Genomic DNA, 58,903 nt, shown 5'->3' on the forward strand with positions numbered 1-58,903 from the left:
TAGACGCTCTATATGACATTGGCTCCTACACACCACAACTGTGAGCAGGAATGTCCAGGTCTGAGAGGAATGATGAAATGGCTCCAGCTAACAAGCCTCAAACAGAATTGGCTTTGAGTACATAGAAATTGTGCCAGGAGGGCCTGGTGCTACCAAAATGGAAACCAGCACCTTGGCTCACTTCTACCCTACCAGGCATTTTGCAATCAGCTCATCTTGATTTTCGCTTCCACCCTTCATGTATCTAATTCCCTTAATCAAAGTGGGGGGTGAGGGAAGCAAGGGAAGCATATAGGGGCCTGTGGCACTGTGTTACTTGGCACCCAAAACCTGCTGTACTGTTGTGCTCAATCTCTCTTCTGTTGGGGAGTTGTGGTTCAGCCTGAATAGGAAGGCACTTATTAAAGCAAGTCACTGCAAGAACATTTAAAAACGAAAACTTCAACACAACTTATGGTCCAGCTTTGCCTCCTTCATTTCCCAGTTTCCACCCCCTGCTTCATCTTGCATGCATCCCACACAGACATTTAGTATAACAGTGATATAGTGCAGTAGGGTGTCACATCACCAGCAATGATGAACACCCGCTCACTTGAAACACTGGTTGGTGGACAGGACAGATGTTCCCGGGTAACCGTGTCCCTATCCTGCCACACCTGGCTGTGGGTTGCCCAATAGGCCAAGGGGTTGCAGTGCAGCAACTCCACATCCTTGGCGACATAGGTAGCCTGCGAGGCCTCCGCGCTACCTACCGGATGGTGGGGTCTGGTGCCTATGGACCCCGACATGGAATCCATGCCCTTATCCCACATTGGCAATGGCTGTGGTGAAGGAGATAGGCTCGTGGTTGGAGTGCTGGCATGGGAAAGTGGATCTTCCAAGTTCCCACACCTCTGCCCTTCTGTCTCTGTGACTATTCAGCAGCACCTCCATCCAGTGATCAAGGGTCTTGCTGTTGCAGATGCTCCCCTTCACCCTTGGCACATGTCCGCCAGCATGTGGACCACAATGGATCTAACCTTTTCTTGATGCCCTCCTTTAGCTGCTTCACCAGTGCCTGTACCTCTGGAGAAAGCAGCTTGCCCCAGCCAGGAACATCGATCCCCTGGAACTTCTCCATTTCATTCTCAAGCTCCTTCACTGTGGCAATCACCTGGCTGAGAAGGGCATCACCAGTGCTGAGGCTCTTTGTGGCCTTGAGGAAAGGCTTGAGGACCACCGAGATCTGGGACCTGGTACCCCACTGTGTTCTGTTAAGCAGGGTACTGATCCCAAACTCCCCAAGCAAAGCTATCTCATGGATGGCCTTCTGTTGCTTCACCAGACTTTCCAGCATCAGGTATGGGGAGTTCCACTGAGTCTCCACATCCTGCATGATTTTGTTGCATGGGATGCTCAGTTCTGCCTGGTTGTCCTGTAGCATCTTGCCCCCTTGATGCTCTGGTGGAAGTAGCCTGCTACCTTTCTGCATTTTGAAATGAGGTGGCTGGTAGTGACAGTGGTGTCACTGAGAGCCCTATTTCCCTCTGAGACATCCCTGGCTACAAGGTAGAACTTGTGCACCACATCACATACCATCTTGACCATATTGGCCCCATTGTCAGTGACCATGAACCCGCGGGTGAGGTTGCCCTGTCCAACGAGTCACCCCTGCATCATGCGCTTCATGGCCAGCATGATCTGTCTTTCTGTGTGGGACTCATCTGTCACCTTCACTGGAAGGAGAGCCCACCAACACTGACTGATTGCACCAGTGCCCTGTGAGGGAGAGGTAGGCATGATCTCCACTTTGGCTGCTCCAGATGTCCAAGGTGAAGTGCAAGGCTTGCATAGCTCCTCCCTCAAGTACTCCCTGCATGCTTCAGAGAGGGCACCATCATCCTGATAAAGGTGGTATGTGCAGGTACTTGGTAGGATGGGGCCACAAGTGCCATAAGCCAGCTGAACCCTGGATGCTCAGCTAAGGAGAAGGGCTGACCATCCAAAGCAAGCATCTCCCCAATGCTTTGGGTGACCTCGTTCACCTTTGGAACATGTCACACTTTTTCTCCACCTTTCCCCCACTGGTGGCCTGCCTCTGCTTCTTGGGGATGGAGACTCTGGAGCAGAAGGGAGACTTCTTTTTGGGTACAATCTCACTGGTGCCAGGCTGAGGAGGAAGAAGGGCAAAGGGGTGCTGCCTCCTGAGATGCAGCAGCATCACCATGGTGGTGAAGTGTTTCACCTCCTTGCCTCAGCTAATCTGCCTTTGGCAGTGCTGGTAGGTACTGGGATCACTTGCCACCTCAAAATGATTCCACACTACACTACCCTCCTGCTTCTGGGTTGAGGGTCAGGATCCTCCCTTATCCCCCTCCTCACCAGGCAGAGGCACAACAGGAGGACCTGAGCCACCTGCCCCACAACCTCCTCTGAGGTGCCTTCTTGAGAAAGAGACCTGGCTCTAGGGGAATGCTGAGAGGTTTGGAGCATAAACTCAGATTCCCCCTCCTTCCCCAGAATGTCCTTCGCTATGGCCCTTGGCTCCTCTGCTTCCATATCTAGCTCCTCTTTTGGTACTGGAAGGCTCATGCTGGGAACTGAAATTGGGGTGGAGAATATCATGCTGCTGCTGGTTAGTGGTGTTAGTAGTAAAGGTGCAGATGCAGGTACTGCTAGCACCTCATTGCTCCCACTAGCAGCAGAAGCCTCATCGCTGCCAGAAAAGAGGGTGTGTCTATATTTGGGGCAGGGGGAACTCACAGCTCTCCTTCTGCCCCCTCTCCCTCTCCTTCCAGAAGACCTGGCACCTGTCTTTCCAGCACTCCTCATAATGTTTGGTGTGCTGCAAAATGTATGTTTGTGTATAATATATGTTGTGCTTTCCTGCATAGTTATGAGACACTGTCAGGGAAAAAAAAAAACGGATATCTTTTTGTAGGGGGGGGGGGGGACACGAATCACACAGACTAACAATAACAAATAAGAGGATTTGGGAGGATGAATAGGTTAAAGTAATGGATAGGGATAGCATTAGAGATTTTAGGCAAGGGTAAATAGGAAAGGACTGGATACAACTTACAAGAAAAGAGACTAGCTAGTAAGAAATTGGCTAGCAAGCCAGAGCCTTTTGGACACTGCTGCTCCAAGAGAGACAGGCCAGAAAGAGCACAGATCACTTAAGAAACAGATTTATATGTTGTTTCTGTGTCCCTCCCCTAGCGAACTGTGATTGGAAGGGAACTCAGAGAAAGATCAGTCACTGGCCAGCTATACATGTCAATATCAGAGCAGTGTTCCCTCCCCCCACCCCCGTGTTTCCATTTATAGAAGATCACCCCATCCCCCTGCCTCTTCTCAGTTTCTGTTTCCTGCAAGCCTTCTGAATCTCCGAATCTCCTCAAATCTCTCCAAATCGATTCAGAGGCTTCCAATTCAATTAGGACCTTTTAATACAGGCTTGTCAAACATACAGCCCCAAGTGGAGCACAGAGCTGTGGTGGCAGCGCTGGTGGAGCAACGGTGGTGGAACGCAGATCCGCAGCGGTGGCAGGGCAGCGGCGAGGTGGACAGGGCCTGCCTGTGGGCCCCAGCTGGCAGCAAGGGGAGGGGAGCTGCTTACCCCCGTGGGGCCCAGCTCATCAGTGAGCCAGGTTCTGCCACAGCTGCTCCGAGGTCTGTGAGGAGCGGGGCTGCCCCAGTCGTGCCTGATTCTAGGAGCTGGGGACAGGCTCTGCCCCTTGCCCCTGGCATCTGACCGGGGGAGCTGCAGCATGGCCTGCACCCTTCCCGTATGCGTGGTGGATGGAGGCACGAGGTAAGTTCCTGTGTGGAGCTGGAGGTGCCTCAGGGCCGGGCCCAGGTGGATGGAGGCACGGGGTAAGTTCCCATTTCATTGTCACTTCCTGTAACTTCACTGGTGTCAAAGGTCACATGACGTCACTTCCTGATGTGATGTCACTTCCTGTGAGGTCTTTGAATATGGCTCGCTGGCCCACTGGGTGATAAAAAGTTCGTGATCCGGCCCCACGTTCAAAAAGGTTGGACACCCCTGTTTTAATAGGTCTCCCAATTTGATTTAGTTTTGGAGATTCGGCTGCCAAATTGGACCAAATCTCCTTCGAATCAAATTGGCTACGTAAGTTTTGCACAGCCCTAGTAAGTATTTAAATCTGCAAAATTAATACACCATGTCATAAATAAAATCAGGAAGAAAAATGGGGAAATCCTTGTCTGGACATCCATAAATGTGTCTCCTAGAAATAGCTGTGATTGATGGGAAAAAATGGGTAACAGGGAAAGTGAATAAAGGGTGAAAGAAATGCCCCTTGGTGCTAATGGACTTACCAAAATGAAGCTCTCACTCTCTGTGATTGACATGAACAGAGATGTTTCATTAAAAAAAAGTGCAAAGCTACTCAGGCACGTGCAGTTATGGAGTCCAATGATGCAAAAGCAGCAGTAAATGAACTACTGGCTGATGCAGGATTCCAGGGCAGTGCTAGGTGTTAAAATAAAAGTATATTGGGAAATATACTTGTCTACAGCATACATGTAATAGAATCACAAAGCCAGAATTGCTCAGTGCTATCCAAACTCACTGTAATTGTTGGCAATGCCACAGATACAGGTGGAAAATGCGATGTGGGAATGTAAAGGATAATAAAATTTAGCTCACAGAGTCCAGATGCTGCTTTTGCTATAGCTTGTAACCTGTCCCCTTTCTAATGACACCAGCTACAACATCACCTCAGCCCTGATAGTCCTCCAGAGCTTTCCCAGAATTTCTCCACCCCAGAGTAACACAGCTCAATGCAGGAAACAGCATGGAACAGGACAGTTCAGCATAGCATGAAAAACCACTGGGTGGCTCTTAGAAGTCCCAGTGATGCTCCCAGGAAAAGGCACCTCCAATGAGAACAGAGTAACTCGAGTGTAGCTGTGCAGTGTGGTTGATCACCCTTGAGACAGGTTAATCCATGTGGTCTGGCCTGGGTTCCTATCACACAAGCTACGTGTGCAATGAAAATATACTCAGAGCAGTAACAGAGTGCCACATAGCTACCAAGGAACAGCTGATATGCAATGAAGCCCTGTGACATTTCACCCTGCGGTAAGTTCTTTGTACATCTGTACCCTAGTGTTGTTACATGTAGGTATAAGCCTCTTGGGACAGACACTGTTTCTGTGTTCTGTGTTTTTACATAGCTAATTACACTAATGAGGTTCTGGTCCATAACTAAAACTCCTAGCTATGAAAACAATACAAGAGATTAAGCTGAGGAAGTATTTTTCAATGAACACTTTATATGGTAAATATTGCCATGTAGTACAATTGGAGTTGCAGCTAGCAAGGGATGTGAAAGGTAACAAGAGTTTCTACAAGTATGTTGGTAGCAAGAGGAGGGTCAGGGAAAGTGTGGGTCCCTTACTGAATGGGGGAAGCAACCTTGTGAAAGAGGGTGCAGAAAAGGCTGAAGTGCTCAATGCTTTTTTCCTCTCAGTCTTCACAGGCAAGGTCAGCTCCCAGGCTACTGCTCTGGGCAGCACAGTTTGGGGAGGAGGTGAGCAGCTAACAGTGGTGAAAGATCAGGTTAGGGCTTATATAGAAAAGCTGAACACTTACAAGTCAATGGGGCTGGATGGAATACACCCAAGGGTGCTGATGGAGTTGGCTGATGTGATTGCAGAGCCACTAGCCATCATCTTTGTAAACTCATGGTGATCAGGAGAGGTCCAGATGATTGGAAAAGGGGTGCTCATAACCTTTTGTGGAGAGGTCTCCCACCAGTCGTCTTGGGAAAGGTATGACAACACCTGGGATTAGGTTTCCAACGGGCTGGACGTTGTGATGAACCCTTAACCATTGTTCAAATGTTGCCCATACCCTCTCTGACTCGGTCTCTTGCCTCAGCATTCCCTAACCCGGCAACCAAGTTTTAGTCAATCAAGTTTAAATAGGCCTCCCATAGGGGGACCAGGAAATATATGGCCTGAGATGCCTATTAAACTTAGAGGTGTGTGTGTGTCGGGGGGGGGGGGGGAGGGGGAAGTCCTTAGTAAATCCACATTAGAACTGGTCTGATAAATGCTGAGCTGGGTGTTTGTGAACATGGGTTGATTAACATTTGAGCACAGATTCCCCATCATGCAGTGCTCCCCAGCTTCTCTGGTCCCAGAATTCACTGCAGTTTCTGCTTCTCCCGCTGTCATGTAAATGAATGGTCATCTGGTTCCATTTCAGATGCAAATGAGACCTAGGGCAGTTGGTTCACTCTTGTCACCCTTATCTTGAGGGTCTTAGGTGTGTCTCTCACTGCATCTTAATCAGTTTCATTTATGTAGAGGAGGGGAGGGAGGGGGGGGGGTGAGTCCTTTGTGAGTCAGACAGACTCCATCCTGTGCCAGGGTTGCCCAAGAACACACAGCTGAGACGTAACAGAGCACTACCAGGAGTAACTAGGAATAACAGCCATAAGTTGATTGATAGTAGATTCAGGCTAGACATCAGGAAGCGCTACTTCACAGTCAGGGCAGCTAGGAACTGGAACCAACTTCCAAGGGAAGTGGTGCTCGCTCCTACCCTGGGGGGTCTTCAAAAGGAGGTTAAATAGACACCTACCTGGGATCATCTGACCCCAGCAGTCTTTCCTGCCATGGCAGGGGGTCAGACTTGATGATCTGCTTGGGTCCCTTCTGACCCTACCAACTATGAAAATATGAAACTATGAAAGTGGACAGGATATGAAATTGTAAAGTGAGAACTGAAATACCTAGCAATTTGTGGTAACACTGGGTATTATTCTGAGAATGAGGAATGTAAAAATGAAAAGACTAGGTGAGCCCACTGAATGGGACACTTACTCGTCACAGTAGGATGCAGGGTGAATCCCCAGCTGGCATCTCAATCAAAATTAAGTAATTTTCTATATAAGGCGAAAGCTTCTCCTCTGCATATTCAAAGTCAAGGGTTTATATAGGGAAGTGGAGCGTCAGCCCTGACCACATGAGAGGGCAGCTGTTGGACGACACCGTGTCCTGAGATATGCTAAAGGCCCCAGGTCCTTCAAAGGCACAGCCTGCCTGGAAGATGTGGCCACTGTACTCAGAGGTTGGTGACAGTGAGGGCCACCACCTCTGGCTTGCCCACCCCTCTGAGCGATGCCTGAGAGCAATGGCAGCAAAGGACCATGAGTGGTCTGCAGTTATACAGAGACTGTGAGCCTGGGTGGGCTGTGTGCTCATGTACAGGGGACTCAACACTGTCAGTGCCAGTCCTGGCTGGGAGATGCTGCCAGTGCTCTGGTCACCTAACAGAGGCTCACTTTTCTGCTCCTTTTTGCCTATTGGCTCCTTTAGGCCCACAGGCTTTCCTCCTTCCTGAGCCCAGCTCCCCGGGTATCCAAGGTCTACTGACATTTCCAAACTACAGGCTGCTCATGATCCTGGGTAAACCACCCTTGAATCAAAGACCTGGAAAGCCACATGTGTAGGGCACCCTCACACACCCACCTGCAAGGCTAAATAGGGACTGTTAGTCAAGACCTTTACTTGTAGGTCTCTCCTCACTGCTGGAGGAAGCTGCCTTTCCATATGATGCTTTCAGCTTCTGGTGACCAGACCAGCCTTATTGTAGAGAACCCTAAGTACTTATCAAACTCATCCTGGAGTACAAGGGACAGCAGTACCATATCTTCTTCCTCCTGGTCCTGTTTCCTGTTGCCTTTAGACATCAAAAGGTCTTCAAAGATTTTGCAGTCTTTTCTGGGGTTGGCCTCAACTTTCTCCAGCTGGGCCACATCCCTGAGCAGCTCACCTTCCTCCTTACCCCTGTGAACCAAAACATTCACTTCAAAGATACCTCAGTTCACATCCAGCCTGACCTGCTCACTTGAGAGGCAGGATCTATCATAGAGCCATGGGTGTTCAAGGTCCCTGGACTCCAAAAACATGACACAGATGTGAACATCTTCCTCCACCACTCTGCAGACACAGCAGGGAGAGCTCCAATCAGTGTGCAGGTGACACAAGATCCAATCAGGGACACCGTTCCAGTCATGAACACCTGCCAGGACATCAGCAGAGATCACGGAGTAGGTATGGAGTCTGGGTTTGGGATGTGAGAGGAGGTGAGTCTGGAGATGAGGGACAGGCAGAGGCATGAGAGGTGGGACTGGAAATGTATGAAGAAAATGGCTAAGTACAATAGTTTATGGTGGCCAAACAAGCGGTGGATGAGGACAAAGGTTGTAGAATCAAGCATTTGGAAAAGGGGATGGAGGGACAGACAGGTGGTTGTTTTAAAAGCTGGAATAGCACACATGCCCCCCTCGTGTGGAGACTGCAGAGGGGAAGGATGGGCAGGCTTGTTTTCTAGAGAAGATGAGACAAAGCACCAGTCACTCCTGCTTCCAGCTAGCCTCCTCCCCATCTGGTGAGACTGACTCCTGCCCTCCCTTGGTGCCCCCAGCCCATCCTTGCATTCACCACCTCTTCTGCGGCAGGTCCCCCAGTGGGAGCACCAGCACCTGCACGTCTCCATGAGACATCTAATTGTCTCCCACTCTGCAGCCCCTGTTGCTCCCAGAGCAGCTCTCATGGGACCAGTCTTGGGTGGGAGGATGACAGACTGGCAGTTGTGGGCATCGGTTGGTCCTGGTTACCCAGTGCCAGGTCATCACTGCACATTAAGATGTCAGAGATGCCCTGGCCAAGCCTACACCTCCCTTATGGGTCATTTGCATTGGATATATCATTGCCTGAGGTGCATCTGTGGGTAAACACCCCCTAAGGGCAAAGGCAGACACGTGGTTCAGTGGTCACAGGTGGTGAACACCCATCGCCTCATAGGAGCCAGCATCGGTGACTGAAACTCAAGCATGCCAATCTGGATGGAAAGGTCTGGTATATCAGAGGATGATGCAGTCTCGTCTCTCATGTCATTCTCCATCCAAATTTCCATGTGGGGAGAGTGACTACACCTCTTTCTCTGATCTCCAGGCACTTTTTCCTTATTCTTCTGAAGAACAAGGTCAGGCCTTAATGTAAAGTGCCTCCCGCCCTTGGGCTGGTGTCATGTAATCTTCTTGACCATCAAGAAGCAGCTGCAGCATGATCCAGCTTGGGACACAGCTCCTCTCCAGGCCACTTGTGACTCATGTGCCAGAGGTGGGCCACCCCAGCAGTACAAGATGATTTGGCGAGCAAGCTGCAATCTCTTGGCCCAGGGTGATCAGAATGTGGAGGAATCACCCCTCCAGTATGACTCACTGTTGTCAGCAGGCAGCCCTCCCCCATCTGATTCACTGTACAATGAGTTATGGCCTGGGCTGGAGACAGTCCTGCCCCCATTGTCTCCATTTCCCTGCCACTGCCGGTCATGTGACTAGTCCCCTCACCTGGCAAGGTGATGTCATTTGGAAGCACCAGGCAGGAGCCAGTGGGGCTGCTTCTGGTGGGAACCTAGTGTTGAGGTCATGAAAGGTATATAAGAGGGTCCCCACGAGGAAGTGGGAGGATACATATCTGGACCGTATGCTATATTTGAAGCCACAGGTCCAAACTAACTTTCCAGGACTTGAAGGAACCCCATAGACTGCCGTGCAACCTTTTTTATGGAAAGTTGAAATCATCACGTGGCTCAGAGAAGGACTTAGCACAATTTCCCACTATGAGCTGTTTGAGGTGTTCCACTTCCTTTTCCATCCACTTTGCTCACATCTGTTTGTAGGCCCCAAACTGCAATGTGGTATTGCCTATAATTGAGGCCTTACTATGTAATGCCAAACTGACTATGTAATTACTAACTTACTTCATTAAGTTTTCCAACTCCTTCAAAGCCTGCCTTGCTGCAAGAATTGTAGGGATTAGAGAATTAGAAAGACAGTGAAAAGTACAGCCTAAAGCAGTCGATGATGGAAAGAGAAACTTAAGTATCCTTCCATGTCCACACCCAGAGGAAAGTTATCCATTTGGACTGCAGCTGTGGGTTGCTACTTCAACAAAGGAAATTCAACCCCACTAGGGTTGAGGTTGGTTTCAGAAGTTGAGTCCCCCAGCTGGGCAATATATTTGACTTTATCCCTGGCCAGTGTCTTCTCAACTCAGGCTGTGTCACATGACACATGGAAGAAAGGATGCCTGTCTCTGAGCAGCCTCACACACACTTCTGCCTTTAACCTTCGCTTTGTCCTCCAGACACTGCGACTGACCCGTCTTGAGCAGTTTCTCCCATGCTTTGCAGCCTAGAGAGTCTGGAAATATGCTAACACTCCAGTTTGGCCATCCCTTCTCATCTCTTTGCAATTAATGTTTCTCCTTTTCTATGCTAGAAACCCCTCTGCCATCTTCCCAAGCTCCCAATTTCCTTGGTGCTTGGGATCACACCCCTTTGCCTGGTTTCAATGGGAACCACCAAGCTATAAGCTGCCTGGTAGAAATGTACATTGGTACCCCCAGCTCTCCGTAGCCTGCTATGCAAACATGTCCCGGATGGTAGTGGGTAGAGAATTTTGTCAAGAGAGACTTCGATGACATAAACCTGACTTTTACTTGACCTTGATAGGAAACACATCTGACTAATGACTGTGGGAAGCCTGTCCAGCAAAGGATGTTGCTGGGTGCTCTGATGTTTAAAGTCAGTAAGTTGGGCAGACAGCACAAGAACAAACCTCAAAAATTTAGGTGGGGACCCTGCCCCAGCTGCTCATTTCCTGCTGACACCCAAACCAGTAAGGTTGTGGGTGATACTTGGTGCAGATGAACAGGTAGAGAACAAATCTTGTTATCACTGCAGCCAGCTCTGAGTCAAACTGGACAGGAGCAGTGACACTGTGGCCTGAAAGCTCAGAGGTCACAGCTGCATTGTGGTTTCCAAACCTGGCTCCTTCAACCACTTTAGCAGGTGATGTGCAACCTGTGTGGTGACTTGTTTGCCTGCCTATTTCTGTTTCAGCTACGAGCGCTTCTGTAGCTTTACACATGGCTATTCTGGGCCAGATAGATGGTGAAAATAAGCCTAGCTCTATTGGACTCATTAGAGTTAGGTTGACTGACACTAGCTGAGAATCTGGCCTGCAACCCCTACAGCTGTGTTTAGAAACAGGAAAGTATTTTCATGCAGTCCCAGTGCCATAACACAGTACAATTGATTCTGTTTTGTGCATCAAAAATGCAATGTTGTGACATAGACTTCCTAAGCAGAACTGAGTTCTTCACATTCCTCTTTGTGGGTTGCTGCTTTAGAGATTTGCAGATCTCAGCCTGGGCTGAGGTGCAGATGTCCGATGTGAGCAGGCAGTTTTCATTTGAGAACTCCGTGGAGATGCTCTTAGTGCATATTGTCTGGAGTAGTCTTGTTGGCTGGCATTGATTGACTGTTAGCTGTCACAAGGGCTGTACCAAACTATGGCACAGTTTCTGGGCAGATGCTGAATGCCTGTATCCCTCCTAAATATAGGGCTGGTCCAGTCAAAGATATTTACACAAATCCTGACCTCTCACATTTTTACTCACACCATCAAGGCTGCAACATCCCTCCAACAGGCTTTGAGCAAGGCCAGATTTCCTGCTGTCATCTCTCCCCTCAGTTTGCCCTTCCACATTTCAGGAGGCCTGCTTTGGAAGGAGGCTCATTTTGCTACCATCTGTAGGACAGAGTAGTCCCCAGAATGAGTCTCTAGGCTGAGAGTGCCAGACCCCAGTGAAGGATTTGGCCCCTCAGTCCCTCTTGACCTGCTGGGTTCTGGGTGAGTCAGGACTCTGTGTTTTCAAATCTCAGCTCCCTTGTCCCCTGAGCAATGAAGGAGATAGTACCTGCCAATGAGGATGAGTGTAGGTAAAACCCTCCATATCTCCCACCATGTTCTGAGCCTGTCAGGTGTTGAGCTGAGGAATGAAGGGAATGAACGTCTGTGCTCACCGTTTTAGCAGTTTTCACTCATGACACTTCAACTTGTAAAACAGATTCTTCTGAATCAGCAACCATTGATTTCTGGGAAAGTGTTGAACTCTCACTGTGGTGGGCCAGTAGGGCGTGCTCCTGCGTTGAGCCGCCCACCTCCCTGTGCCCGCCCACCTTCCAGGCTCCGAGTGCTTCCATGGAGTGCCTCACGTCTGGCCCACCCCTTCCTTGGAGCACACCCACTAGCCTGGGGTTCCCACTGCCACCATCCAAAGCTCTGGACTCAATTCTGGTTCTGTGCACTTTGGAGAACAGAGGCCTAATTGTCCAATGGGTATTAGACCCAATACCTGCACTTGGGGCACTTCCCCAAGTCAGGTGCTTATTAGGGAAGCCTCCCTTAGTCTGCAGACCTAAGGGGCCTCCTTGGCATAATTTAGACCCACCCCTCAATAAGTCTCCCACACTGGTCACAAAGAGAACTTTATTGATTACAGGGGTTAGGGTGGAAACAGGGTAAAGGGTAGAGCAGTATCATGGAAGTATTAGAGGAATATCAGAGGAATCCCAAAGAGCAAACTAGAGTGGCTGAGGTAGCCATTTAAATATGCATCTGAGTTACTGTAAGCTGAATATCTAGTCTGATCTCAAGTAGCTCACTCACACGCATCATCCAGAGGTGGTTGGAGTTTCCTCTGGAGGCAGGTCACTCTTGGAGCATGCGGTTATGAGGAGAGAGCCAGTTTCAGATTCACCTGGATGACCTCATGGCTAATGGCTGCCCTTCTTCCTGGCCCGGGCCTTTTTATCACCTTTCTGACCTCAGCAGCCCGGTCCAATTGAAGCTACCAGTGCTGGCCACAAGCCAACCAATCTACCAAAGCATCACTGGTTACCTGGGCCCGTGCGCTGAGCCGGGCTTTTTCCCCCCTGCCCAGGTGACCAGAGTATCCGCCTCCCAGGCACCAGGCTTTTGTCATGTAGACAAGGGAGGGAGATCCCCACCCTGAGGGATTCAACACCAGCCTCTCACGCTGGCAGAGACAGATCTCTGGAGTGGGACACAGACAGTGGCATTTCTGCCACACTCATCACTCACACTCATACCTCGAAGGTTTTCACACCATGGTTTGACTTCAATCCCTTTAAAAGCCTAGGGTCAGAGCCCTCTCTCCAGGCATTGTGTTCCTGTATGCTTATGTTGTATGTTTGTACAGAGGAGTGTTTGGGGATGCCAAAATCCCCAAATGCTGTCACAGATTTTCAAACTCCCCCATAAAAAATCAACTGTGGGCTAGAATTCGGCCTGTACCAAATCAGCTTCAAATGGCTTGTTTTAAAGAAAAGACAGTGAACAAGCAAGTCAGTACAATGCAAGTATGATCTCAACCTTAACTTCAGTTGGGACATGTCTAAAAGAGCATGTGGTGGTAGTGTGCACTGGGAACTCTCCCAGATCTTCCCCCTTACATGCCCCTAAGAGCAGTTGGGTTCTTTGCAGTTTATTTAATCTTAGATTTATACAAGGTTTTATAAAACAGGAGTCATTTCACATTGTGAGCCTCAGGAGAAGTAGGGAGTGGATCTGGATGAATGGCTGAGTTGTCTCTTCTGGCCTTGAGTCCATGTCACCAGAATGTTTTCAGCTCTGACCCAAAGCGCAGCATTAATGCTAGTGTGTGATTCACTGTGGGCCTACAACAGGACCAGTTAATGGCATTTGTAAAGGTTATCAGACACCCAGGAAATGACAGAAAGAGATAGGCTTGGAGCCAGCCAGGGCCTGCAGCTTTCTGTACTTCCTGTTTCTCCAAGACATCTACATTTGGATGAACTATTTCCCTACATCTGTGTCCTTCTATGTAGACATACCACAACATGCCCTGCAGCTTCTAAGCCCAATGGACTCAGGACTTGGGCTGCTGGGGAGGATACGTCCCTGAGAAGCCCAGGAGCAGCTGCAATAAAGAAAGGCATTGGCAGTCAACAATGTCGTAGCCACTGTATCCAGACACACTAGTATAATGTTGGCTGGGGAATGCCTACTGATAAGTGACATTTTCCTAAGCATCTGAGGGATGTCCAATTGTTAGGTCCCGTGTAAATATTGAGGCCACCCCCTGCTCAAAACAGGACCACCCCAACTAAGTCATCCCAGCCAAAGCTTTGTCTCGCTGGGTCTTAAAAACCTCCAAGGATGGAGCTTCCATCACTTCTCTGGGTAACTTCTTCCAGTGTTTTACTACCCTCCTCGTAAGAAAATTCTTCCTAATATCTAACCTAAACTTCCCTTGCTGCAACTTGAGGTCATTGCTCCTAGTTCTGTCATTTGCCACCACTGAGAGCAGGCTAGCTCCATCATCTTTTGAACCCCACTACAGATAACTGAAGGCTTCTATTAACTCCCCTCTCAATCTCCTATTCTCTAGACTAAATAAGCCCTGTTACGTCAGTCGTTCCTCATTCGTCATGTCCCCTAGCACACTTACCATTTTTGTTCCCCTCTGCTGGACAATCTCCAATTTGTCCACATCCTTTCTATAGGGGGGACCAAAACTGAAAACAATTACTCCAAATGTGACCTCACTAGTGCTGAATAGAAGGAAATAATCACTTCCTTTAACCAGCTGGCAACACGTTTACTTATGTAGCCTTCTTGGAAATAAGGATACACTGTTGGCTCATATTCAGCTTATTGTCCATTAAATCCACCAGGTACTTTTCTTCAGGGCTGCTGCCCAGCCAGTCAGCCCCCAGCCTGTCCTGGTACATGGGATTATTCCATCCTAAGTGCAGGACGTAGCACTTATCCGTGTTGAACTACATGAGACCTCTTTTGGCCCAATCTTCTAAATTGACTTGGCCACTCTGAATCCTAGCCCTACCCTCCAGTGTATTTACTACTCCTCCCACCTTGGTGTCATCTGCAGACTTGCTGAGGGTGCACTCTATGCCATCTTCCAGATCATTGATTAAGACATTGAACAAAAGTGGCCCCAGGACCGACCCCGGGGGCACTCTACTTCATACTGGCTGCCAACTACACATGAAGCCATTGATTACTAACCTCTGAGTCTGTTGCTCCAGACAGTTTTCTATCCACCTTACAGTCCATTCATTCAGCCCTTACTTCCTTAACTTGCCTGGGAAAATGTTGTGGGAGACTGTATCAAAACCCTTGCTAAAATCAAGGTATTTCAAATCCACTAGCTTCCACTCATCCACAGAGTCAGTCATCTCATCATAGAAGACAGTCAGGGTGGTCAGGCATGTTGGCCATTGGTAAATCCATACTGATTGTTCCTAATCACTGTTTTCTTCTCCAAGTGATTAGAAATGGATTCCTTGAGGATCTGCTCTATGATTTTTTCAAGGACTGAGCTATGGCTGACTGGTCTGTAGTTCCCTGGATCCTCCTTTTTCCCTTTCTTAAATATGGGCACTACATTTACCATTCTCCAATCATTGGGGACCTCTCCTGATCACCATGAGCTTTCAAAGATGATGACCAATGGTTCTGCAATCACATCATCCAACTCCCTCAGCACCTTTGGGTACATCCCGTCCATCCCCATGGACTTGTATATGTCCAGCTTTTCTAAATAGTGCCTAACCTGTACTTTTGCCACTTTTGAGTGCTCACCTCATCCCCAAAGATTCCCAAGGCTAGCCTGAGTTTGGTTTCTGCCTTGGCTTTTCTGGTCTGCTCTCTACAGGTGTGGGCTAGTGCTGTGTAGTCCTCCTTGGTGATGATTCCCATTTTCCATCTACTGTAGACTTCTCTTTTTAGTTTCAAGAGTTCCAAAAGTTCCCTATTGAGCCAAGGGGGACCCCAGCCCACTGACTGCACTTCCTGTGGGACAGAATGTACTTCCTTGTGATTCAAGCATTACATTCTGAGGAACAACCATTCCCCTGGACCCGCCTTTCTAAGGGGTGATGGTCTCTTACTGCCTGACTGACCAGTCTCCTGAGTTTGTGAAAGTCAGCCAGCCCAAAGTTGAGGATACCAAAAGACTCATGCACCCTGCAATGGACAGAGAAGGTGATTGGATCATGTTTGCGGTCACCAAGCTTCCCCTTGATCCTCAGATCACTCACCAGATCATCCCCTTTGGCCAGAAACAGATCCAGCAGTGCCTCTCCCCTAGTCTGTCTATAGATCTCTTGTGTGAGACAGAGCTCATTAATGCAAGCAAGGAAGCTATACAACGAGTCAGATTTGGCCATGTGCTCTTCCCACAAGATGTCAGGGAGGTTGAAGTCCCCCATGACAACCATGTATCGGGAGCATGCAGCCTCAGCCAGTTCCTTACTGAATTCATGATTCAGCTCTTCCTCTTGGTTCGGAGGTCTATAATAGACTCCTACAGTTATATCCCCTTCCTCATGCTCTCCCTGTATTTTAATCCAGAGGAACTCGAGACACCCTCCTTGGTTGCTAAACTCAGTTTGAAGGTAAGTGTACTGCTTCTTCATGTAGACAGCTACATCCCCAACCCTCTTCCCAACATAATCTCTCCTGTTCAAGGTATAGCCTTCTATACCTATGAACCAGTCATAGGTGGAGACCCACCAGGTCTCCATTATCCCTCTGAAATCATAATCTTTGTTGCTCAGGAGAAGGGCCAGTTCCTCCTGCTTGTTTCCCAAACTCCTGGCATTTGTGAGACTGCAATGGAAAGCTCTGGGTTCCCTGTGTGTTGGGACATGATCTTTCCTTCAGCTGTTGTCAGAGTAGGTTCCCTTGGGCTACCTAACCTGTTAATACTGTGGTTGACATGACCTGGGCTAGAACTGTTAATTGACCACTCATTCCACAGTGATCCTAATTTAAGCCCTGTCAACTAGGTCAGCCATTCTGGCCGAGAAGACCATCTTCCCTTTCAGTAACAGGAAAGACCTAAACAACATCAGGGAGCATGGGGCATTTTGTTGCGGCTACCCTGGGTCAGCTGGGAAGCCACATAGACACAAACACGACTTAATTCTTTCTTTGCCTATGATTTCATGCATGTTCTGGTTGACAGCACTCTATCCCCTCTCCACAGCCCAGCTGCATCTCCTGCTGCCAGCAGTAATGGGGTTCTCTGACCTCATTGCATCCCCAGACATCCTTTTCTTGGTCCTACAATGGTTTTGATTCTATTTTGGCAATCACAAGGGCCAAAGGAAAGTCCTGAGACCTTATGGTGTGTACAACCATAGGGAGAGCCACAGCTCACACAAAATATGAGAAGAAGCACACTAAATCCCTGGTGACTCCCCAGGCACAGGTGGCACTGTCACATACAATGGCAGGAGCTTAGGGACTGGGTTTTCCATTGTTCTCCTGGGGAGACTCCGTGTCCTCCAGTTGCTACAGGAATCTCACCTTGTCTCTGAAAATAAACCGTCTCCCATCAGTGCGGCATCACCCAGCCCCATGAATAATGAGGGTGAAGGTGTTGAGAACTATAGGTGTGTCTTGACAGGTCTAACCACGCCATGGGGAGGTCCATACCCTGAAGGGACCCCTGGAGTGTCCCCAGCTTGGGAGTGTCAGAGAAAGAGGATTGCGGGACTAAGTTTCAGTATCCTCCTGCAGATGCCAACAATGGTCGCTGGCCTATGTCATCTTGGTCTGTCCATCAAGGACTGGGAAAATACCTGTTTTTGAGCAAACAGCAGTGACCAGGTCTCCCGGAGTAGGGGCGCGTCCAGTCTCTTGTGCTGTGCCGCAGCTGAGTGAAGCAGAGAGAGTTCCTGCTCAGCCCTGGACATGCGGTACAGAAGGGAGAGTCACTGTCTGCATGGGAGTTGGGGGAAGAGTTAGATCACAATCAGACTGAACACATCTGAGCAGCTACCATGTTTATTACAAAAGTCATTGCTAGGCTGAACTGGTGTTGAAGAGCACAAAAGCCTCCTCACAACTCAGGTAGAGCCTGTCCCAGCACTCCTGATGTCTTGTTAAATCCAAAGCGCAATAGCTCCATGGGATCTGCTTGATGCAAGTGTATAAGTTCCATGACCATTGCAGCCTGTGCTGGGTCATGCTCAGTGGTACCAGTGACACTCTGCTCTAAAAACACTGAGGTCACAGCTGCATTATGTTTCTCACTGCTGGTTGCTTTAGCCCCTTTAGCAGTTTATATGCAATGTGTGTCAATTCTTGCACACCTGCCTATTTCTGCTACAAGCTACTAGTGTTTTTGCACATGTGGCTATTCTTGGTTACACCCTGAAGTTAGAGAGAATGGGGCTAGCTCTGGTGAACACCTTGCAGCTAGATTCACTGACACCAGCAGATAAACACAGTCTTCAGGACTGCAGGCCAATTAACTGGATACAACCCTTTTTAACTATGTGCACCCCAACATCCTTCTTGGATTATGTTGTGTAGTCCTTTGCCACCTGAGGGGTCTCCTCTCCCTCTGTGGTCTGCCTGAGCATTCAGGGACAGGGGCATTAACTGTCTCTAGTGAGTTGTGGGCACTTCCGGTCCTGGCCAGGTCTAACGTTTCCCTTTGTACCCATTCCTCTTCCCTATCATCATCCCCCTCAGGCCACTGGAACCACCCAAGAGTCCCTGATCTAGAACTACCCTCTGGCAGCACACTATTGTGTGTACTTGGGACTGTATTCATGGTGGTTTGATTAGGAGGCCGCTGATAGTGGCTTGGTTGCAGACATCTTGGTTGTTGATGAAATTTCATTCCTTGCTCCCTTGTAGAGTCAGAATCTCTGTTCCATGTGCATATATAAGGTTGCATCCAATTATAGAGCACTACCAACATTTGTCCACTGGTCCTGCTCACCAGCTCATATAGCACCTCCAACAATTTCTTGGCGACTGTGAAGGGGCCATTCAACTTCTCACAGAGGTTCCAGCACTGACACTTTGGCAGGCCAGTAGGGGGAGCTCCTGCATTGAGCCTCCCACCTCGCTATGTCCATCCACCTTCTGGACTCCATGTGTCTCTCCAGGGGCGCCTAACCCCTGGCAGACCCCCTTTCAATCCCCACCGCAGAGTCTGGGGGTAATGTGTGCTGCCACCACCCCAAGAAGGGACTGTCTGGGTCCTGTGTCCTTGGGGAAACACAGGTCTAATAGTCCTATGGGTACTCGACCCAATACAAGAACTTGGGGCACTTCCCCAGGTCGGGGGCCAAAAGGATAGTCTCCCTTAGTCCGCAGACCCAAGGGGCCTCCTAGGCATAATAAAACCCACCCCTCAATAATTCTCCAACACCAGTCCCAAAGGAGAACTTTATTGCTCCCGAGAGAATGAGGTAGAATAGGGTAAGAGGTAGAGCACTATCAAGGGATTACCACTGAGCAAAATAGTGTGGTTGAGGTAGCCATTTGATATGCAAATGTATCACTGTGAGCTGACTAGCTCTAGAAACAATTACAAGTATCATTCAGAAGATGGTATAGATCTGGCTCGGAGATTTCCCGACAAAGAGCATTTCAGATGGATCAGACTCTCTCCCTGTGTCCTGATGTTTGTGCCATGCTGGAAAAATGGCCCTTATATAGCTTTTCTGACATCAGGAGCCCAGTCCAATAGAAGCCAGCAGTGTTGGCAACTAGCCAACCAATTTTAAAAAGTATCACTGGTTACCTGAGCAGATGAGTGGGGGCTTTTCCCTCCCCCCACTCAGGTGACCAGAGGGACCACACCCTAGGCACTAGGCTTTTGTCATGTAGGGAGGGAGGAAAGTCGCCCCTCCCTTAGGAATTCAACCCCAGTGTCCCAAGCTGACCCGACAGATTTCTGGAGAGAGGCACAGACAGTGACATTTCTGCCACAGACCCCACCTCTTTGTCTGGTTCCATATCCACACCATTTCCCGTAGCTCATAGACTTAGCCAGTCACCCTCAAGTCATAGTGCTCTTTTTTGCCTTTGTGTAGCTGTAGCCTGATGTGGCTTGACAGCGTGGCTAACTGAGCTGAGGTACCCGGCCACTTTTTTAATGTACTCAGGATTGTTGAATTCTTCTGATACATTTGTCCCATAGACAATATCAACAGGCAGACACATTTCCTGCCCAAACAACACCATATATTGTGTGTACCCTGTGGATGACTTCACATTTCTCTGGTAGGCCAACATGACATACGGAAATACCTCATCCCATGTCGTCTCATTATCCTGAATCAGAGAGGATAGCTTGTCAATCAGCGTACAGTTGAACAACTCCTGTAGTTCATCAGGCGGGGTGATAGGGAGTGGTGCAGCTTTGATTAATGACCAAAAGTTTGCATATGTGATAGAACAGTTGTGATTCAAAATTTCTCCCCTGGTCAGTGTGGAGGGATCGGGGTGTACCATGGTAGCACACAAATCTGTTGACCAAAATATTCGCCACCATCTGGGCCTCCTGATCAGGGAGACGATAGGCTTCTGCCCACTTGGAGAAATAGTCAGCCACTACTAAGACATACTTGTTTCCATGTGGTGTCATGCGGAGGGGGCCCAGGATGTCCATGGCTATCATCCCAGGGGTCGTCTAACTTGCATGGAGACCATGGGGGCCTGAGACTACTCCTCATCAAAGTGCTCACTGTATAGGAACTGCCCAGTTAGGATGAAGTAAAATAAGCATTACAAGTTTTGTGATTTGCCCACTTCCGTGTGCTCATTGCCGCAAGAGAAACTTATTCTCCATAATGGAACAGTTGAACATCTCTGGCCATGTCTATACGAGTGGTAGACTGTGCAATTGTTATCATGCACTCATTTACCACTTTCATGACCACGTAAAAAATGACTGCACAGTAACTGGTATTATTGCATGGTACCCTCCCCGCATGTTTGTTTGTTTTGTTTTGTTATGTTTTGTTTTTAATTCAAGCTGCTGAGCAGTAGCTCATTACTACCGTTCAATACGGTTACTGCCATGGTTAGTGCTCCTCAATGTGACTGCGCAATACCATCTCATGTACACACACGCTCTGAGTTTTTCAAGGCAGGAAAGCTGAGAAGTACCCAATACTTAAGAAGCATTACCTGGTTTTCAGGGATCCCTTGAGTGAATCTCCCGGAGCCTATTAGGATGACTAATTTATTGGCAGCTAATTCCTTTTGATTTGAGTACATCTGCATAGCCTGAAGTTGCTAATTTCAGTTTAACAGGGGAAAATTAGCAAAAGTGTTTTATCCGGAAATCAATAGAGCTCCGAGAGGTATTCAGGCCATGACTAGTAAGAGCGAAGTGACAAATTTTCTCAGTGATTACTTAACTAGATTTTGCTGTGTTTACACCTGTCCCACAGTCCAAGAGTAGGTGAACTACTATAGATCCGTTGAAATTCTCTGGCTGAACATAAAGAGGAAATTCAAATAAGAGTGACTTCATTGGAAATGGTTACTGCAGATTTCCTGTTCAGGAGAAGGAGTTGGATACGGCTATATTCAAAACAAATAAAAGCTATATACATATTGTTGGTACCGAGGGTCGGTCTAAGGCTATGGCCAGTAGCCCCGACCATCAGGTGGGGTTTTTTTCACGACGGAGTAGAGTTAGGCATGGAAGCGTATTGGTTTTACAAAGAAAGCTTTACTTACACTGACAATGGTCACAGTGCAGGGAGGAAACTTGCTTGAGTTGCAGTTGCACACAAACAAACACAAGTGAGATCTCTTCCGAACCGCACCGAACTGAGATGAGTCGTCGATATACGACTCCACGAACGCTTCACACGGGGGATACGTCAAATTTCCACTATGACGGGGAGTGGCTAAGAGCTGATCAGGCCTCTATGTCCTCCTCCAAGACACACGCGCCATTTGCTAGGCTCCACAGCGCGCTCAGAGTTCCCCACGAGATGGTTGTGGAGTCCTCCAACTTGGGCGGAAACTGCTCTAACCTTTTATGCAGCTAGCAAGCCAATTGCTAGCTGCCACGTAGGAATAATTTAGAATTGACCAATAGTGGGGCACAAATTTGCATACGTGTGGCAGGAACTCTTTTGCACCAGGGATTTCTCTCTGCAGCTGAGAAATCCACCGTGCAAAGAAAGCTCCATGTGGCGGGAAAATTCCAATGTGCCGAGGCACTAAAAATCACTGGGTTATGACACATATGACAGGAACTTCTTATTTTATTGACTGGTATGCACTGGATAGTATACAGTAGTACCCAGGCAGACTAGCAAGCTCTTAGATCTTGCACAGGGAAATATTATGGCAGAGATGGTGGCGAAATTAACTGAGGGGGTCTCGTCTCAATTGGTGTCTTACTGTGAGCGAGGGATTGGCTGCTAGGGGTGAGCGAAGTAGGCCCCATTTAATTTGGATTCAGCCTGAATCAGGGACAGTGATTTGATTTTTTATTCGGATCACTGTCCCTGATTCAATTCAGGAATCACTGAATCTGAAGATTCAATGCTGATTCAGAGAATCAGTGATTTGGACACACATGCAGCTTTCAAAGTTTTTTCTACGTACCTTGAGGTAGTAAGCAAAGCTCATAATCACTGTAATAATGGGGTGCATGGAGTATCCCACAGGAGTGCGGTGGTGGGGCCCTCCACATGCTTGGTGGCAAACCAGGAAGTGGACCAGAAATATGTTCAGTCCGCTTCTGGGTCTGCTGGGAAGCGCACAGGTTCCCCCTCATGCCCCACCCCCAGCTCAGCGATTGGCTGCAGGGGGGACCCTGGGTGTCCCCCCATACCCAGGAGGCACCAGTCACTGAGCTGGGGAGGGTGCGGGGGCGGGGGGCTCAGAGCACTATCTGGCAGTCCCGGAAGTGGACCAGAAGTGCCTCAGGTCTGCTGCTGAGCGCACTGGGGACCCCCCACACTTCTGTGGTACGCTCCATGCACCCCAGCATCCCAGCATTCACAAGCCCCTGCTAACCTAGAGGTATGTAGAAAAAACATTTAAAGCTATCTCTATGTCCGTATCTCTGAATGTTTCCAAATCTCTCCAAATCTATTTGGAGGGTTCCAATTCAATTCGGCAAGATTAAAGGGTCCTCCGATTCAATTTGGATTTGGAGATTAGGCTACCGATTTAGGACGAATCTCTGCCCAATCTATTCAGGAACCGAAGCGTCACACAGCCATATTGGCTGCTAATTTGCAGGTGAAAGACTACTTGTGCAACTGTTTCATAGTTTCGTAGTTGGTAAGGTTGGAAGGGACCTGAGCAGATCATCAAGTCCGACCCCCTGCCATGGCAGGAAAAAGTACTGGGGACAAAGGACCCCAGCAAGGTGTTCATCTAACCTCCTCTTAAAGACCCCCAGGGTAGGAGCCAGCACCACTTGGCTTGGAAGTTGGTTCCAGATCCTAACCGCCCTGACAGTGAAGTAGCGCCTCCTGATGTCTAGTCTGAATCTACCTTCTGCCAGCTTGTGACTATTATTTCTAGTCACTCCTGGTAGTGCTTGTGGGAACAGGGACTCCCCCAGTGCCTTCTGGTCCCCTCTGACTAGTTTGTAACAGACCACTAGATCCCCACTCAGCCTTCTCTTGTGGAGACTGAACAGGTTCAGGTCCCGTAGCCTCTCCTCATAGGGCCTGCCCTGCTGCCCCCTGATCATGTGAGTGGCCCTCCTCTGAACCCTCTCAATGCTGTCCACATCCCTCCTGAAGTGCGATGCCCAGAACTGGACACAGTACTCCAACTGTGGCCTGACCAGTGCCGCATAGACTGGGAGGATCACAATCTTGGACTTGCTTGAGGTGCATCTGTGGATGCATGACAAGGTGCGGTTGGCCTTCCTGACCGCGTCCCCACACTGTTGGCCCATGTTCATTTTGGCATCAATAATGATTCCAAGATTCTTTTCTGCCTCTGCACTGACAAGAAGGGAGTTCCCCAGCCTGTAGGTCTGCTGCTGGTTCTTCCTCCCCAGGTGCAGCACCTTGCACTTGTTAGTGTTGAAACCCATCCTGTTCTCATCTGCCCACCCCTGTAACTTGTCTAGGTCTAATTGCAGCCTATTCTTCCCTTCTAATGTGCCCGTATACCCCCACATCTTAGTGTAATCAGCAAATTTGAATAGGGTGCTTTTTACCCCCTCTTCCAAGTCACTGATGAAGATATTGAACAGGACGGGTCTGAGAAACGAGCCCTGGGAGACCCCACTGCCCACATCCCTCCAGGTCAAAAATGACCCATCCACCATCACTCTATGGGTGTGGTTCTCAAGCTAGTTAGTGACCCAGTTGACTGTGTAGGTGTCGACACCAGAGTCCCCTAGTTTGTTTGTTTTTTTAATGAAAATGGGGTGAGAGACAGTGTCGAAGGCCTTCCTGAAGTCCAGAAAGATTATGTCCACTGCTACCCCTGCGTCTAAGGATTTTGTGACCTGGTCATAGAAGGCCACCAGGTTGATCTGGCAGGACCTCCCTCTAATGAACCCATGTTGGTTGCCCCTAAGCATAACCTCCCCTGCTGGACCCTCATGGACATGTACCAGGAAAATTTTCTTAAAAAGCTTACCCAGGATCGTGGTAAGACTAACTGGGCTTTAGTTTCCTGGGTACTCCTTCCTCTCTTTTTTTGAAAATAGGAACTACATTGACGCTTTTTCAGTCCTCTGGCACCACACCAGAGCACCACGAGTGCTTGTAAAGCTGTGCCAGGGGTCCCGCAATGACTTCTGCTAATTCCATCAGCACTCTGGGGTGGAGGTCATCAGGACCATCTGATTTAAATATGTCCAGTCCCTCCATAAGTTCCCTGACTAGATCCTCACTGACCCTAGGCCTGGTTGTGCCTCCTCGGGGCCTGAGGGGGCCCTGGCGGACAGGCTGATCTGGTCCCTGCTCAGGAAAATGGAGGCAAAGAAATTGTTAAATAGGTTAGCCTTGTCATCTGGTGCGACACCCAGATTTCTTAGCGTGTCTTGCAGAGGCCCCATGTTACCCGGTACCTTCTTTTTGCCCCCTATGTATTTAAAAAGGACTTCTTGTTGTCCTTGATCTTGTTGTCCTTGATCTGTGTTCATGCACAGATAAGAGTTCATTAATTCTCCTCTCAATGACATCATGTAACAATGAGAAAATGTTTTAGTTTGGCCACTCTTGCTACGACACAGTACTGAACCCGTGGTATCCATTTTGTTCCTATGTAGTTCTTATCATGGTGTGGAGTGTACCTGTATCCTGTAGTATTTTCTCATGCCCCTACCCATGTAGCTCTCCGTCCTGGGTTCATTGGATATCTGTTATTACTTCTGAGTGCTAGAGAACACCCATGGACTGAAGACTGCATTGACATAGGTGTAAGGAGCAATTACAGCTGCACAAATGTGTTGTGTATCCAGGGCCCTGAGCACTGCAGCATACCCTGCTCTGGGAGAGTGCTCAGCTTCCAGCCATGCATAATGCAGCAAGGCAGGACATGAGTTGGGCAAGCCACTGAGCCGTCAGCCACATGTGAAGTAAAGGTGCAGCCTGCCCTGGGAGTCAACAGCCTCAGCCCTGCACAGAACCCAGGCTGACCACTGCTCAGTGCTGGATTAGGCAGCATGTTCTAATTGGGTAAAGCACAGACTAAGCACAGGCTGAGCAGAAAACAAACAAAAAGCCCCCAGAGTTTACAGCTGAGCACGTGCTTAGGTGCCTTACTGGAATGGGGCCTTAAAGAAAAAATGGAACAGCTAAGCAGTGTGGGTAACATCAGGCCATAATGAAAATAAGGGTGTGGACACCAGGTCTGAGCTGCTACATTCGCTCGGCAGTCGTAGCACCGCAGCATCCTCACCAAGGCTTTGTGGTGAGCCCTTCTGTGTGGAAACTTGCTAACACTGTAGCAGAAAAAAAGCCCCAGTCTATAAAGGCGCCACGAAGGGTCAGCATCTCAGATAAACACAGACAGTGTTTCTGTGGGGTTACCATCCAGCCAATCATCAGACTCCTCTCAGCTCCCACGGAAATTCATAGACAGGAGCAGAACAGAAGCACTTCTTTTTCTTCCAGTTCAGGACGCTTGTGTCCTCAATTTGCAAACCGCGGAGAGCAAGTTAAGGTACCAGGTCCGAATGCTTTGGATATGGGAAGGGAGGAGGGTACAGGGAAGGACATCCACTTTGGTAGGCAGGTGTTATAGGGATAAGAGCTTCTGCATCAGGGGACTGTGTTGCTCAAGAAAGAAACCTAGGTGATTCAGAAAAACAGTGTGGTAAAAGAAGGGTTCTGGGAACTAAGGACAAATGCTTGTCACTATATCTGCAGTGAATTCCAGAGGTGTCAGGGGCAGGGAGGAGGAAGCCTGGAGCTGGACTGAGCTGGCAGAGGTTGTCACCAAGCAGTGTTTAATGGTAATTTTCTGGCAAGGAGGAGACATCACAAACTGTGTGCTGGACTGACTCCACAGGTGCAGGTGAGATGCAACATGGGAGATGGGAGAAGACAGGGATGAGAGTGGCTTCAAATCCCAAAAGGGGGAAGAAGATTCTGATTCTTCCATTTTCCATGGAGTATGATTGGCCAGATGCCATGCTCATGTTATAGCTCTACAGGCTCCAATGAAGCGCTGCCGATTTATAGCTATGCGCCTTGTTGAGGCCCAGAAGTTCTGTCTCTCTGGGTTCCCTCTGCACTGAGCACGCTCCAGCTCCTGGGCTCACCAGGCTGCACAGGCACCTTCCTTGCTGAAGAACAGTGTGTGCTCTGTCCTTGGGGATGCAAGGGCTGAACAAAGCTTTCCACCAACATTGTGCCTCCTTGCTGCACCGTGGTGCCTGGTACAGAAACCTAGAGCCAGGCACTTCTCATTAGCATTACTGGGCTCAGAGCATCCTTCGAGCTGCCCCTCTAGAACTTGGAAGTGAAGGAGGAGGAAGCAGCATGACTGGACTATTTGAGGGCAGAATGGTTTGTGGGGTATAGGGCAGGAGTGAGGGGGAAGAGGAGAGGCAACCAGGGGAGTTTCTGGCCCTTTGCAAGGGAGGCTGCTCCTGTGCTGGATCCTGCATCATTTGTTGCAGAATTTGAAAGCTGGGTAGAGAATGAGGCAGAAGCTCTCAGGTTCTGTGGGATGAAGCAGGAAAGGATTTTATTCAATCCCTGCCTTAATCACCATTTCTGGGTGATGCTAGACATATCAAAAAACAGACCTTTATTTTCCTGTGGATCACTTACTGCTTCATTGTTTTAGTGTCTGACTTGAGACCCTGTGGTCTGATATGCAGAGTCTTGAGCACTTAGAGATAAAATTGATGTGAGTGGGAATGAGGCTTTGAACAGACCAGGTGCTACAAAAAGAGAACTACTCTGCAAAGTTAGACCCCAGCTCCCTTGGACTGCACATGCAGAATTACTTTACTGTTTGTCCACTACTAGCTTTAATTTATGCCTCGCCGTTTCCTATATAGGGAATGTATGAAAGATAAATTGCGAAGATAAATCACTAATGTCTGTAAATCACCATGCTGTGTGAAGCACTGAGGTCTGTAAATCATCTAAAAAGGATCTTGAGGTACCTCCTTGAAATATTTCAAGTAGCCTTTCGGATCTGGGCTAAGACACTACAATTGGAACGTCATGGCAAAGCCCCTGGGGAAATAATTAATTGTGAACTCAAGACTGGGTCCCAGTAGTGTGCAGCAGTTAGTCACCCATGAATCGCATGGACTTTACAATAAAGGTGTTGTTCACACATTTCATGAGCTAAACACTGTGCATCCCATGTATTGGTTGAGGGAGGACTCTCCTCCTGGGGGATGGGTAGTACAGGATGAGGTAATTGGATATTGCCACATAACATATTTGAACAAAATGTGAATCCAAGTTGTACAGACAAGCTTAATTCAGCGTCTCCTATCTTTGGAGTGGTTTTGTAACTTTTTGAATGTAATTTCTGTGATGTGATTACAGAATGTAGCATATTAGAAAGTTCAGCAGTATAGGTCCTTCCCATGGTTAGCAAAGTGCATGAGGATACTTTACAAAGCCATCAACTTCTTCTGAATGCAAGCTAATTGATACAGCTTCCTAAAGCCTGGTTTATAATGTCTGTCTCTGTAGCACCGTTGGAAATGAGAGAGCACATGATAACCTACTCGGATCTGAAACTGGATTCTTCTAAACATGGAGGCAAAGGTACCTATGGAATCAAATATCATTGTAGGAAAATAGGTGTGGGGAGGACCATGGGAGACCACTCCAATCAGACCACATGCTAAATTACTATTTACAATAATTCATCATTTAGAATAATAATTGAGAGATTGACAAATTCAACATCCCATAAATAACAAACAAAATATTTTCAATTAGCTCAATAATAATGTATACTGGCAGATAAAGCAAATACTTATCATATAACAAAAGCAATTAGGTTATCAACTTTAACACTCAGGCAACTTATCACAGGTGTATACACTTAATCAGCCAAGTCTCCACAAAATCACTCTGCCCGCAGCAAAGTAGCCCACTGTGGAGTGGCTGCAGTGGAGCCCAAGGGAGCAGTACTCACTCTGCCTCAGAAGAGGGGTGGCAATGCCATCATCTGGACAGAAGATGAGGGTGCCTGTCAGGACCCCAGGTGTGGCTGCTCCAGAGACCAGGATTTCTTCCCTCTTCCAGTCTTTCCTGGATTCCTGTAACCAATCACACCATTCCCCAGACAGGTCCTCAAGGCAGCTCCCCTATGTTTGACACCTGGTGTGCCCCTTCTCAGCTGTACTTTATTGAGCTCTCTGCTGGAGCTCTCACAAAGCCACAGTTCCCTGCTACTTTCTTTAGCTCCCCCAGAGAACCTGCTCTAGCAACCCCTGCCCCCTCCCTCCCAAATGAATCCCTGCACCCAGGGAGCTAAAGCGTGGGGAGGGGAACCCAAGCCTGCAAACACCCTGATTGAGCTTGCAAGCTCTGAGGAAACCCTTCAGCACCTTTACAGTTACATCAACCACTTTTCTCTCATGAAAAATACTCCCATAAAAATGAACAGGGGATGAGACTTCCTTTTGCCACAACTACCCTTCAGAATTCATGTTTTTAAAGATTTTAGCTCAGAGATCTTTTTAGCTGAGGATCTTTGGCAACTTTCTGTATCAACCCCTTTCTTTTTCTCAGAAGTATATAGCATGTTTTCATCATAGCTCAGCCCTTCTAGAGTAGGTAGCAGGCTGCTCTAAAGCTTCTGATTAAACTGACCTCAATAATCTGTTGCGTATAAGGTAATTGGCATCGGTGAAATTAGTGTGCTTAGTGTGCTTAATGACAGCCTCTGCTTTCTCAGGGTGCTTTCCTCAAAGGATCTGCAGAAAGCCTTCCTAAGGATGCATAGTCAGTTTTATATTAGATTATCAGGATCTGGTTGAAGAGAACCACAGAATCCTTGGGGTGGAAGAGACACCCCACAATGGTCATCCCAAGTAGAGGCTTTCCCCTCCAATTCTCATCTCCCAGCATGGCATAATAGACTACTTTGGGATCCTGCTTGACCCTTCCCACATTGCACTATCAAGTCTGCAAACCAAGTGTGAACTCTGTTCCCATTTCCTCACCAGTCAGACAGAAGGAAATGACAGCTTACTCTGAGCTGAAGTTTCAGAACCAGGCTGAGCAGCAGAGAGGCCGAAGATTTCTGGAAGCAGGCAACAGAGGTGCTGGAGGCAGCCCAAGCCCATCAAGGAGAAACAAAGGTAACTATGTCTGGTTTCTGAACTGCCTTGGTATTCTCACTTTCCTGTTATCTCAATAAGTATAAGATACATGTTGCACTCATGATGTGTCCTTCATGCTAAATCCACCTGCCATGTGATGTGTACCCAATGAGACATTTCACCTGCTTCATCCTCTAGTAACTGTTTGGCAGCTTTTATCCACTTACTGCTCCTAGAATGCAAGTGCTCTGCTTCTTGCCACATGGTTCCTTCACAGACAATAATCAAACTTCTGCCAAACATTTTCTGCTTTTCTTTCCTTCCCCTGTTGGATAATTCAGGGTCCAGCTTTCCTCCACAAGCAATCAGTGAAATAAACTTACTTTTACTTTTCTCAACTGCTGAGATTTTTCAGCCAATAACTTGACTTCAGAACTTCAGACTTTTAAAACACAGAGACAGACAAATATGGCACAACCTAAGACCCCTGTATCTCACCTTGTTACTCACATTCCTAAGACCCCTGTATCTCACCTTGTTACTCACTGTAGCTGGTTTGTTCCAGTCTCCATTTAACCATCACTTTACCTCATTCAGAGGACACAGACTTACACAGATTCATTTGCTGCTTTTTTTCAGAAAATGGTTGACACAGTTAGGATGGCTACTTAACATAAGCAAATGGCTGGCTTAACATAAGCATTCATAAGCAAAATTTGCTTTATCTCCTAACGATAGCCAAGGGTTTGCATCCTGTTTCTTTTACTAATGAGCTATATATCTTACAACACTACTATATTGTTGGGAAAATGTTCACTAAGTGTCTTTCAGTGTTACTTTTAACGTTGCATTCTGCGTTGTGGTTAGCAGCTTGCTAGGCCACAGGTCATAGCCTTTTATCCAGCTGCAAATCTAATGCTCCCCAAGATCCAAATATTGTCACCCTAACACAAAGCAGGACCATCCCCAACTATACCGTCTGAGCTGAGACTTTCTATAGCATAAACTGGTCACAGTGCTTCAGATGTGGCTTCACCAATGCCAGAGAGAAAGGAATAATGACTCCCTTTGATTTGCCTTGAACACTCCTACTAATGCAGCCCAGTGTGTTGTTACCCTTCATTGAACCAGGTCATGCTGTTGGGTCAATTTCAGCTTATTATCCACTCTAAACACCACCCCACCCTTCCTCCTCTCCCCCTGCCTATGTCCTTTTCTTCAGAGTTGTTGCTTAGCCAGTCAGTCCCCAGCCTGCACCAGTGGATGGCATTGTTCCTTCCTAATCACAGGACTTTTCACTTCTTATCATTAAATCTCATAAGATTTATTTTGGACCAATCCTCCAATTTCTTGATGTCTCTCTAAATTCTAGCCCTACCATCCAGTATAGATACTACTCCTTCCAGTTTGGTGTCATCTGCAGACTTGCTGAGGGTACACTCCATCCCATTATGCAAGTCTTTGAAGATATTGAACAAAACTGGCCACAGTAATGACCCCGGGGGCACTCCACTTAATACCAACTGTCATCTAGATACCGAGGCATTGATTACTACCCTTTGAGCCCAACAATACAGCCATGTTTTGATACGCCTCACCCTCCATTCATCCAACCCATAGTTCCTTAGCTGGCTTGCAAGACTGTTGTGGGAGACCATATCAGAAGCCTTGCTAAAGTCCATGTATATCATATCCACTGTTCTTCTCACACTCACAGCGCCAATCAACTCATTGTAGAAAATAATCAGGTTGGTGAGGCATGATTTGCCCCTGGTGAATCCATGCTGAGTGTTCCTAATCACCTTCTTCTCCTCCCAGTGCTTTTAAATGAATTCCTTGAGCACTTGCTCCATGATTTTTCCAGGAACTGAAGTGAGGCTGAGTGGTCTGATGTTCCCTGGATCCTCCTTTTTCCCTTTCTTACAGATGGGCACTTTATCTGCCCTTTTAGAATTATTTGGGACCTCTCCTAATCACATCTCAGTTTGAAGCATGGCTGTTTCACAAAAAAATGATTGTGGTTAATGTATTTTTCTGTAAAATTCACTGTTTAAATTGTGCTGGAAAATGACATGTCACCTGATCAGGGAGCAGAAACAATAGGCAAAGCAGTGTAGGTTTGTAGTATATAGAACAAACTGTGGCTCACTGGTCTGCAAATGGACACATTTTTGTCCCAGACATTTGACAGCATTACGGAATATAGTGGTACTGCAGCATTTGGCAGCATGCTCTCAGACAGAAAAAGAAGGCAACATTTACCAAATAAATTGTTCATTGAAAAATACTTCCTCAGCTTTACTAATACAGGTGTCCCTTGAATTATGGGGTTCTTTATATGCTAATTTGAACTTTGTGTTGAGCATCTTTAGACCCATAATTCGTTATATAGGAGGTAAATTCGTTCTTATGCAACCAGCATAGACATCTCCCTGCTCAAGCAGGTAAGTCTATGTGGGGAGGAGAAAGGACCATGGCCCCACTCACCCCAGCACATGCTGCAGCAGCCCAGGGAGCAGCCAGCACCAGCTGTCTGCAGCCGCTGGGCTGCACCGTACTTTGCCTATCCGCACTCAGCTCTGCTCCTGGGCTGCTCTGTACCTGATGCAGGCAGCTGGTGTTGCCTGTTCCTGGGACTGCTCCAACATGGACTGGGGAGAGTGCCGTGCCCTGCGCCTCCCGGGGCTCCACTTGTCTGCACACACCCCAGCACGTGCTGGACTGATCCCAGCAGCAGTCACCACCAGCTGCCTGTACCTGGGCACAGCGCAGCCCAGGATTAGAGGTGAGTGAGGACAAGTGGAGCCCAGGCCCAGAGGGACAGGCAGAGCATGGTGCAGCCCAGCGGCTGCAGGCAGCTGGTGCCGGCTGCTCCCAGGGCCACTGCAGCTGGGGCTGAGGTGAGTGCCGCTCTGTTCCCTTTGCTTTGCTGCCTTGTGCAGGTCCAGGAATGGCACCCCTCCCCCTGCCCCTTCCCTAGTCTCAGCCTCCCACCCTCTCTCCCTCCCTCACTGCCATGGGAACCTATCCGTATTTATTACATTGTAAAGTGGGTTCACTTTATGCGAATACAAGTTATATGCCATTCTCCAGGAATGCATGTACTGTGAAAATCAAGGGAAACCTATACATATTATCAAATGCTTTTACATCATTTTTCCTTTCCATATTATATTTATAATTATCACTTGCATTGTTTTAGAAGGTAGGAATCCTAGTCATGGACCTGAGCCACATTAGTGTGATTTTCCCTGATCAAACACAGAGCACAAAGACAGTCTCTGCCCCAAGAGGCTTATACCTATGTGTGGCAGCACTAGGGTAGAGACATAAAAGAAATTAATACAGGGTGAAGTGTCACTGCCTTTACTGTATATCACCTGGTTTTTGGTAGCTGACTGGCATTCAGCTAGGTACTGCTGTCTGTATATTTTCACTGTACAGTTAGCTTGTGTGACAGGAACCCAGGCCAGAGAACATGGAGTAGCCTGTCTCAAGTGTGCCCAACCACACTGCACAGTCACATCTGAGCTATTCTGCTTTCAATGGAGCTGCCTTTTCTGGGAGCATCCCTAGGACTTCTAAATGACACCCAGTGCTTCTTTGTTCTACACCAAACCATGAGTGAATCTTGGGGGGGGGGCACCCGCAGAAGCGGCCAATGGCAGTGGCCCTGTCATGGGAGGCACCAGCCCTACCGACAGCATCACTGTCGGCAATCAGGAAGGGCATCAGTCCCATCAGCGGGGCATGTGCACCCCCATGCACCCCCTACCAGTTGCCTATGCACTGAACTGAACTGCTCCATGTTGTTTTCTACATTGAGCTGAGGGACCAGGGGGTGAAGAAAGTCTGGGAAAGCACTGTCAGGGCTGAAGAGATGTTATAGCTGGTATCATTAGAAAGAGGACAGGCTACAAGTTCTAGTGAAAACAGCATCTAGACTTTATTGTGGGCTGAATTGTATTATCCTTTACTTTCCCACATGGCTTTTTCCACTTGTAACAGTGGCATGGTCAGCATTCATAGCTAGTTTGGATGCCACTGAATAATTCTGTCTTCGTGCTTCTTTTACCAGTACACCACAGACATGTATATTTCCCAATATACTTGTATTTTAAATCCTAGCACTGGCATGGATTCCTGCCTCAGTCAATAGTTCATTTACTGCTGCTTTTGTAGTGTTGGACTCCATAACTGCACATACATGACTTGCTTTGCACTTATGAAACAGCTGTGTTAATGTCAAGCACAGAGAGGGGAAAACTTCATTCTGGTAAGTCCAGTAGCACCAAGAGACTTCTCTTTCACTCACTGTTCGCTTTCCCTGATACCCACATTTTTCCCCATCAATCACAGCTATTTCTAGGAAACATATGTATGGATGTCCAGTCAAGTGTTTCTCCATTTTAATTCCTGAGGTTTGTTTGTTTGTTTACATGGTACGTTATATAGTTTTGCAGATTTCAATACTTATGCCATATTATCTTTATTTCTCTTCTTATATCCTTCAGCTCCACCTCGTCGATGGCAGTGTGCTACAGTTATTCTTGGGATTCTCTGTCTGGTTTTGTTGATAGCAACAGGAGTTTTGAGTTACCTGGGTAAGTTCAGGGTGAAGGATCCACAGCAGATGTGACAGGAATTCTTGTAATGTTTTGGAAGGGCAAGGTAGTGTTTTCTGATGGCTCTAGGAGAAGACTGCAATGCTATATTATTTGCACTATATCACTGAAATACTGAACGTCTGTGTGGGGTACATGCAAGATGAAACAGAAGATGGGACCTGGCAAATGGGGGAGGCTTACCTGGAACATGAGCTGTGTGAAAGCTTTTTGGCTTACATGTTCTTGCAGTGATTTTCTTTAATAAGTGCCTTCCTCTTCAGGATGAACCATGACCCCTAAACAGAGCAGAGACTTGGCACCAGAGTACAGCAGTTTTTGGATACCAAATAACACAGAGCCACAGGCCTCCAAATCCCTACTTTGATTTGGGGAATTAGATATGTTCAATGTGGAACTGAGAATCAAGATGAGCTGATTGGAAAATGGCTGGTAGGGTGGAAGTGAGCCAAGGTGCTGGTGTCCATCTCCATAGCACCAGACAATGAGAAAGAGACCACCAGCGTGCCCTGCTGGCACAATTTCTATGTACTCTAAGTCAATTCTGTTAGCTGGAGCCATTTCATAATCCTCTCAGACCTTCTGGACACTCCTGCCTACAGTCCTGGCATGTAGGAGGCAATGTCATATACTGAGTCCCACCCGATGGTGATGAGTTGGGCTTTGCTCCTGTACTCTAACCCCCTCTCTACCCCTGACACTGATGAAGTGACCTCACTGTACCATGTTTTTTTCTCCATCCATGACAAAATTGTACAGCAGAAAGACTGATATTTTTCACAGGAGAAAGGGTTCATCTTTTTTTTTTTTTTAATCCAGAAATGTTTTGAGTCAATTCAATATTAAAAAGCACAAGCATAGGACAGGGAAGATGGCACAGTGCTTGGTAGAGCTGTATTTCGTTGACCTGAGTAACAGGCTCTGCCACTTCCAGCAGGACTGGCAACTCCTCATGGCCCCTCTAATCCCATCCCTCCCACTCAGGTCTCACCTGGGTACCCCCTCCCCTTTCCTGCTTTGCCTTCATTGTTATTCTGAACTCTGGGAGCTTGTCTCCGAAGAACAAGAATTGTGATCCTGGGTGCCCTGTCCCACACCATCTATCAGGCTCTGACAGCCTGGTCTCAGTTCCCAGGGGACCTGGAAGGCTGCCAGTTCTGCAATAATCCAAGCCCCTCTGTGGGGCTTCTTCAGTGGTCTCATTTCCTCCCCTTCAGCCACTCCCAGGCCTCACAGCCTAAACCGTGACATAGTGCGAATTCCCAACACAATCATGTGCAGCTGGGGGCCTTCCTCTGAGCTCTCCTGGGCTTCTGCTCCACGCTGCTAGCTTCTCCCAGCTCAGGTCCTCCTGGGCCTCCAGTCTCCCATATTGCTTCTCTGTTCAGCACAGGGAACTCCTCCAGCTGGCACAGCCAGAGTCAGTTCCCTGCAATGCTTCTCTCTGAGCTCCTACATCCAGCTCTGCCCAGGTGAGACTGCCCCTCTCTGCCTCTGTAGCTAGACTTGTATAGCCAAACTTGGGCAGATTTAGCATTTTGAAAGTGGGGTGCAGATGGTGAGGCACATCATAACATAGAAAACAACACATATGTTTCTCCAGTTAAGGATAAACTAGAAGCTATGCTAATATGCTGGGGACCTGGGGCTGTATTACCCAGTTTAAGGTTGAAGCAAGCAGACATAACTTCATTGGAGTGAGTTATAAACAATCTGAAGGGATATGAAATTGGAGCTTTATTAGGAGGAACAGTTAACAGACGACAGGTTAGCAACACAAAAGCTAGCTCAAGTGGTGGAATATGAGGCGCATTAAAAAGAAGAGAGGGTTATTAACACCCGTGGAACAAAAATTTTAGAAGGGATTGGGTAGATTATAATGAGCCATGAAATCAAGTGACTCGCTCAGCACTGCCTGCCTACAAATGCTACTGCCACTCCCTGGCATTTGGTTTTAAATTGATTGGTTCAGGGATCAAAGGGAGGAGCAAGTGCACAATGCACGTGCCTTGGATCTGCTCCTGTAGCTCACAGTCTGCAACAGTTGCAGAACAGTTGTCAATCTCTCTCTCTCTCTCTCTCTCTCTCTCTCTCTCTCTCAGTAACAGGGCAGGGTCCCCTTTACAACCCGTTGTCCCCATTGCTGGTTGCCCAAGCTGCACTACATCTCCAAGGGTGCACCTACTGTAATTTAACCTCCATGATGCCCCAAGCATCTCAGTCAGAGGGTTGAGAGCAGTGTGTGGAAAGAGACATGAGGTGTGCTGTGTGTACCTAGATGAAGGGGAGGAGAGATGGCCAGTAGGTACATCAATATCAACTTCCCAAGGTCCTTGTGGCACCCCACATAGATGAAGACTAGGGCCAAACTAACTCGACAGCAAATATTTCACTGTGGTTCATCAAGCCAAAATGCTGGGATTTTTCCTGATTCATAAAGCTGGAAACCAGCATGTTCATACTTACACAAAGTGCTAGTTTTCCAGCACTTGCATTTACCATTTGAAATAATTTCTGTATACAATTCTCAGCTGGGTCTCATGGTCACTCTTACAATTGCAGCAGCTAGGGACATGCCCCATTACTGTTGTAGCCTACCCTGGATCACACTGGACAGGAGCAGTGACATTATGGCCCAAAAGCTCATGGTTTGCAATACTCGTTTCTATCTGCTTCCACAATGTGTGTGATCACCAAATGCCTAGCTTTTTGTGGTTTTCTGTTGAAGAGGGACTGACTTTCTCTTCTGCAAAAAATTATATGATAGTTTTGAAATGTTTTTGGTTGAAGTGAGGGGATGAAGCCCAGAGCTGGACCATCCTAGAGAAATGAAATTCCTCAGCAGGTTTTGTTTTGGTTTCTTTTGTGTTGTTTTCTTTAAACCTTGGGCACTCCAGGAGTCTTAGATCTATGACTTCCCTGCTCAAGGAAGACATTGGAAAGTTTAGAAATAATAACATCCTTCACCCAATGCTTCTCCCAGTGGAGCCAGAGGGTCTGGGCCACCCCTCAGACCTCTGTATAAATGAACAGGGAGGCAGGTGGAAAGGTGAGCTAGCAGGAGACCAGGCAGGTTTCAACTGCAGGTCTGTTAGGGATCCAGCACGTGATGTCAAAATTTGAAGTGTTCTGCAGAAGGGCTCACTATTGAGAAATCACCATTATTTCCCTCAGTGGAAAAAATGCTCTATCTGAAGACTTCAAGCTGTAACCGTGGGTTGTATTAGTATTATCACGTCCTTTTTGTCACTGTAATCAGAGAATGTCAGATCTGTGAAACTCTCATGTAACACTGCTGTGGTGTTCTGAAGTTTTAGATACGAAGCTCAGCCCAGGAAAGGGAAGCAGCAGTGAGCAGTCGCCGTCCTGCCCAGACCAGCAGCCAGGCCTTCCAGAAATTCCAGATGAACAGCGTGGTGATACAGGTAAATGATGGAATAGCAGGAGATGTACATTCAAGTAAGATCCAGACCTATCTGGGAGACTGTCGTTGTACCGCAGAGTGTTGCCTCCCCCCTGAAACATGTTGACCTTGAAGAAAGGAAAGAATCATAGCAAATTAGGGTGGGAAAGGACCTCCTTAGTTCATCTAGTCCAACCCCCTGCCTGAGGTAGCTTCATCCCTATCCAAACCATCCTATACAAATCCCTTGTCTATCTTCTTAGGAAAACAATTCAGTCAACCCTGACACAACCACTAGGCATAATACCCTAACTTGCTGCAGCACGGCTACAGCAGCCAATATCCTGCTTCTCTAAATGTTGTTTATACATTCTCAAGAGATGCCAGAAAGAGGGCTATGCCCCCAACTACAGAGGAAGGCAACCCCCTTGCCACAGTCCATCCCCATCTTCCTTCCTGACCCCACATATGGTGATCAGTCTGACCCTGAGAAGAGGGGCAAGACCCTCTAGCCAGGAACCTCCAGCTTTCAATCCCAGCAGGACCACTGGCGCATTGCAGTCCAAATCCTCAGCCTTGGTTGCAGCCAACAGCCAATGACTCTGAGGAAGGCATAGAGAAACCCTGACTTATATAGGAAACAGGGAGGGGGGGGGGGGCAGGGGAGGAATTCCCTCCCAGACTAATACAGGAACCAGAAAAGCCCAGAAACTTGGGAAATATCCATAGCAGAATCTAGGCCTAGCCATGCCTCCATCATCCTTGACCAGTGGTTCTGCAATTTCTCCTTGAATGCCTCCAGTGACTGAGAGTCCTCAACTCCCCTCAACAGTATATTGCACTGTCTCACTATTCTCACAGTGAAGAACTTTTTTTCTGGATATCCAATCTAAACCTACTTTGCTGCAATTTCAAGCCATTGGTTTGAATCCTCCTCTTTGCAGCAAGAGAGAAAACATGCATTCCCCCTTGTTTATGGCAACCTTTCAGGTATTTCAATATGGCTGTCAGGTCCCCCTTTAATGCCTTTCCCACAAGCTAAACACTCCTAGCTCCTTCAGCCTTTCTACACATGGCTTCCTTTCCAAAGCCTTTATCATCTTTGTCACCTGCCTTTGGACCCTCTCTAACTTCTCCACATCCTTTTCAAAGCACAGAGGTCAAAGCTGCACACACTACCCTACAGGAGGCCTAACCAGTGTCAAGTAGAAACACTATCACTTCCCATGTCTTCGACCTAATGTTTCTACTGAGACGTTGCAAGCCGCATTTGCCTGATGTGAAGCTGCATCACACTGCAGAATCAGACTGAGTCGGTGATCTGCCAGGACTTCTGAATGCTTCTCCATAGTGCTGCCATCCACCTAGGTGTCACCCATTTTATTTTTGTATTTTTGATTATTCTTCTGAGGTACAGCACTTTGAATTTCTCAGCATTGAACATAATCTTTTTAGAGACATGAGACCATTCAGCCTGCAGAAGATAAGGCTTGGGGGGGGCTTGGTGACATGCTATAAGTAGATAAGGGGTGTGCCCCAGGATCCAAGAGAACAGGTGTTCACCAGAGCGCCCCAAGGGATAGGAAGTTCTAACCGCCACAAATTCCTGGAAGGACAATTGAGATTGGACATAAGGAAAGTCTTTTTTAGAGTCCAAGTGTCCCAGAGGTGGTGTAACTACCTACTCTGGACTCATTCAACAGGTGTTTGGATACTTATCCTGCTGGGACATTTGACCCCAGGAGACTTCCTGCCTATGGCAGGGGGCTGGACTCGATGATCTAGCAAGGTCTCTTCCACCCCTAATGTCTGTGACATTTATGAAGCTTCAGCCCAGCTTTCAGTGTTTTGAGACTGGATCCTTTTCCTTTGCATCTCCTGCCCTCCAGTATGTTCACAAATCTCACAGAGATGTTGCTTTGCGGCCGCACTTGCAAGAAGGAGTGAGGAATGGGCCTCCTCACTGTCTTGCTTCCCAGGCTGACTCACTCCTCTTTCCTGTTGGGTTCAGTTTGGGATAGTCCAGGGCTTCGTCCGAGGATGGATTTCCTCCCACCTGGCCCTAGTTCTGGCCACAGCCCTGGTCCTGAAGATGTCAGTGAATTTAGCAGGAGAGGGAGGGGCTTCCCTAGACACTTTCTGGCCATACACTTTCTCCTGAGGAAAGGCAGATCTGTGGCTATTCAGCAAAGTGTTTCTGTGTGAGCGGGACAAAATCATGGCCACAAACTTGTCCCCTTCAAAGAAATGTTGGAAACAAATGCTGGATCTTGTTCAAAAGAAAGGCTTGATATAACATAAAGGGGAAAAAAAGAAAAAAAAAAAGATTTGGCCTTTAGGGATTGAGCTCTCTTTCAAAATTAAGGAAGATTGGGGGGAAATTGTTAAAATAGGTAAAAATTCAAATGGAATACTTTCAAAATGTGAAAATATTTGAGTGACCCAAACACAGAATGAATTGCGGTTATGAGTTGATACATATGCCAGAAATATTACCTTTATTCAGGATAGGAAAATTGTTTAGGCAGTCAGAAGGTTTCAGGAGATGAAAAACCACTTCCCCAGGCCGCAGCAGGCATGACTGTCCTGATTTCATTTTGAGGCTGGTTCCTGTCAGTCAGGGCCTGGTGTTCCTGGCTCTTGCCCACGTCTCAGTACTGGGGTCAAGATGTCATCTCTTGTCCCCAGATAGAAGGTGAAGGAAGAAGGCAGCATGAAATCCCTCTGCGGACAGCAATGTCTCCATCACTGGAGTGATCGGGGATGTGGTAACCTTATCTGTAATGTGTTTGTTCCAGGGCAGAAGTGTCCAGCACGGTGGACTACTGCTGAGGGCAGGTCCTATCTCTTTTCTCCTGAGAAAGGAACTTGGGAACATTGTAAATCCTCCTGCATGTTTCAGTCTGCCCGGCTGCTTAGCATTGAGAACAAAAAAGAGCTGGTGAGTGCATGCTTCCTGTAACACTATATCAGTGCAAAATGTGTAGCTGAATGAGCATGGCCCTGCTCACGAGCTTTGCTGTGGGACACGTCTCAATGCTCAATTTGTTGTGGGGAAGGTGGGTGTCGAGGGCTGGGCACAGGTTGCCTCAGCGTGAGGTTAGCCAGCAAGGAGTCCCCACGCTGAGGCACCCTGTGCAACAGCCAGCCAGGGAGAGACTTGGAGAGACAGGGGAGCAGGCAGCCCAGAGCTATCTGCTTCCTCATCATGAGGCTCACTGCATCCCAGCCAGCCAGAGAGCAGCTGGCTACAGTGCAAGGTGCCCCAGCAAGTGGGCTTAGCTGCACATGGACATGGAGGAGTAGGCAGCCCCCACATCTTCTCTTGTGTCCTCGCACACAGCACACTGCTGTGCTTGGCACTGCTTTTTTTATTTTTTCACTTTGTTGTTGTTGTTTTTTGTGTTTTTTTTTGGGGGGGGGGTTGTCCTGGGAAATCCCAGTAGCTAATTTTGCCCCAGCACTGCAAATTAGCAGTGCCATACCGGGTTTAATGTGTAACACATGTGGTTTAAGGCACCACAGGAAGTTGGCCTGCCACAAACTGCATGTACCTACAGGTCTGGATCTGGACTCTGCGAGCAGAAAATTTCCAAAGCCTCAAGGCCTGGTTCTGTAGTGCCCTCCACCTCCTCAGTCGGCCTATCCTCCATATTAGGAGCTGTGCAGGGGTCTGATTTGGCTGGTAGCTGAGCACACTATTCAATGGAAAAACTGTGGCCTAAGGAAACATCCAAGGCTGCAGTGTAACCTTTGGCAAAGCAAAGACTGGGCCCCTTGGCCATTCTCTTTGGCAGTTTTGAGAGAATATCTGTATTTGGGCCCTTACCATCACCCTGAACTATCTCCACACATGTTAATGGGATTTGCCTTAAATCCAAAAGGTCTGGGCTGCAATTGTGAACATATCAGCCCGAATGGACTTGGTTTTTGGAGGTAATGGGTAGGTGAGCGACCAGGTTGTAGCCCTGGAAGTGAGAACCCAATATTACCTAGAGGGGTGATCTCTGCACTGAGGTCTGCATGGCTACTGTATGTGGGGAACAGCCAAGGCCCTGCTAGCTCATTCCAGGCATTTGCGCTCCCTAACAGCTGACAGAATTCACCTTCTCTCCATTTTAGGATTTCATAAGACAAGAATTATATCAATATTATGAAGATCGTAAGAGTGTTACCTGGTACTACCCATTCTGGATTGGACTGTCACATGATCCTGAATCCAGGAAGTGGGTCTGGGAAGACAACACAGCTCTCTCGTCTGGCCTGTAAGTCTGTGTCACTAGGATGACCTCACCTCTGCAGCAGTGTACATCACTCACAGCAGTATGCAGTTCACCATGGAAGTGGGAGCTTCAGACTGCACCAAACAAGTGGGGTCTTGAAATTTGCTAGACGCTCATCTGGCAATAGACCCCACCCCCAGAACAGGTCCCAAACAGCCTTCCCACCCCCTTTGGCAAACTCCTGCTTCCCGATGCTCTTGCAGAGCTGTGGTCTGATCACTTTGTAAGCCCAGAGGAAACTGGTGTGAGGTGGCCTTTGGAAGCCTGTTAGTGCAACAGCAGAGGGTAGGACCAAAGCCATGACACCTCCTCATGTTACTAACATAACGGTGTGCCATGGAAGTGCAGGGATTCTGTGCTGGGAACATCTAGTCTCACCCTATCACTTGTAGCCTTTGAGCAGAAAAGCATCCCTGACCTTCCTTCTGTTAAATCATTGTTCAGCATTGCCCAGTGTCCGGACAACCAGCACAGAGAGCCCCCAGCCCTGTGTCTTGGTATGGTGAGCTCAGGAGGACAGACATGAACCATAAACTTTGCACTTCTGTTCCAGGTTTGATCTCCAAGATCTCAGTCATCAGAATGATCAGGGCAGAGTTTGTGCCTATGTCCAAGGTGGGAAAGCTAAGCCTGGAGGCTGTGGAGAAACTCACTTCTGCATTTGTGAGAAGGAAAAAAAGGAGAGACACATTAATGGGAAAAAAGTGGGAATGCCAGCCTGAGATGCTACATAGACACAGGAAAACATCATTTCTTTCTGCCCGCTCTGGACTTTTGTGCGTGTGCCTGTTTCCTGGATCTCTCTCCCCAGCAATGAAGCTGCCTGTACTGGTGCCAATAGACATGTATAGGGCCCTCCTGCTTACATCCCCAGATCTCACTTTCTTGGTCCTGTATTTTGAGCATGTGATGGCAACCACTTGGGAAAAGAGAAAGACCTAAGAGGAAACAGTGTGTATGGCCATAGGAGCATCACAGGCCCCTGGAAATGAGACTGCCATCCTGCAGTTACTGCCCCTGCCCAGACACAGATGCCCCCTGCTCTTTGCAAAGCAGACCCTTGCCCAAGTGCCAGAGCTACAGGAATAGGGTTTCCTTCCGTTCTTTTGGGAGACTCCATGTCCTCTACGTTACAAAAATTATACCTTGCTTCTGGAATAAACCTTTGCCCATTACCCCTGTATCCTTACTGCATGAATAATGGGAGCAGAGAGGTCAGGAACAGGTGTGCACACCTGGCAACTCTGTTAGGCTGGTGTGATTTCAGGCTGTGGGCAGCCAGGTCTGGGGGTTACTTCAGGCCAGGAAGTCAGAAGCCAAGTATCTGCCTGGGAAACCAAGTGGAGGGTTCAGAGGATCAGGCAGAGCACAAGATCAGGAGGCTGGGTAAGGTTTTTGGGCGGTTGGGCCAATGCCCGGTCAGCTTTTTGGAAGGTGAATTAGAGAGCATGTTCAGGAGGCCACCTAGGTCACGTATGCAAGGAATCCATCAGTCAGTAGGAGCACAAGCCAAGGGTGCACAATGTAGGAACAAGGTTGAGCTCTGTTGACTAGACATGATCCGTTGCAGGTGAAGCATTTGTGTGGGAAGGAATAGGAGTCAGCTGACCTTGGGTGCCCACTATGGTGGCAGGGAGTGTGTGTGCGCCTAGGCCTACGTGGAGGATGCTTGCAACCTGTGTCTACCACTTTGGTATGGTGAGAGGTGTCAACTGGGTTTGAGGCACTACAGTGGTTAGGCTAGAGCTCCTGGTTCAAGGCCTCTATCTGATACTACTGACCACCCTGCCAATGTGCTGCTTCAAGAACACCTTCCAGGGTGGGCTGACCTAGGCCTTTATGAGTGGTCCTTAGAACATTTCTGTACCAAATTAGCTCCCCTGTGTGTTCTTCTTGTCCATACCCTACCGAATCTACTAGGTATTGTAATTTCCCTTATCTCCATCTTGGGCTCTAAGGATATCTTTAACCTAGTATTCTTCCTGTTCTTGCACCATTACGGGTGATGGAGAAGTTTGGGAAAAGTGAGGGAGTGTGCTTTATGTGTACGGCTTGAACAGGGACATGTAAAAACCCAGATGGATTTTCAGTGTTATGAGGAGCTGATTGGATTAATTCTCTGAGTGATATGGAAGGGGCTGATATACCTGTAAGCATAGGTGGTGCACGCAGGTGCACATGCACCCTCTGTTTGTGGCGGTGCACCCCCCTGCAAAAAGGTGCCACTGACACTGTTGGCAGCACCTGCAGGCAGTCACTACTCGCCACCTTTCTGCCGGTGTCTGCGGGCAGTCCCTGATCACCCCTGGCCGCCACCACCAGCATGCACCATTCATCCCTGTAAGCCAGTTTCTGTGAGGGCTGGTGAATATGGAGGTGTTGTGTTGACAGCCATACTTTCTGTCCAATCGAGTAAACAAGGCCCCTGCTGCTGCTTTTGGTCCACCAGTCATCTGTAAACCTCCTTTGCCTTTTCCAGCTGGTCTTTTAGTACATCTGTACACATGCTGTGGGGTGGAGGGAGAGGACACTTTAACTAGAGTGTCACGTGCATTCAGTCGACATGCTTTAGTTAAAGTGCTCCGGCCACCATTTTGAATTGTGGGGATGTTAAGTACATGTGACGTGGATGCTTTTGGAGTGTGCTAATTAGCATGCTTCAGCAGACTTGCAGACTCAATTAATGGAGTCAGCTCTGAAGTGTGCTAATTAGCACATGTCAGAGCAGAGGTCCATCATGTTTATAGCTGCCCTTAGTTCCTATTAGACATGTTGTACCCAGTCCATGGCTGCAGGATTATTGAAGGTAACCAGTAGAGCAGGGTGTAGCCAGGAGTGGATCCCATAATCAGCAAAGAAAGGCATTGCCCAATTGAGGCATGCGTGGATTTATTATAGGCTAACTGGGCACATGTTAGCAGGGGAATTCAAGCTGTCTTTCTGGCAATTGCGGTGGTACTGGAAGTAATGCTCTAGCACCTGGTTTATTCTCTCTGCTTCACCATTTGTTTTTTGCTGTTAATGTGAACAAGAGCTGGGTATGGACTGTCAGCAGATTCAGAACCTCACTCCTGAATGGGATTTGTGGTTATATGTTATGTGGTCTGGGAGACTATAAAGGTGAACCACATGGACCCAACCATAATTGGGCTTTATTTTTAGTTGAGGGAAAACCTATGCATGGAATAAATTGGCATATTTTGGTTAACTTGGCTGTCACCTTCAGGACTATGGAATATCCTTTGGATTTCGGTATCTCTACAGTAAAGTCTAGGGAACTGATGGACCAGGGTCACTGGGAAGAGGAAGAGGCAGGAGCAGCACCCAAGGTGTCTGTGTGGGTCTTTTTGTGTGGGCATAAAGATCACAGAAGAAGACAAAGTCTCAGATTGTCTCATGCAGGTATGGCCATCAGAAATATAAGGCAACCAGTTAATGTCTTTTCTGTTCCTGGGTGCCCAGCTAACAGTGAATCATGGCTTCCCCAGGGTATGGTCAGTCTGGCCAGATCCACAGGCATATTAATTCTATCTTGAGTGAATGAGAACCCCCTCCCATCCCTGGGGCATCAGTCAAGAAAAATCATCATCCTTTTTCAAGGAAATTACTTCTTGAGTGGAAGTGTATAGCAGGGTTAGGAAGACTGAGTTATGTGACACTAATGACATTGCATAGCTGTAGAATGGGACTGGGTTCTGCTGGCAACTGAACAATGTCAGTGTTACAGTCTATCTTCCAGGGTAGCATGTCTGCCTTTCCATTCCTGGACTCAGATTGGTACATGATTTGGAAATCAAAACAGGAGGGAAAAAAACAAACAAACATCAAGCACAGCTGTCTCTGATTAAATAGTTTCATCTTATGGAAATATTCTAAGTTCTTGTGGTCTGCAAGGATCTGTATCTTGTGTCGCGCTCCTTCAAGGTAATGCTGCCAGAGACACTATGGCTGATATCACCTTCCCCAAAGGCAATACAAGTGGCCAGGACTTCCTGATACAGGATCTCATCATTTTGTTTTGCAGAGTATGTATTCTAGAGAAGAGAGTACAGGGATGCAGACGTGTTCCGGGCCCTGCCACTGGGAGAACACTGCACCTATGGCCATGCTAGATGCATCTATTTCTATGACAAATGGCAGGGCAGGGTCTGGGTGGGAAAGCACAGGGGTAGAAGTGAAGGCCCGTTTCAGGTGTTCAAATGCTTGCTGAACAGCCTTGGTCCAGTAGAAATGGATTTTTTTTTTTTTTTTTTTTTTTTTTTTTGCAGTAACATACTGAGGGGGCTTACTACGTCAGCAGTGTTTGCAGTAAAAGTTCACAAACTCTAAAATCCTTGGAGCTGTTTTACCTGGGAGTGGGGTGGGGAGGGGGCTTTCCACTCACAGATGGCCTGAACTATCCTTGGGTTCATTTTTAGGCTTTCAGAAGACTGACCAAATCCAAGGAGCTCAATTGTCGGTTGGTTGGATGAGCACTTTTGCACTTGCTTCACCAGGTCGTGTTGTCACAGCCTTTCCAGTATTATTGAGAGGTGTGTCACAGGTTGGCTAGGTTCTTCTGAGAAGTTTACAAGGTTATCCAGGTACATGATCACAAATTGTGCTATGAAACCTACTGCAACATTGTGAACAAAGCCATGGAAAGTACCTGGAGCACTGGTAAGTCTGAAGGGCATATCAAGTATTGAAAATGCCCATTCTTTTCCCCTCATGCTCAGCATGAATTCATAGGAGGTCATAAGATCCCCAAAGATCAACTGTATTGAAGATAGAGGCTGTTTTGAGCTGATCAAGCAACTCTGAGAGGGCACTGGTTACAGATAGTAATTTAGTTCAGTGCCCAATATTCAATGCATAGTTGGAAACTCCTGTCCTTTTGTTTTTTAAAAACAGGATGTGGGCTCATGTAGGTGAGCTGGACTTATGTATAAAACTCTAGACCAGGTTTCCTTTAGGTACTCACAGACAGCAGAGTTTGGGCTCTGACACAGAATAAATTCCTGTGGGATGTATTTTTGCTGTCGGCTGTAGGTCGATGGGAAAATCATGATCTCAATGCAAAGGAAGAACACACATATTTTTATTTTTGTATTTTTGATTTTTGCAGCACCTTGCATTTCTCACCATTAACTATAATCTTTTTAGAGACATGAGACTCTTCAGCCTGCTGAAGAGAAGGCTCAGGGGGGACTTGGTGACATCCTATAAGTAGATAAGGGGTGTGCCCCAGTATCCAGGAGAACAGTTGTTCACCAGAGTGCCCCAAGGGATAGCAAGGTCTAACCGCCACAAATTTCTGGAAGGACGATTTAGATTGGACGTAAGGAAAGTCTTCTTTACAGTCCAAGTGTCCCAGAGGTGGTGCAAGCACCTACTCTGGACTCATTTTAGAGGTGTTTGGATGCTTATCCTGCTGGGATCATTTGACTCCAGCAGACTTCCTGCCTATGGCAGTGGGATGGACTCGATGATCTTGCGAAGTCCCTTCCACCCCTAATCTCTGTGAAATTAATGAAGCTTCAGCCTAGCTTTCCAGTCTTTTGAGATTGGATCCTTTTCCTTTGCATCTCCTGTCCTCCAGTATGTTCACAAATCTCACAGGGATGTTGCCTTGCGGCCCTACTTGCAGGAAGAAATGAGGAATGGGCCTCCTCACTGTCCTGCTTCCCAGCCTGACTCACTCCACTTTCCTGTTGGTTTCAGCTTGGGGTAGTCCAGGGCTTCCTCCGAGGATAGATTTCCTCCCACCTGGCCCCAGTTCTGGCCACGGTCCTGGTCCTGAAGATGTCAGTGAATTTAGCAGGAGTGGCTGGGGCTTCCCTAGATACTTTATGACCATACACTTTCTCCTGAGGAAATGCAGATCTCTGGCTATTCAGCAAAGTGTTTCTGTGTGAGAGGGACAAAATCATGGCCACAAACTTGTGGCCTTCAAAGAAATGTTGGAAAAAAATGCTGCATCTTGTTCAAAAGAAAGGCTTGATATAACATAAAGGGGAAAAAAAAAGAAAAAATTTGGCCCTTAGGGCATGAGGTCTCTTTCGAAATTAAGGATGATTTGGGGGAAAATTGTTAAAAAAGGTAAAAATTCAAATGAAATACTTTCAAAATGTGCAAATATTTGAGTGACCCAAACACAGAATGAATTGTGGTTCTGAGTTGATAAAAATGCCCAGGATTTTACCTTTATGGTTTCACCACTCAGAAGGTTTCAGGAGATGAAAAACCATGTCCCCAGGCCACAGCAGGCATCACTGTCCTGATTTCATTTTGAGGCTGGCTCCTGTCAGTCAGGGCCTGGTGTTCCTGGCTCTTGCCACCTCTCAGTATTGGGGTCAAGACGTCATCTCTTGTCCCCAGATAGAAGGTGAAGGAAGAAGGCAGCATGAAATCCCTCTGCAGACAGCAAAGTCTCCAGCACTGGTGTGATGGGGGATGGGGTAAGCTTATCTGTAATGTGTTTGTTCCAGGGCAGAAGTGTCCAGCACGGTGGGCTACTGCTGAGGGCACGTCCTATCTCTTTTCCCCTGAGAAAGGAACTTGGGAACATTGTAAATCCTCCTGCATGTCTCAGTCTGCCCAGCTGCTCAGCATTGAGAACAGAAAAGAGCTGGTGAGTGCATGCTTCCTGTAACACTATATCAGTGCAAAATGTCTAGCTGAATGAGCATGTCTCTGCTCGTGAGCTTTGCTGTGGGACACGTCTCAATGCTCAATTTGTTGTGGGAAAGGTGGATGTCGGTGGCTGGGTGCAGGGTGCCTCAGCATGAGGTTAGCCAGCGGGCAGCCCCCATGCTGAGGCACCCTGTGCCCCAGGCAGCCAGGGAGCAGCATGGGGAGACAGGGGAGCTGGTAGCCCAGAGCTATCTGCTTCCCCATCTTGAGGTTTACCGCATCCCAGCCATTCAGAGAGCAGCTAGCTGGAGTGCAGGGTGCCCCAGCGAGTGAGTTTAGCAGTACATGGACATGGAGGAGTAGGCAGCCCCCTCATCTCCTCGTGTCCTGGCACACAGCACACTGCTGTGCTTGGAATTGCTTTTCATTCCCGTTTTTGTTGTTGTTGTTGTTTTGTTTTGTTTTGTTTTGTTTTGGGGTGTTTTTGGTCCTGGGAAATCCTCGTAGCAAATTTTGCCCCAGCACTGCAAATTAGCAGTGCCACACCTGGTTTAATGTGTAACACATGTGGTTTATGGCACCACAGGAGGTTTGTCTGCCACAAACTGCATGTACCTACAGGTCTGGGTCTGGACTCTGTGAGCAGAAAATATCCAAAGCCTCAATGTGTGGTTCTGTAGTGCCCTCCACCTCCTCAGTTGGCCCATCCTCCATATTTGGAGCTGTGCAGGGGTCTGATTTGGCTGGTAGCTGAGCACACTACTCAAGGGGAAAACTGTGGCCTAGGGAAACATCCAAGGCTGCAGTGTAATCTTTGGAGTGGCAAAGACTGGGCCCCTTGGCCATTCCCATTTGGAGTTTTGGGAGAATATCGTTATTTGGGCTCTTACCATCACCCTGAACTATCTCCACACATGTTAATGGGATTTGCCTTAAATCCAAAAGGTCTGGGCTGCAATTCTGAATATATCAGCCTGAACAGACTTAGTTTTTGGAGGTAAAGTATAGGTGAGCGAACAGGTTGTAACCCTGGAAGTGAAAATCAATTATTACCTAGAGGGGTGATCTCTGCACTGAGGTCTGCACGGGTACTGTATGTGGGGAACAGCTACAACCCTGGTAGCGTTTTCAAGGCATTGCACTCCCTGACAGCTGACAGAATTCACCTTCTCTCCATTTTAGGATTTCATAAGACAAGAATTATATCGATATTATGAAGATCGTAAAGGTGTTCTCTGGTACTACCCATTCTGGATTGGACTGTCATATGATCCTGGATCCAGGAAGTGGGTCTGGGAAGACAACACAGCTCTCTCCTCTGGCCTGTAAGTCTGTGTCACTAGGATGACCTCACCTCTGCACCAGCGTACATCACTCGCAGCGGTATGCAGTTCACCATGGAAGTGGGAGCTTCAGGCTGCACCAAACAAGTGGGGTCTTGAATTTTGCCAGAGACTCATCTGGCAATAGACCCCACCCCCAGCACAGGTCCCAAACAGCCCTCCCACCCCCTTTGGCAAACTCCTACTTCCCAATGCTCTTGCAAAGCTGTGGTCTGATCAAATACAAGTCTTTAAAGATGTTAGGGACCTTTCATCTCGACTCAGCACACACAGACCTACAGTTTGTAAGCCCAGGGGAAACTGGTGTTGGGCGGTCTGTAGAAGATTGTTAGTGCAACAGCAGAGGGTAGGACCAAAGCCATGACACCTTCTCATGTTACTAACATAACTTTTTTCTCTGTAAAAATGTCTGTTCTAAGATCCATAATTGCTTTGTAAAGGGCAGTCATTTGGGATTGTGCAAGGGTTCACAGCATTTTATCAGTGCTATGGGACATGAGATGCTGGGAAAGGGGAGGTAATACGCTGAAGAGACACTTGGTACATGAATTTCTACTATGAATGCTTCCTGCACGCAGGTGATCTGTGGTTTACATATGAGAGTATGGAGGCTTTTCTCTCACTCATTAAGGGAATGGGGACCCCTCTGGGAAAATCAATCAGCAGATAAACAAAAAAGTTCAACATGTTTCATTCCAGGAACAATTTCTGGCAGGGGGAGTTTAGGTGAGCAAGGGGTGCAGATGGCCAGAATGTGATTTTTAGTAGACCCTGTCTATGGTGAGCTCAGGAGGACAGACATGAACCATAAACTTTGCACTTCTGTTCCAGGTTTGATCTCCAAGACCTCAGTCATCAGAATGATCCGGGCAGAGTTTGTGCCTATATCCAAGGTGGGAAAGCTAAGCCTGCAGGCTGTGGAGAAACTCACTTCTGCATCTGTGAGAAGGAAAAAAAGTAGAGACACATTAATGGGAAAAAAGTGGGAATGCCAGCCTGAGATGCTACATAGACACACGGAAACATCATTTTTTTTCTGCCCCCTCTGGACTTTTGTGTGTGTGCCTGTTTTCTGGATCTCTCTCCCCAGCAATGAAGCTGCCTGTACTGGAGCCAACAGACATGGATAGGACCCTCCTGCTTACATCCCCAGATCTCACTTTCTTGGTCCTATATTTTGAGCATGTGTTGGCAGCCACTTGGGAAAAGAGGAAGTCCTAAGAGGCAACAGTGTGTATGGCCATAGGAGCATCCCAGGCCCCTGGAAATGAGAGATGGAAATATACCTGCCATCCTGCAGTGACGTTTGCCCAAGTGCCAGAGCTACAGGAATAGGGTTTCCTTCATTTCTTTGGGGAGACTCCATGTCCTCTATATGTTACAAAATTATACCTTGCTTCTGGAATAAACCTTTGCCCATTACCCCTGTATCCTTTCTGCATGAATAATGCGGGCAGAGAGGTCAGGAACAGGTGTGCACACCTGGCAACTTTTGTTTGGCCGGTGTTATTTCAGACTGTGGGCAGCCAGGTCTGGGGGTCACTTCAGGCCAGGAACTCAGAAGCCAGGAGATCTGTCTGGGGAACCAAGTGGAGGGTCCAGAGGGTCAGGCAGAGCACAAGATCAGGAGGCTGGATCAGGTTTCTGGGAGGTTGGGCCAATGCCAGTTCAGCTTTTTAGCAGGTGAAGCAGAGACCACGTTCAGGAGGCCACTTAGGTCACGTATGCAAGGAATCCATCAGTCAGTAGCAGCACAAGCCAAGGGTGCACAATGTAGGAACAAGGCTGAGCTCTGTTGACTAGACATGATCCGTTGCAGGTGAAGCCTTTCTGTGGGAAGGAATAGGGGTCAGCTGACCTTGGGTGGTTGCTATGGTGGCAGGGAGTGTGTGTGTTCCTTGGCCTAGGTGGAGGATGCTTTCAATCTGCGTCTATCACTTTTGTATGGCAGGGAGGTGTCAGCTGGATTTGAGACACTGCACTGATTAGGCTAGAGCCCCTGGTTCAAGGCCTCTGTCTGATGCTACTGACCCCCCTGCCAATGTGCTGCTTCAAGAACCCCTTTCAGGGTGGGCTGACCTAGGTTTTAATGAGTGGTCCTTAGAACATTTCTGTACCAAATTAGCTCCCCTGTGTGTTCTTCTTGTCCATACCCTACCAAATCTACTAGGTATAGTCATTTCTCTCATCTCCATCTTGGGCTCTAAGGATATCTTTGAGCTAGTATTCTTCCTGTTCGGGCACCATTACAGGTGATGGAGTAGGTTGAGATGAGTGAGGGAGTGTGCTTTCTGTGGACGGCTTGAACAGGGACCTGTAAAAACCCAGATGGATTTTCAGTGTTATGAGGAGCTGAATGGATTAATTCTCTAGGTGATATGGAAGGGGCTGATATACCTGTAAGCAGGTGTGATGCGTAGGTGGTGCATGCAGGTGCACGTGCACCCCCTGTTTGTGGCGGTGCACCCCCTGCAAAAAGGCGTCACTGACACTGTCGGCGGCACCTGCAGGCAGTCGCCACTTGCCACCCTGCTACCTGTGTCTGCGGGCGGTCCCTGATCACCCCTGGCCACCACCACCAGCATGCGCCATTCATGCCTGTAAGTCAGTTTCTGTGAGGGCTGGTGAATATGGAGGTGTTGTGTTGACAGCCATACTTCCAGTCCAATCAAGTAATCAAGGCCCCTGCTGCTGCTATTGGTCCACCTGTCATTTATAAACCTCCATTGCCTTTTTCAGCTGGTCTTTTAGTACATCTATACTAGGCTTGTCCAACATATAACCCGCGGGCCGCCATGCGGCCTGCCAAGGCATTTTCTATGGGCTGCAGTGCTTTGATGGAAAATGAAAGCAAATACAGTTTACTTTCATTCCCACCTCTTGTCCCTCCTCCCTGCCCCTAAGCAGCTTCCTAATGGCTGCTGAAGGGCTGGGGAAGGGACAAGGTTCCCACACACACCATGTCAGCTTGATGTTGCTGATGCGGTGCGTGCGGGAACAGCAGTAGTCATGTGCCTCTCAGGACAGGATGAGCCCAGTCAGAGCAGCAGGGGGCTCAGCTACACTTAGGCTGGGGGAAAATGCAGCTGAGCCCCTGCCACTCTGGCCGGGCTCATCCCCACCTGAGCAGCACACAGCTCCGCCGCCACTTCTGCTCACCAGTGCAGACCCGGCCCGCCTCCTCCCATCCCCAGCACCACGTGGGGAAGCCACTGCTTCCCGGCCTGAGAAACTCGCCACTCCCTGCCCGCAGGCAAGAGGCAGCCTGGCTTGGCCACCCAGCCCCGGGTCGCTGGCAGAGGCAGAGGCAGAGCGGCACGGGCATGTGCCTCCTTCCACCGGGCTGTTGGCATTGGCTACAACACGTGGGGCAGCCCCGGGCTTGGTGGAGCCTGTGCTCACTGTGCCCCAAGGTGTCACCAGGCCCTGGCCCCAGCCCCGGCTCCCTCCACCCTGGCACGGCTTGGTGATGTGGACCCGGGGAGGCGGCACAGCAGTTGGGCTCGCCCTTGTCATCATGGTTAGTTCTGAAATAGTTAAGGAGCTCCTGGAGGAGCTGGATGGGTACAAGTCAGCAGGCCTGGATCACCTCCATCTACGGCTGCTGAAAGAATTGGCCAGTGTCATAGCTGAGCCGCTGGTACAGCTGTGCGAGCACTTGTGGTGCTCCAGCCAAGTCCCTGAGGACTGGAGAAGGGCCAATGTGTTGCCCATTTTCAAGAAAGGGAGAAGGGATGAGCCGGGTAACTTTAGACTAGTTAGTCTTACCTCTATTCCTGGGAAAATGCTGGAGGAAATAATCAAAGCACACATTTGTGCAGGCCCAGCAGGAGAAACAATGCTGAGGGGAAACCAGCATGGGTTTGTCACAGGTAGATCCTGCCTGACAAACCTTGTAGCCTTCTATGACCAGGTCACACACTGCCTGGACATGGGAGCTGAGGCTGTTGTCATCTTCCTGGACTTTAGGAAGGCCTTCAACACAGTTTCGCACCCTATCCTCATTGGGAAGCTAGCAGACTGTGGAGTGGACGCCTACATGGTCAGGTGGGTGGCCAACTGGCTTAGGGACCACACCCAGAGAGTGGTGGTGGATGGTTCCTTCTTGGCCTGGAGGGAGGTGGGCAGTGGGGTCCCACAAGGTTCGGTCCTTGGACCTGTGCAACCTAACTATGGGTGGTTGAGCCCAATCTATTCGAGTAGGTCGGGGACAAAAGGGTTCGGGCATTTCCTCCTTCTTCTGTCTCTCCCCTCTTCGACAGAAACACACCGGGGAGGCAGTGAGATAAGAAAAAATCACTTTTACTCACTATTCAGGCAACAATCTCGTACAGCTGTGTTTGGAATCTAATTCGCCGATTCCTCGGGAGCTCTTGAGTATACTCGGGTGGTATACCAAATCGTGATGGGGCCGTCCAAGGTTTCGCGGACTCAGGACCTCCGGCGAGGGTGATCAGTCCTCTCTGATATTACGCGGGTCCCCCCCGTTGTTTTGGCACGCTCCCTTTTTAACCGGGCAGCATCTGCCCGCCCCCTGCCAATCAGCGTGAGCGGGAACGCTGCTAACCACACCCATCACTCCTCCTCCCCGTGCTATGAGCACGGCTTGCTCCCACGTTGGTGTTTGGTCATATATTTTTTTTTTATTTCTTTACCACAGGACCGATATTATTTAATATCTTCATCAGCGATTTGGATGAGGGTGTGGAGAGCACCCTCTCCAAGTTCGCTGATGATACCAAGTTATGGGGCAAAGTTAGTACACCGGAGGGCAGGGAGCAGATTCAGGCTGACCTGGACAGGTTGGATCAATGGGCGTCCAATGGGCAGAGAGAAATAGGATGCAATTTAATAAAGATAAATGTAAGGTACTCCACCTGGGAAGGAGGAACCGCCAGCACACCTATAGGTTGGGGAGTGTCCTTCTCAGCAGCTTGGAGGCAGAGAGGGATCTTGGAGACATAATTGAGTCCAAGATGAACATGAGCTGGCAGTGTAACGAGGCCATCAACAAGGCCAATCGCACCTTGTCATGCATTAGCAGGTGCATGACTAATAGATCAGAGGAGTTGACGCTCTCCCCCTATGCGGCACTGGTCAGGCTGCAGTTGGAGTACTGTGTCCAGTTTTGGGTGACACACTTCAAGAGGGACGCGGGGAATTTTGAGAGGGTCAGGAGGAGGGCCACTCGCATGATTAGTGGCCTTCATGATACACCCTACAGGGGGAGGTTGAGAGAGCTGAATCTCTTCAGCCTTCACAAGAGACGGCTGAGGGGAGATCTTGTGGCCACCTATAAATTTATTAGGGGAGGTCAATGGGGAATAGGGGAAGTGCTGTTTACTAAGGCGCCCCAGGGAGTGACTAGGAATAATGGGTGTAAACTACTTGAGAGTGGATTTTGGTTAGATAATAGGAAGAAATGTTTCACAGTAAGTGTGCCAGGATCTGGAATGGGCTTCCAAGAGAGGTGGTGCTATCACCTAGCTGGGAGGTCTTTAAGAGGAGGCTAGATAGTCATCTGGCTGGGGTCATCTGACCTCAGTCCTCTTTCCTGCCAGGAGCAGAGGGTCGGACACAATGATCCATTGTGGTCCCTTCTGAGTCTACAATCTATGAATCTATGAATCTGCCTCTGCTGCTTCCTGCCCTGCCGGGGCACCACGGGTAGGGCTGGGCCGGTGCTGGGGTTCGGGTGGGAAGACGGCACCTCCCCTGGGGCAGGGCCGGTGACTGTGGGCTCCCAGCACGTGCGTGTGTGTGCGGGGGTGGGGTCCCTGCCTTTCACAGGGGAGGGAGGCTCAGCTCTGACCCCCATCTCCTGGGGCTGAAGCTTTAAACTCAAAGCCTGGTCTTCCCTCCTGGGAGCCAGCTGTGCCCATGTCCCAGAAGCTGGGTGCTGGAGCATTACAAAGGAAGGCAAAAACCTCCACAGTCTGCTCTAATCTGACCATGGGGTAAAATTCCTTCCTGACCCCAAATTTGGGATCAGTGGGACCCCAAGCAGAGGGGCAAGACCAGGGCTTGGCAGCTTTTTTGGGGCAGTACCAAAAACACCCACAGCCTTGACTTGTAAAATGTTGGCGTGCCAGTGGCAGACAGCGGGGGAGCCACAAGGGGCTCTATCCTTGTTGTGGCAGCACAGCCCTGGCCCTTCCCCTGGAGTCTGCCCTGAGGCACACGTGCCAAGCAAAATGCCTTTGTGTGCTATGCTCTGGCACCCATGGAAGGGGCTGCCTACCTCTGGACATAACCCTCTAGCCAAAAACCTATGGATTTGGTCCCATAAGGAGCTTTGGCACACCCCAGTCAAAGTCCCGAGCCTTGGCTGTAGCCAACACCCAGTACCTCTGAGGAAAACTTAAAAACACCCTGGCACAGATAGCAGAAAGGGGAAGGGTGGTGGTGCGGGCAATCAGCAAATCCCTGAAGCATGAGAAGTACCCATAGCAGAACATAGGCATAGCTTTGCCTAGATTGGGGAAGGCAAAATATGGATTTTAAACCACATTTCCACACCCCTTTCATTATCACTTCCTGCAACTTCATTGGTGTCAAAGGTCATGTGACATCACTTCCTGATGTAACACCACTTCTGGTGAGGTCTTTGAATATGGCTCGCCGGCCCACTGGGTGATAAAAAGTTTGTGATCCAGCCCCACATTCAAAAAGGTTGGACACCCCTGGTCTAGCCTGAGTATCTGGGTAAATTATCCAAATCACACCTTCCAGTTGTGTTACATCATCTCTGCTTAGAAGGCTTTTCAAATCTATTTCAAATCTGAGTCATTTTCCTGCAAATAATTTAAATAATCTAGGCGCACCACATTTGCTTTTCTTTGAGCTTGCCGAGTAAACACTGCCACATGCAGGCATTCCTTTCCCTTTCTGGCCGCTTCTTTTCTCAGTGCATCTGCTCAACTATTCCAGAATCCTTTTTTACTCCTTGTCTTCTGATGGCCTCCGACGTGCTGGACTGTAGTCTTTCCTGATCTATTAACAATACACTGATATGCTTGTTCCCATAAAGCCAAATGAACCACTAATTTTCCTTCTCCCATATACATCTGGTTCTTTGACCTATACTACATGGGTAACCATGTCATCAGTGCCCTACAAGTCCAGTCTGAATCCATGAAAATAGTTACATTTTGTTCTAAAGGCTCAGTTTCAAGAACTGCCTTAAGAGACTGTACTTCTATGTCTTGTGCAGAATGAGGAGTCACTTGCTGCTGAAACACTTCCTCATCTTGCACCTGTGGTGGGCTTGCTGGCAACAGCCCAGCTTGCTGGCTTGTAAGGGCTTGAAATGAAATCAGGTGAAGCCAAGGGAAAGGCTTGCCCTGCCCCTACCCCTGGATAAGGTGAAGAGATGGACCTGATTGAGGACTGCACCCCATCTCGTTGTGATTGGTCCATTTGCAATCTGGGGGCAGAGCCTACAGAGGGATTAAAATAGCAGTGTGCCCAACACATGGGCTGCTACATCAAGGGATGAAGAAGAGAGCAGGTGAAAAAGAGCTGGCAAGAGCTGACCATTGGGGCAGAGCTGTTCTCCTGAAGAGTTCAATGACTCCCCTTCATCAGACAAGGAGCAACAAGTCACTGTGGCCCTCAGCCCCACCACGAAGGAGCGTGGTGAGCAGTGCATGGGAGGTGCACAGAGCAGAGCCCTGGGAGCTGCTTGAGATGGCTCGGGTGCCCAACCCCTGGCATGACGCCAGGCAGGCAGTGCCCAGTTGGGGACTGAGACCCTAGGAGCTGCTCAAGGCACTTGGGTTTCAAACCCCTGGCACGTGGCCAGGTAGTCAATGCACAGCCAGTGCACAGTGCAGTCCAAGAGGGACTGACACCCTGGGAGCTGCTAGAGGTAGCTTGGGCCCCCAATCCCTGGCACAAGGCCAGGAAACTGCACACAGCATCACCCCACAGCACACATGCCCTGTTAACTTCTCCCTTCAACTGGAGAGAGAGGTAGTTACCCAGGTAAAGGATCTGAGAGTGAAATGAGACCCCAGTGCTGCACAAGGCACCTCAGGTCTCCAAACCCAGAATAAGGCAGAGGCATCAGTGCCCAAAGCAGTGCACAGGGCCACGGGTGGGGGGACAGCTGAAAGAGCCTAGAGCAGCTGCAGGCCCCCTGCCGAAGGAGGAGACACCCGCACTTGGGGAAGAGGAGACAGCCTCACTGGGCTGACAAGCAAAACTCATGACATAGATCCATAGATGTTAGGGCTGGAAAGGACCTCGAAGCTCATCAAGTCCAGTCCCCTGCCCCAGGGGCTGGAAGTCAGCTAGGGTCAAAGGATCCCAAAAAGATAAGCATCCAAACATTTCTTGAAAGAGTCCAGAGTAGGTGCCTGCACCACTTCTGGAGGGAGTCTGTTCCAGGCCTTGGGGGCTCGGACAGTAAAGACATTTTTTTCTTATGTCCAGCCTTAAATGGTCTTGGAGGAATTTATGACCGTTGGTCCTAGTTTCACCTTTGGGCGCTCTGGTGAACAGATGTTATTTCAGATTCTGAGTCATACCCCTTATGTACTAATAAGCAGGCACCAGGTCCCCCCTGAGCCTGCACTTCTCCAGGCTGAAGAGTCCCATGGCTCTCAGCCTGTCTTCATTATACTGCCCTCTGATCATGCACATGGCTCTCCTCTGGACTCTCTCAAGCTTCTCAACATTGGATGCAGTACTCCAGCTGCAGCCTCACTGAGGCTGAGTACAGCGGGAGGATGACATCCTGCGATTTACTTGAGAAACATCTATGTATGCAAGCCAGAGTTTGGTTAGCTTTAGCAGCTGTGACATTGCATTGGTAGCTCATGTTCATCTTGTGGTCAATCATGACCCCCAAGTCTCTTTCAGCAGTGGTGCTAGCAAGCATAGCACTGCCAAGCCTTTAAGCATGTTTGTTTTTTTTTTCCTCTGAGGTGGAGTACCTTACATTTATTGGTATTGAACATCATCAGGTTTGTGTCCTCTTACTTACTAAGTTTATCTAAGTCAGCCTGGATCACTAGCCTGTCCTCAGATGTGGATGCTATGCCCCAAAGTTAAGTGTCATTGGTGAACTTAGCCAGTGCACTTCTGACACCAATAATTACATCATTTATAAAGATAACCAGTCCAAGGACAGAGCCTTGGGGGACATCACTGATCACGGAGCACCATAATGACTTGCTGCCATCGGCC

The 58,903-nt window shown here is 48.4% G+C and overlaps 2 protein-coding genes across 2 annotated transcripts; both read left to right on the top strand.

The window, feature by feature from the left end:
• Positions 1 to 28,575: 28,575 nt before the first annotated feature.
• Positions 28,576 to 45,070, top strand: LOC109281292 (C-type lectin domain family 7 member A). The gene is made up of 6 exons (XM_019480054.2): positions 28,576 to 29,481; positions 33,957 to 34,046; positions 37,379 to 37,492; positions 40,269 to 40,411; positions 41,593 to 41,735; positions 42,307 to 45,070. Exons 1-6 carry the CDS (start codon positions 29,361 to 29,363, stop codon positions 42,473 to 42,475), a joined length of 780 nt encoding a protein of 259 aa, XP_019335599.2. The 5' UTR covers positions 28,576 to 29,360; the 3' UTR covers positions 42,476 to 45,070.
• Positions 45,071 to 46,192: 1,122 nt separating this feature from the next.
• On the top strand, positions 46,193 to 51,120 carry LOC132250111 (oxidized low-density lipoprotein receptor 1-like). The gene is made up of 4 exons (XM_059726313.1): positions 46,193 to 46,412; positions 48,224 to 48,366; positions 49,551 to 49,693; positions 50,543 to 51,120. The coding sequence occupies exons 1-4, from the start codon at positions 46,391 to 46,393 to the stop codon at positions 50,670 to 50,672; spliced, it is 438 nt and encodes a 145-aa protein (XP_059582296.1). The 5' UTR covers positions 46,193 to 46,390; the 3' UTR covers positions 50,673 to 51,120.
• The last annotated feature ends 7,783 nt before the right edge of the window (positions 51,121 to 58,903 follow it).

This window comes from Alligator mississippiensis, chromosome 1 (genome assembly GCF_030867095.1).
Source record: "Alligator mississippiensis isolate rAllMis1 chromosome 1, rAllMis1, whole genome shotgun sequence".
NCBI classification, from domain to species: Eukaryota; Metazoa; Chordata; order Crocodylia; family Alligatoridae; genus Alligator; species Alligator mississippiensis.

Excerpts from the sequence above, each read along its gene's own strand:
- LOC132250111 (XM_059726313.1), top strand. The coding sequence starts at position 46,391 with ATGGAAAGTACCTGGAGCACTG. Across the intron at positions 48,367-49,550 it reads TTGAGAACAGAAAAGAGCTG|GATTTCATAAGACAAGAATT; the intron begins GTGAGTGCATGC and ends TCTCCATTTTAG. Across the intron at positions 49,694-50,542 it reads ACAGCTCTCTCCTCTGGCCT|GTTTGATCTCCAAGACCTCA; the intron begins GTAAGTCTGTGT and ends CTTCTGTTCCAG.
- LOC109281292 (XM_019480054.2), top strand. The coding sequence starts at position 29,361 with ATGACAGCTTACTCTGAGCTGAAGTTTCAGAACCAGGCTGAGCAGCAG. Across the intron at positions 29,482-33,956 it reads CCCATCAAGGAGAAACAAAG|CTCCACCTCGTCGATGGCAG; the intron begins GTAACTATGTCT and ends TATATCCTTCAG. Across the intron at positions 37,493-40,268 it reads TGAACAGCGTGGTGATACAG|GGCAGAAGTGTCCAGCACGG; the intron begins GTAAATGATGGA and ends TGTTTGTTCCAG.